Source organism: Ammodytes marinus (genome assembly GCF_949987685.1).
Source record: "Ammodytes marinus genome assembly, chromosome: 10".
Taxonomy (NCBI): domain Eukaryota; kingdom Metazoa; phylum Chordata; class Actinopteri; order Uranoscopiformes; family Ammodytidae; genus Ammodytes; species Ammodytes marinus.
This window is the reverse complement of record NC_137214.1, coordinates 6,006,727-6,065,750: the sequence shown is the minus strand read 5'-3', so window position 1 is coordinate 6,065,750 and position 59,024 is coordinate 6,006,727. Positions and strand designations below refer to the sequence as shown.

The following is a 59,024-nucleotide window of genomic DNA, read 5'->3' as shown; positions in this document are numbered from 1 at the left end:
ATGTGCAAATGATTGCAGACTGAATATATAGGCCTAGCCTATGCCTTACCTTAAGAGTATGCTGAGTAGGCCTAATACCGGACCACTGTCCATGTAGCCTACATTTCAGCATCGTAGACACTGTAAACCTACATTTGACAAATAAAACTTATGGATGTTTGTTAATGTAGCCTCACAGATTATAGCCTTCCATTTTGCATCAATTCAGTTATACTCCTGTGTACCCATTAACCTTTACAGTAGGCTATGCTCTCTCAGCTCTCTTTAAGGGGAATACAAATGGGATATTTCATGCTATCCTGCTATTTACTGTCCACCCAGTGAAGTGGGCACTTCTCAATTTAGACACACGAGGCCGCTCTTGAGGTAGAAGTGGCGAACCACGCCAGCGCAGAGGTTTCCTAGTTTGACAGCGGGGGTTTGTTTTACAGCACAAAAAAACAACAAGGATGAAGATTTCCAGCGACGATGCGGCACCTCAGATAGTCGAGGAGACGTTTAGGTAGCTGACAAGCCCGTCGGCTTTACCGCTGTCTGTCTGCGCTTCCAAATCTACGCCAGGCGACCAGAGTATCATACTGCAGATGAAAAAGTCTGTGCCTTGAAGTGTCCCTATAGATATTGTTGTTGTTAGCTGCTAATGCTAACCACAGAAGTTGAGAGCTAGCTGGCCCAAGCGAAGCGAGCTAATGGTTGAAGCGGAGAGGGGGGAAAAGACAATTAGCCCGCATATGTTTGATTTACTTAGTACTGTCCGGTGTTGTGTAGCCGATGGAGCCAGCTAACCTCGGCTTCAGGAGTTCAGAACCTGCCGCTTTGGCTAAGCTTTTGAAGTACTAACCGTAGTTAGTAACTTTAGCTCTGCCAGTTAGCCACCGCTATCCCTGGAATAATGAGTAGGAAACACCATCATTTAAAAGGGGCAGAAGTCAGCTGCTGCGTCAAATACTTCTTATTTGCCTTCAACATTTTATTCTGGGTAAGTACATGCTGTTTATTAGCCGTTTGCGTGTCTATATCACAGGTATAATTAACGCAAATGTCGCCAACTCAAAATATTAAATGTTCTGGCAAAGTTAGCCTTGTGTTAGTAACGTTTAAAGATCCATACATTCTCAGTAAAATTAGTTTCGAAGTTAGTTTAATTTAACTATACAATTATTACCTTTTTTCTTCTGCCATATGTTGTTGTTGTGGTTTGGTTGTTGATGTTTATGTGTGGTAATGCAGAATAGATCATCTTGTCTACGTGGTTTCCTATGGTAGTAAGCTAGTTACATAGTAATAAGTCAGTAGTCAGACTGTGTGTTGTAAGCCTTTAAAATAAGCACACAACAACAATGTAAAACTTTATAAAATTAACTATTTCTTGATTTTTCTGTACTCGGAAGGGAAGTAAATTGATAAAGTATTGAGTTGTGGAGAAATACTTCTTCCAACTTTTTTGGGGAGCATCTCAATGCTGGTTCATATAACATTCTTTTAATTTTATTCTGCGTATTTGTGAACTGATTTTACTTTTGTGTTTTAGTTAAGTTTAAAAAGAAAATGGAATACATTTCAAACTTCATTAATCTTTCTTCCTTGGCTTGTGGGCAGCTGCGACCTTTCCTTCCATGAAACTCATAAGTAGGCTAAACGGTGGCGGGTAACTCACGATTATTACCAGTCACTTTTTAATACTTCACTGACGGTCTAAAGCTTGTAGAGCAGTAAAGGGACCTCTGATTATGGTTATATTATCTGTAAGTGTAGCTGGTTGAGACAAAACCCTGGCTCTCGCTTTGCTCTGACTTGGCAGTAAATATGGGTACCATTGTGTTTGAGAGTCATCTGTATTGTTAGCCCCATTGGCGAGTGATCCCACGTCTCCCTTACAACGACCCCCCACTCCATCTTTAACCCTCCATCAGTCTGAAAAGTTCCTCTGTTTGGTGTGTCACGCCTACTCGCCACCGTCTGCATTGCCTCTGTGCGCTGGCTGCTGTAATATAATGTCTGTGGGTGAAGGAATGGTGTGTCTGAGTGCCCCAGAGGGTCTTCCCACACACACAGGCCTGAATACCATCACCCCAGCCCTCCTCTTTGCGAGCAAGCACCCCCCCCCCCTTCACTCTATCAACCCACAATAGTGCTGGGGCTCTGCAGGATAGCATTGTCTCTCTCACTCACTCACAAACACTCAAACACACCCACAAACGCACAAAAGAGAAGAGCTGGCAATAACAAAGACTAGGGGAAGGCCTGGGTGTGATTCTGTGTTTGTCTGCCCTCGTATACTTCTTCAGTTGACTCGGACTCATCAGGCACATGGGATCCGTTCCCCTTCCAAATGTAGGAGAATTACATTCTATCTTATTTTTTGGGTGGGTGGGACTGAGTTGGGGAACTGCCAAGCACGCCACAACTAGAGTGTATTTTTTAAAGGTCACCTATTATGTAAAATGCACTTTTTAATGGTTTTTCAACATTAATAGACTAGAGACTCCCAAAGTATGAGGAAACATAACCCTCTCTCACCTTGCTGAAAACCTGTGTTGAAATACCCAAGTCAGATTTCTCTCCCCAAATGACATCGTAAGGGGAGAAGCCACGCTCCCTCATTACCTACCTAACTTTGCACAACATTCACCAGTGATGCCAAACCCTTCCGATACCCCTGAATTTAACTGTCAGTGAGAGTTAACCCATTCAGGGCCAATCAGAGCAGACTGGGCTTAATGAGGCGGAGTTTAAAGAGACAGACTCTAAAACAGAGCCTTTGAGACACAGGCTGAAAAGAGGAGATTCAGCAATGGCATTGTTTTGGACACTACACCGTGGAAACAAATGAACAATAATCTGCATAATGTGTGACTTTTTGAAGAAGAATACGCATATTACAATTGGCCTGACAAATAGAAAGTGCCCTGCGATCCAATTGGATTGCGAAATCGAGCAGGAGGAAACATTGAGTCATAGGCTTGTTGTAGTGTTGTGTCTGACTCATATTGTGTTCTTACAGACCGTTTGACACAGCAGAGCTAACAGTCCCTGTGTCTGAGCTCTTTGTGAAAGTGTGTGTGTGGAACAAGTTCCAGCTCGCTGGCTGTTTCCGTTAATAATCACTAGAAGATGTTCTCTTCTTGTCTTTGTGCTGCGAAACTGCCTTTGACAGACAAGAGTGCACTGGCAAAATGGAGAGAGATGGGGTTTACTCTCCACAAATCAGCCCATTTGTCTTTCCCGTAGTGATGTTGTCAAGGTTGAAAATGCTGCCTGGATTGAGACAGAACGCCTGTAAGACCCTACATATTGGGAACAAAATGGAGAAATGAACCCTAGCGCCCTTCTTCTCCGTGTGAGTTCTTCCAGCGCTCCAAGCCCGCTGTCAACACAAGCCCCGACATTCTCACCAATGAACAACACACCTTCTCGCCTCCGTACAATACACACAGCCTGCTCAATGAATAATTTTTTCTGCCTGAGTGGCTGAAATGTTTGGAAGCTCTGCATGCTGTAATTAAGAGCTTGTTAGGCTATAACCCAGTGGCAGAGTTGGATGGATGCAGGCAGTGTGTTATCAGTCAGCTTTGAGTGTCTGGACAGGGTTTGGCACTGAAATGTGTGCTGGGAGATCCCCATCACATGTGGACAGCACTAAAGAAACTAAGTGTGAATGCAGCCATTTGAAAGAGACAGCACTCAAGCCACATTTAGAGGGTAGACAGGGATTCATGTCATGTGTTTACATGTGTTTGCTGTATGCATCTTTGTTTGCGCTGGACAAAAGCATAGTAGACTGACAGGGAGACAGGAGAGAAAACATTGTGAAATACAATGGAGATTCAGTTGGTATGGCGTCCCCCCCCCCCCCCCATGGGCCTCGGCCAGCAGCGGACCCGGGTTTGATTCCAGCCCGCAGTCGTTCTCTGCATGTCACTCCCCTCTCTGCCCCATTTCAACTCTGTCTCTACACTATCAATAAAGCATAAAAAAATACAAATAAAAAAATACAATGGAGACAATAAACGAAATACAATGTTGCGAATAAGCCATATAATATCACAGAACTCGACAGGACCAGACCACAGTAAACCTAGATAGATATTCACGGATTTGCCCTTCCGGTAAAATCACAAGTAAAACGTTATCAAAAGACAAAAACACTAAATCTTACAACCTATTTTGAGGTGAAACCAGACTTCATCTAAGCTCCACAATTAATGCGCAGAATAAAGGTATTGAATATTTGTTCTCTTCGTTGTTCTGCCCTAATTAGACTCTCGTCTCACTAACCCACTGTACAGAGTAATATATTATCAGTGGAGCTTAGTGGATGTCTGGTAGCAGTTTAAATGCTGTTGTAGCCCATTGGCTGCCTCAGAGCGATAGCAAAGATGCATCGTTTTGTGTGTTTTAATAATGTTTTTTCTTACGAGTAATTCATCCAGGAAGTTCAAATCTGACCAACATCTTTCCAACTTTTACCGGCTGTCTGGAACTGTTGGGTTTATTCTCAACATTCTATTTCATCTTGATTCTTTGACTTCATCCTTTGACTTCATTCTCAAAGTGCATAGTAAAAAAGACACTCCCTCCTCAAATGTATCTCCCTAGACATAGAATACATACATAGAATGCCTGAACACTAGAGCTGAAATAATGAATGGTTGATTAATCATTTAGTTGATCAACATATGAATCTTGTAAGTTATTTTTTCTAAATAATTTGATTATTTTCGTTGTCCTATGTGATAGTTATCTGAATATCTTTGTCTCTTGGACTGTCGATGAGATAACACGTGAATACATTTCAATTCACGATTGATATGGCACAATGATGAATTGACTAATGTAGAAAATAATCCGCAGGTTAATGAATAATAAAAATAATAGTTTTTTTTTTGCACCCCACAGTAGCATGATAAAACACAGATAAATGCTTATTTCTGTTTTGTATTCTCACACACACATTTGTATGTGTTTGCTATTCAGTGGCCTTTTCCCTCTGATAACAATCAAATGTCAACAGTGTTGAAGGTGTATTTCTCTTCTACGATTTGCTCTGATTTCTGTCACTTACTTGATGCAGTCTGATGCAGTCGGTCTCAGTTGGGTTTCACACAATATCTGGACATTTATCTTATACAAGATAACAGTTATGATACAAAAAGGACCTACTGCTCTCTCAGCCTCAGCCACTGTTCCATCCAATTCAGATGCATATTGGCCTTGAACGTTGTTTCGTTCACACGCTTGTTGCAATTTATCAGACAAATTGATATGTTGATTGTGCAGTATCAAGTGAAGAGGAGAGTGAATGCAAAATGTTTGCTGCGGGATCAGTGCTGCTGATATCATATCCTCAATGAATGGCGGTGTTTACAGAGATTCAGCTTCTTAGGGAGTCATTGAAAGGGAAGTCACACTTGAGTATGTCTATACCGTGTGTGTGTGTGTGTGTGTGTGTGTGTGTGTGTGTGTGTGTGTGTGTGTCTAGGAAGCGTGGAGCTTGGTTTGTCTGCTAGTTAGTGGAGGTTAATGGGATCACATGGCTTAGGGAAGGCATCTTCTGGAGTGTTGATAATCGTGTTTGTCCACGTTGGGAGGAACCCCCACTAGCTCGCTCTGGGACAGACACATCTCCAAGCAGCACTTGACAGACAAATTACCTCACCACTCATATTTGAATAAAGAGGCGGATAACGAGGAAATCTAGTTCCAGACCTTGTATAATTATTTGCTAAAAAAAAAAAAAAATTAAAAAAGGGAAACGTATTCCTTACTAGAGCCGCCGAGGGTCACCAGACAAACAGAAGCAATGAAGTATAAACTAAATCAAATCAGTTTTATTTGTATAGCCTAATATCACAAATAGACCTTTGCCTCAGTGGGCATTACATTCCACACAGTATGACTAAGCAATAACAAACGATAATATAGGACAGTGTTTTTCCTTTCATTTGACTTCTCGATTGTGATGAGATACAGTGACGCACAGGTGGTGTGTTTCAATGCCACTGACTGACCTGCTGTTGACGCGAGCCGGCTGCCCAGATTACCCTGTGGGAAAAGTTAGATAAAAAAAAGATAAGAGGAAATCACACAAGCAGTGTACAAAGGCAGAGTCACTTTCAATGTACTCATGCAGTCAAATTCAACTCTTATTTTCCCTTGAGGGAAATTTGGTTTGCAAATAGGGCTTTAAAGGGTTGTAAATATGTTTACAGACTTCCATTAAATAAATAGCATTTCAGACTTGTACCAATTCCCATATTAACACATTCTGAACTATATATTTTTTTACAGATTGGATGGAACTTTTTCCATGACTGAGAAATAGTGATCCAAAATGACAGGGTATATGGGGCATGGATACCTCTATGGAGGTGTCAGAACTGACTCTGGGGTTACATCAAGCTGTGTGGCAGGGGGGGAAATTCAACTTGACAGGCATTGAAGCACTTTTTGGCCCGGAAATAATATCACAATTGGCCTTATAACACATGTTATCTTCTCGTGTCTCGACTGGTCTTTTATTTGAGAAGCACTGGAGTGATTGGAGTGGAATTGTCTTTCTGCTTTAGTGGACAGTTCACAGCAGAGAGAAAAGGGGAATAATTGAAAGAGACGGCGGCATGTGTTCATATACTGAACCAACATTCTGTAATAAGTGATTAAAGAAATTAGTCGGAGGAAGTCTTTTTTTTAGTTTGTTTGTGCCAAAACATTCATCAAAAAACCCTGATGTATTGTATTCCCCTGTAAAGCACTTTGAATGGCCTTGTGTCGGAATTGTGCTATATAAATACACTTGACTTGCCATAACCTCTATACTTTAAATGTCACATATAATGCAAAATGCACTTCTTCAACATTAACGTGGGTCTCCGGTGTGAATAGACTCCCAAAGTATGAAGAAAAACAAACTCTCCCTTTTCCTCCACCTCTCTGAAAACCTTTGTTCAAAAACCTGTCAGTTTTCTCTCCCCTTATGATGTCATAAGGGGGGAAAGCCACGCCCCTCATTAGCACAACCTCCGTGTGATAAGCCACACTCCCCGACACCTGAATCTTACTGGCAGATAGATTCAAACCGGCTTTTATATACAGACAGAGGCCGACAAGACCTTTACTACAGTAACTGAACAATTGTTTTGTATTTTGTGTCAGTTAATGTGTCTAAAACTATTAGTGAAGCCGGAGAAAACCCTTTTGAACTAAACAGAGTTACATACTCCTCTACTGTTTGGCCCTCTAGCTGACAGTGCTGTCAGCAGGCGTAACAGCCTATAATCAGTCCATAATATTTTAATAGAGAAAACGTTATTTCCATGTCAGATGCCTGCTAGCACGGCACAAGGGACTAAAAGCTCTATAGCATATGCAGCGCTGTCCGGATCCCACTCTAACAGTAATACTGAAATATCACTAACGACTAAAACAGAGGAACTTTTTTATTTTGGGGTACAAATTGTTCCTGTTTGTTGTTTGTAGTGTTTTTTATGTTAAGTAGTTGCCACTCATGGTAACTGAAGACCAAGAATTGGTTGACAATCGCTCAAAATGGTTGCTTAAGCAACCTGGCAACAGCTAATGTCGAGCCCTGACAACAGTACAACACATGGCATCATTCAGTATGGATTCTTTGAGTGTCAACTGTGCCATCACCAGCAATGTCTGCTTTCCCCGCTCACTATGGGCACTTCTCCAAGCAGTTGAAGGCAGCATTACATTCTGGTAATGTTCCCACTTAAATCCAAGCTATTCTTAATCTGCTCTTGCTCCTTATGACCATTTTAATTCAGCCATCTTGTACGGAGTAGCCTGCTGGAGCAGCAGCATCACAGAGAGGGACAGGAAGAAGCTGGACAAGGTCATCAGGAAGTCCAGCTCTGTCCTGGGCTGCCCCCTGGACACAGTGCAGCAGGTGGGGGACAGGAGGGTCCTGGACAAACTAACATCCATGCTGGACCACGACTGTCACCCCCTGCAGGACACTCTGTCTGCTCTGGAGAGCAGCTTCAGTGACAGACTGATTCACCCTCGCTGTGTGAGGGAGAGATTCCGCAGGTCTTTCCTTCCTGCTGCGGTCAGACTGTACAACGAGAACTGCTGACCCTGTACATGTCATTCACCTGTATATACTGAAATCATGTGCAATACTGTAACTTAAGAACGTGCAATAATGGTGCTACATGTGTCACTGTCACTTTATTATTTATTCTGCCCATATCCTGCTAACTCACATAGTTATAGTTTATATTTATACAAAGTTTAAAGCTAAAACATAAGCTTATACAAAGTCTAAAGCTAAATAAGCATTTACAGCTATTGCTGTGCCCTCTGTGTGCTCTTTACTCCTGTGTGCTCTTTACTCCTGTGTGCTCTTATTCCTGCTCTAATGTGTGATGCAACACCGAAATTTCCCCACTGTGGGACGAATAAAGGATATCTTATCTTATCTTATCTTTAAAATTGAGTCCCTAGTGTAGCAATGGTAGATGTACATTCTAGTTAAGGAAACACAAGCTTTCATGTGTGCCAAAACCCATTTGATCCCATCAGTCACAACCGTCCAGTGACCGTACATTTATTTTTTCACTTATAAGGCCTTAGAAATGTTACTGAATGATGTATCTTCCTGATCCCTGGACAGAGCCATGGGAATGAGACAGACGAACAACGTTAAAAAATGTCTCAATGTAAAAAAATAAAAATAAATACAGAACAATATTATATATCTCTTATTCTTTTTACCTTTTTTATTGGGGTGCAATAAGCAACATCAGTGTAATATCCTTGATGAGCCTGCTAAAGATAGCAGACCTTACTGATAGAGCCAGCATATGCTCCTCATTCCAGCATGTTGGAAGTGGTGATTATCATGCAGTTCATATAACAGTCATGTTGAGTGATGACTTGGCACCAAGTTGTTTCTTGTTTTCAGAATTCAAGCCACGTAGTTGCCCACTTGAATTTCCATTCCAAGGGCCGTTTTAATGCAACATTAATTTTGGCCTCTGTGTAGTTAGATCATCTCATTCGGAAAGAAGACGCCGGTTCAGTTTATCCTAGTGGTTCTCTAAAGGACGCTCCTTCACGGGTTGTGTTCGGTTTCAGGCCCTGAAGTCAGAAGGAGTGCCAGTCGGAAATTGCAGCCAAAAAAAAGTGGCACTGTGATATCCAACACATACAGGTGTATTGTTTTCCATCAAGGATTGGCAACGCAGTGGAATCCAGACATAATTAGTTTTTCCATCTAAAAATAAGTAAAGCTGTGGGGCGTGCTGCCTAATACTGCCAACTGAACTGTTATTTAATTCAACTTGTTTGCATCTTGTTTCATGCTAATCCGGTCCTGCTATCAGGTGTCAGCAGTAGTCCCAGTTGAACCGCTATTTCATCAGTGGTGGTGTTGTTGTTGTTTTTTTTCATGACATTTATCCCTTCGGTATTAAAATGTGGAATTGAACATCAATACATTTTTTTCAATACTCGATGGTATGAAGGCATTTTGGTCTGTGCCAAAAAGGTAATGAACTTTGATACCAAGCCCTATTCAGGACTAAAGGAGAGGTTACTTGGTTTAAAATGACACTAGTTATTGAATGTGCTTTTTTAGATTAACCGTGATGAAAGAATCGCTTGCTCCCCGTCAACCATTCTGGAGAACGCTTGTTTTCAAAATCAGTGAATGGAGGAAATATTCACTGATTTTGATTAAAAAGTTATTTTGACTTCGTACACGTTCTCCAGAATCGCTGACTCCACCTATTGTAAGTGTCCAACATTGGTAATTATCCAAAATATCCAGTGAACCACTCCTTTGCATTGTACTTAAGATAGAGTAGAGTTCTAGTAGTTTCTATGCTGTAATGGTATGCGTATGTATGGTAATGGTATACAATCCATGTGGATTATTTTTGAGGCTTGATGCTTTAATAGTCCCACTCTGTCAATCTAATCTCTTGTACTTTATATCCACCTGCTTATCCACGGCCGCTTACCTAACTGCGACGGATTGCCATCAGTTAACCTGCTGCACCCCCCCCCCCCCGCCCCCAGTTTAATCTCCCCAACAACATCATGACTTATCCCAATTTTGAATTGAGCTATTTATTTTTTTGGGTTTAGCCATTGTAGTGTGTGTGTGTGTCAGTTCATTGCAATATGCCAAATCTCTTAAAGAATGACATTTTGTGGCAGCTAAGCAGTAGACTGGACATTGACATTATGAGTAAAAACCACACTATGCAGAAATAAGTGATTGTAATGAAATGTGGTCCGATAAGTATAATCTTGAAGCCTTACCATTGTATTTGTATATTTACATCGAGGTGGTGCAACATGGTGGCCATCTCAAGCAGTCAACCAATGCTTTCCAAAGTGTGTGTTTTTTTGGCATCTTTTAAACTGTGATCCCTCTAACCTCTATCTTACTTAGCTCAATACCAGAGCTCCAACGTACAAAAACCTGCCGATAGAATGATACACTCTCTGTCCACAGCAAGTTAGAAGACATCTTCTCACAATTAAATTTAGTTAAAAAATAGGCTCTAAAAATGTAGTCAATTAGCCCTCTTTCAATAATGGATGGGGTTTTACACGAGCATACACGTCAGTTATCTGCCCGTTTTTAGAAGCATACTGGTTATTGGAGATCTCCGTATTTGTGTTTTTGACTGTGCTTCTCTGATGTGGTTGAGGCTGTGTCGGCTAAAAGGGTGATGTCACTAATTAGTATGGATCGGGGCCTAGTAGACACCACTGTAAATCAAATTTGATCAATCTATCGCTCCGACACAGCCCCGAAGAGGAGACGTTGTTGAGTGTTAAACTTAATCTTGCCTGTGAGAAAAGTTGCTTATTGAATCTCTTGCTTTTTCATTTCCTCATTGTTTCACTGTTGCTCTCCGTTGTATGACAGCAAAAGCCTCTTCTGTCTGCTTTGTTTTTGCAGTTACTCGGAGCAGCTTTCTTGGGGATAGGCCTGTGGGCATGGGCGGAGAAGGTAAGTGGAAAACACGTACACACACACACACACACACACACACACACACACACACACACAATTGCCTCAACAGCATAGCTCAAATTCTTCTCCGGATTTGTCGGGAATAAGCGCTGAAAGTTCAATTTGCAGGAGAGTTTACATTAAAACAGGGAGAGAAGTGGTGTGGAAATATAAAGACACCATTACTGTAAGGCTTTGTAGCACTTAAAGGCATTTTACCAGATAATGGTCCCGGGAGGTCTGTTTCAGGAAGCGGGTTTTGAGGCAACTCAGAGTTTGTTCGCTCGGAGTTAGTGGAGACTCTGGGTTTTCCGTTTCAGGAAGTAGCTTCAGCGCAACCCAGAGTCCGTTACTATGGCAACAGACCCAGACCCTCCCACCTTTTTAGAGGTCAAGTCAGCGATTCTCTGAAAATAAAACTTGTTTTCATACACAGCCTTAAGCTTTGTTAAGGATGGTAAACATCACACACTGAAACTGCTTACCGTTTATTTTTCACAGTATACTAGCTCAAAATAGTCAGGTGCTGTCTTTCAAATAATCTTGTGCAATGCGTCATGGCCACGTTTAAAAAAAAAACTCCTATAAAATCGAGTTAACGGTAAATTTGTTCATTAATTATCTAGAGGTTGTACAAGCCCGTCCAGTAATATGCTGCACCAGCGTGGAAGCATGTACTGATTAGCAGCGTCTGGTCAGGAACTCTGTGCAAATAGGCCAGCACCGGAGTACCTTGGTGGAACAGCGTGAATAATTTAAATGGATTAGACCCAATGATGAATAGCCGGTACTGGAAAGGCATAATGGTGAGTTTGGGTCTCAATGACTAAGATGATTAGTTTCTAGCTCGCTGCCTCCTGCCAAGCATAGTTTATTGTTTCAGGGCCTCGTGCTTAAATTGAAATGAAGGCGCTTTATTCTGCACCAGTGCCATAAACACAGGGAAATTCAGTTTCTGCCTCTTGTCCTATTGTTGTCCCATAGCTCAGCTCAGTGTAGGGGCAGCTTAACATAAGTAGTGTGACATTCCGCCTTCTCGGGCTTAAGCCACAAAACGTTCTAGTGACATGTGCACTATATGTTACAAGCAAACAGGATTACAGATGTTATCAGGTGCCCTCGTGGACAGACGGTAACACCAGTGGCATCCCGTTGATGCATGGACAGGACAAACACATTATATAGGAACAAGCTTGTGTACTCACAATCTGCCTGCATTCTTTGTAATGTGCTGACCCTGTGACATTAAAGGACACATATGCTGCTCATTTTCAGCTGCAAATTGTACTTTGGGTTTCTACTAGAAACTGTTTTCATGGTGATGTGTCCAAAAAACCCTTTATATTTCTCACACCGTCATTGGAAAATCTTTTCAGCCTCTGTCTGAAAAACTATGTTTTAGTCTCTCTAAGCCCCACCTTCTTCGATGCTCAGTCTCAGGCATGCGAACTCGTCACCTTTCGGCGAAATTCGCCGTTTTGGAAACAAAATTGGTCATCTATGTGATTCGTGGAGATCCGTTGAGATCCGCTGATGGCCAGCACTGTGTGTGTGTGTGTGGTGTGGAGCATGGACCTATTAAGAAAGTGGAGTCACCATGGTGACTAACTATGATTGACGGATGTTAACTCCTATCATATGAGCTTTGACGGTCATTTGGCCAATCAGAAACAGTATTTGTCATTGAGGGGCGGTGACATCAGTCAGTCAGAGCATCTGCAGGGAAGTTTAAATTTTTTCTCTCCGAGTCATCGGAGCGTTCAAGTAGCCGCAGCCACAGTACTATTATTTTACCGTGTTAATGCGCCTACTCGGTTTATGTGAATCACTTTTTCAATAAATTTGCCAACCGTTGTTTTACAGCCATTTGCATTGCTTGATGCGCGCGCTGATTAACGGCCGCGGTTGGCGGATTGTCACTGCAGATTAACGTGTCACCTCAAGTTAATAACGTGCTTTTGTCTATTGCTGTTTTCACGGTTTTTCAATGGTGCGTGGTGTTCTGGCCGACACACCTGAGGTGAATGTAGTGATTATAGCAGATCAGCGCCGAAACAACACTCAAATGCTCCCTCCACTATCGTCCCATTTTGCACCATTATGTTCCTGCGCACGACTGACGTGTGTGCGTGTGTGTGTGTGTGTGTGTGCGTGAGCACGAGATTAACTATGGTGACAGAGTGTATTCTTATGTGTTTGATAGATGGTTGTGTAAGGCAAATCCTGTTTGCCACAATATAAATAGTTAGTTTATTGTAAGGGAATTTGGTGTGATTGATTTGAGGCTCCATGTTATTTTCTGTCTTATTTAAAGCTGGTTTTGCCAGCATTTTTAACTGTTTTTCTAAGCTGTTTTTAACATTGTTCTTGGTAAATAGGCTACCTACAAACTTTGTATTGTAAAAGTCAAGAAGGTTGGCTGACTGACTTGTTTTGCTCATTTTGCTATTAATCTGACAATTTTTTTTGTCCTTAATTCTCTTCACCAGAATACACCAAATTGCTTCTCTTAAATGTTCAAATCACAAAAAAAATCTTCTGGGGGGGAGGATGCCCCCAGAACCCCCTACCGGGGTTTTTTTTTCGGACTTCTCACCTTTTTCATGGCTTATGAGTTTGCATGCCTGCAGTCTGTTCGGTTGACACTATGGTTGTGTTCACACCAACTTTGTTGAGTGCGGTTGAAACAAACCCTGGAGCGTTTAAGCCCTTGGTGTGGTTCATTTGTGTTGGTTTGAACGCAGTCAGAGACACTAGTTCCCACTAAACAACCAGACTCTGCTCTGCTGGAAAGAGGTGGTCTCAAGCCGCTTGCAAGTGAGCTCTGGAGCAGGTCATCTCTGATCACCCGCACTAATCACAGGAAGCCTAGTATTTACGCATCATTTTGCTATATTTTGCATGATTTCTTTCATTAAATGCACATGTTATTAAGTCGTTTAGTGCATGTTGTCAGCGCATATGCCCACATGCTGTAACGTGGGCTGACAGAGGAAAGTAGCACTACATTTAATAGATTCTGGCTGTTACAATATGAGCTCCATATTAATCATGAAAAAAACCAGCCAATGCTCTGTGATGGAGGCGATGGTATACAATGAGAACGATCTGCATTTACTCGCCAAACTGTCTGACAGCATTTCTGTGCACATGACTTTGTTAACATTGTTTAGTCCGTTTTGAGTTGTGCTTCTGTGAACGCAAACCGAACCATCCAAAAAAAAAATCAATGTACCCGCTCTCAACTGGTGCACACCAAAGAAGCGGACTATTGGGTGTGAACACAACCTTAACCTAACTGCTGCTTTGAATGTAATTGCCAGTTAGATTCAGGGGCATCCAGGGGTGTGCTTGTGACGATAAACCTATGATGAAGGATGTAGTGCTAAGTTTAGGTTGGTAATGAGGGTGCAGAGAAATCTGACTGGGGTTTTCTTTTTGAACACGGGTTTTTCAGGAAGAATAAACATGGAAAAAGTGCATTTGGCACAATAGGTGACCTTTAACTCATTCACTGGTGAGCACACTCTTTGGCATCAGGCTGTAATTTGCGTTTGACAAATGTGTCACGATACAGACAGGAGACTGAAGGGAAAAACATGTGGAATGCCCTGTGTGTCCTGGGGGCAGTGAGGACAGGATATGCAGAGAGGAAGGAAAGAAAGATGTCCGTTTGTAGAAGGCTCCAAACTGTGCCACTGCTTCTGATAAAAGTTGCCTATTACTTTGTAGGCTGGACACGGATCTGCACAAGAGACAGACAACGTTGTAGATAAATCCATAGAAAAAAATGATCTGGGCTTTGTTGTTTTTTAATGTAGAAGGCAGCAAACTTGATAGATAGCATTTTCATCAGCCCTTTGAACAGATTTTTCAGCTATGCTTTGGCATCTCTGAACAGGGCAGGGCAACCCCAGCTGGCTCACTGTTTGTTATATCACAAACTAAAAAGGTACACTATGTAAGTTTGGGTGTGTCAGACAAGTGAACATTTTCTAAGGTATTTTCTCATAACTGAATAAACAAACTTTCCTAACAGGGGAATTGTCTCCCTGGAACACTGTTTTGAAGTTAGATAGCTACCTTTTTAAAAGTAGCTGTTGCACTGTTGTTTGTTTCTAGCAACAGGGCCCACATGTTCTAGTCTTACAATTGGTTCCAGGTGCCTCAAAATAATATTCTTTTGATGATAATAGTATTATTCAATGATAAGAATTCCATTTTGAGAAAATACGTTTTGTAAACTAACCGGAGGCTCTGCAAATGTCAACAAATCCCCTGAAACTGAATAGTGCACCTTTTTAAAGGTGGGGTAAGCCATTCGAGGGACCTTGGGATAGAGATAGATAAAGGGTTGATTGTGTATTTGTCAGACATTGTAACCAGTGTCATTTGTCTTGGGTTGGTCTCCCTCAGGGCGTGCTGTCCAACCTGTCATCCATCACAGACCTGGGAGGCTTGGACCCCGTGTGGCTCTTCATGGTGGTGGGAGCGGTCATGTTCGTGCTGGGCTTCGCCGGCTGCATCGGAGCGCTCAGAGAGAACACCTTCCTGCTTAAGTTTGTAAGACAAAGAGCACAGACACCCATTTTCAACCACTTTCACACCCTCTTAAGATTTGCAGCACACACCAGAGCCGAGGCTTATCGATGCGGCAGGTGTGACTTTGACTCACCCGAGCAAAAAAAAAATGTTTTCGCGGGCAATTGCGTCGCACAATACATGTGTTATTATCGCACCGCTAGACCTAAAGTCCTGTTTCATCAGATTGTCATGATCACAAAACACTGAACCTGAATTGGTCTTTTTTTTTTCTTTTTTTTTTGCAACTGGACAAATCGGACAGACAAAAAGGAAATGTTCAGTGTGCAGCTATGGGCTTCTGGGAAAGAAAATGATCAAATAAACAATCTCCGACTTCTGACTGGCAATACCACTATTTACATGGTCCCACATCAAGGAAAAACATATAAATAAAATTACAAGAACAAACTCATAATTTTAGGAGAAGAAAAACACATTATTCAGGAAAACCTAGCGTGCAGTCGAATGGCAGCATCCTTGTCACCGACTGTTTGTCTTAGGTGATCGGCAGTGCCACACACAGTCAACAGCAATTCATGATAACGTGGGGCTGATTTGCCATTAAGATTAAGCATTTCATTATTTGTGAAGGAAGTAAGCTATATAACTTAGACAAAAGATACTCCACGTTCCTCGTTTTATTGCAGGGAAGAAGGCGACATTTCTAAAAAAGCTTAAGCAACACAGCTATTCTAATTTAAAAAAGCAACAAATATACCAAAAATTATAAAGGTTTATCCGAACTGTTTTGAACCGGTTTGAATTCAGAAGAACATCATTCATCAGAACTCGACTTCATAATAGCTTAATTATTATAATGTGTACTATATCACAAAGATATTTACATTTATTTCATAGTAAAAATAATTTAGATTTATTATTATTATTATATTTATTTTAAATAATACTTTTTATGTTGGCAGTCCGATATCTGATATATAGATTGCTGCCGTATTGGATCGGATCGTTCACATCCATAAAACTAAGACTTCATTCTCATGAAAATTACAACTTTATTCTTGTTGAGCTATTTCCCTTTTTCCTCGACCCGGCACTTCTCTGTCAGGCATTATCTCTTCATCATTACTTATTGCTTTTGATTTGTAAAAAAAAAAAAAAAAAAAAGCTTAGAATGATTCTTGAAAGTCATGTCAACATCACAACAGCACTTTAGAAGGTTTTCTTTGGGTTCAGTTGTATTGATAACAGCATGAAAAACTGGCTGTGATCGTGAGCGGCTATTAACTCCAGCCGCTGTCCATTAGCGGCAGTAAGTCAGGCGTCGGGAGTGAGGGAGCTAATGTGGCTTTTTGTGCATTTATCATTAGCCCCGTCTCCACCTACATTTACTGTAAAGGGATGATATAACGGTACCTATGGGACTGCGGCTTTTGTTGCAGTAAATCAGCACTACAAGCCTCATACAAACACACCAGCACAGGGACATTACATCAGAGCTTTTGCCATTTAAACAAAATAAAAGAAATGTTAGAGAAAATTATATTGGTGTTTCTGAACCATTTTGTTTGCCGCAGCCAGATTCCCTTATTTATTTATTTATTTATTTATTTTGATCAAAGTGTGTATTCATACTCGTACAGTAATATTATATACAGCTTACACAAAGTACACGACAGGGCACAAAAGCTTGTTTTTTGACAAGTTTGCTACTGAACCAGTGTAGCATCTTATCATGGTGGCCATCAAAAAAAAAAGCAATGACAGGGGTTGTGGGGGGGGGGCGATCTATTTAAAAACACATTTGTTTTTGCTGTTCTTTTTTTTTCCATATCGTATACTTTCATCAATCTCTCTAACCATTATAGTTTATTTGTTTGCCACCCACAGATTCCCTTATTGAAATGACATAATTACTTTTTTTCTCTCTGTGTGTTTTTTATGCGTCACGTCCTCTTTTTTTTCTTCTTTTTCCTAGTTCTCTGTGTTCCTGGGTTTGATCTTCTTCCTGGAGCTCACGGCGGGGATCCTGGCCTTCGTCTTTAAGGACTGGATCAAAGACCAGCTCAACTTCTTCATCAACAACAACGTCAAGGCGTACCGCGATGACATCGACCTGCAGAATCTCATAGACTTTGCCCAGGATTATGTGAGTCCACCGCGCCCCCTCAATGCCTGACTGACTCATAATAACCCGTTTATCACCTACTTCCTGGTAACACGCACGCACGCCCTTTTTCTTTCGCTGGAAGAGTTCACTCCTTTCTTTTGGAGAAATGGAGTTGCGACACTGATGTTGAATCATGTTCTGATTTTAGGAAGAGAGGAGAAAGAGTCAGCCCACTGCAGTTAGTAGTAGTACTAGAGTAAATCTCCTGATTAATGCGATGGCATTTTCCCCTTCGAATGATTATCCAATTAAATGAATGAAGCCGTTTTAGATAATTGGTTCCTGTGGTAAAGTGGCCAGGCTCTTGTCATGACGTGCTTTAAAAGGCGTTTTCGATCCGCTGTTGTCTTTGCCACTTTTATCTCTACTATCTGTAATCGGCTATACCCACCCAGGCTGACATGAAAAAAAAAACCCAATCAGAATAGAATAAATGTGTCCGTTAACCAGAGCGGTCAGGTAACTCTCTTGCCTGTTGATTGCCTTCTGTTTTTCAGTGGTCGTGCTGTGGAGCTCACGGACCCGACGACTGGAACATGAACATTTACTTCAACTGCACTGATCTCAACCCCAGCAGGGAGCGCTGTGGAGTGCCCTTCTCCTGCTGTCTCAAAGACCCTGCAGTGAGTACTATCCACAGATCATTATACAGGATTAACAGTGATTTTAATATCAGCGTTATAGAGTGAATCATTAAGCAAAAAAAAAAAACGGCAGACACTGGTTTTAGCTCTTCAAAATGTGCAAATTTCTCAAACAAATCTAAGAAAGTATGAAAAGCATTTCTTAATATGGACATCACACAGGATAATGCGATGCAGGCCTAATATGTGGTATCAACAACATTGGTTACAAATAGCGCTATCCTTTGTGTGGCAGATCGCTTGGATCAACCCCTGCCACACTTAACTTTTGATGACGTATACCTGAGCTCCGCTTGCCTTTTGGCTTCACTGTACATGGGGCAGAGCGAAGCACAAAGTTCTTTATAAAAGGCTGCTTAAGGAGATTTATTAAAAATACTTATATTCACAGTAATATTGATAGGCTGATCTTTATACCGCAAAAGGTTACGTAGAATGATTTATTGAGAGCACCCCCATATAGCCCGTAATCGCCTAATCCTTGTTTTAATAAACACATTTTGCGACTATTCGGCTGTGACATTGGCAGTCGAATCAGGCTCCTCCCATCAAATTGTGGACTATTCGTGGTCAGCCCTATACCTGAGTTATGTTAATGTCAGTTGCTGGAATGGAGAGGATCTGACATCTCTGTGTTGTCCTTACAGGAGGACGTCATCAACACGCAGTGTGGCTACGATGTTCGGCATCAGAGGGGGGTTTGTACCACTTTGTTTGTCTCTGTATACTGAACCCTGTATTTGTTCTGCTTTACTCTTCGTTTATCCTCCTAGCTCTCTAAAGTGACGTATTGTCCTTTATAATATTATTACAATTAATCTTTTATCATTTAAAAAAAGTTGACTCAAATCATAGCAGTTATTCTAAACCAGTTGTTATTCCCAGTTGGAGCATAATTGGAAAGTCAGTGCCAGTCCTTTACGGTTAATCGGAGCAAAAGCTGCTGTGTGGAATTATTCCTGAGAGAGTTGATTGACAAGCTGCAAACATGTTTGATACAATCCAAGCCATTGCTTAAAGGTTCATTGGTAATCAGGTCCTGTTAAAGTGGGCTCTATTGCTAGTCTCAAACCCCTCCATTGAAAATTGATTAGTAGCTTAAATAAAATGACTTTGAATGGAACCAATCAAATTTAGATGATATAGCTTCTTTACTTAAGTCTTAATAGGAACGATGTATAAAAGGTTCCTGTAAATACAAATCAAAAATACATTTACGTAGAGAACCGTTGGCCCTCCACAGCAGACAGAGAATGTTAAGGGTTAAGTAGTATACGGGCTCCTGTGCGTGTGCTTCTTGCCTTTTAATAACAGATTGTTCTTCTAACGGGGATAATTAGGCTCCAGTTTTAGCCTAGAGAGCAGCCTTACTACACTCTGTAATTGGCGACTCAGTGTGGGTTATGCCTGTCCGTTCCTGTTCCCCCTGTGTGTGTGTGTGTGTGTGTGTGTGTGTGTGTGTGTGTGTGTGGGTGTGGTGGTTACAACTCACTGCACTGCAGGCAGGAAAGATTGCTTGTTGCTAGGCACACTGCAATACAGAGAAGCACCACCTGCCACTGAGGCTGCCTGCTATGAATTCATTTAGTGCTGCGTGCTCTTCTCCTGCTAACGCCCTGGCCGTTGACATGGGCTGAAAACTATCAGTGATGTGCAGGGTCGGGGCAGAGGAAGAGATATACAGGATATACATGGTGGAACCAGACCAGCACTACAAAGAGACACACGGCTGAAATAGCTTCAGAGGAAGTTCACAGCCAGAAAAAAACAACACACACAGCGTTTCCTGCTTTTTTATTGGCCGCCAAGGGGGCTCTCTCTTTACCCTCCGATTGGTTGAAAAGGCTAGCTTTCAGGTTTTTGCAAAGAGAACAAAGGGGTTTCGCCCTGGTTTGACTTGTCGTGAGGAACAAAGCAATCATTGTATGGAGTCCTGTTCACACCCATATTCAGGGGGGCTTTGCAGCTCTAAATTACACCGTTTTTTTATTTTTTATTACCAGACCTTGAACAACATGGGATGAATCTTGACACAAACACAAACCCCACGCCATCTGTCCGGTAACAGGAAACAGCTTCTGCCTGTTTGTTCAGTCGCTCGAGAGAAACTGAATAAATTGCCGTGATATTCTCCATGGTTCCCACACACACACACACACACACACACACACACACACACACACACACACTGACAGTAATCTGAGAGTGACTCAGCCATCACTCACTCCCCATGCCCTCCCCAATAGTGAAACAGTCAGGCTGCAAAAAAAAGGCTATCTGTGCTTTTTGTGTAGCCATAGCTCAAAGTTCTAATGTTTGTTTGAATCATTTCAAAAAGGCCTCTCTGAAAAGGCATCATTTCAATGTGTTTATACAAAGAAAACTCATCTACTGATCATTTTAACTTACTTCCATCTTTTTTTATTTTCTTTTACTTAAAAGGAACTGGAGCAACAGAAATATATCTTCACCAAGGGTTGTGTGGGACAGTTTGAAAAGTGGCTTCAGGATAACCTGATCATTGTGGCTGGAATCTTTGTTGGTATTGCACTTTTACAGGTAAGAAGTCCTCGTTTGAGTTTGTTGATGAAACATATTGCATTTGAACCAAAAACTTAACAATATGTCTAATATCTGATTTTGTGTCTTCACTGCCATCTAATGGTGACGACAAGTAGCATCAAGCATTCCCCTGCAGTCCAGCAGTCTGCCCTTATTCATTTATGTTTAACTGTATGTAACTTTTATTGTGTTAGAGAACTGAACATTTTCCAATGTGTATTCTCATAAGTGAATAAAGCCAACTTTCCTCACACGAAAATTGGATACCTGGAACACTGTTTTAAGTTCGATTTTTTTTTTTTTCAAATTTTGTTTTGGTTTATGATGATAGAATTAAGCAAAACTAAGAATTACATGTAGAGAAAATAGGTTTTGTACATCATCTGCAGGTTCTGCAAATGTAAACAAATGTCCCTTCGTTGAAACTGCATAGTGCACCTTTAACAAGCCGTATTGGCATTAGTTAAATTCAACAATAGTGTTAAAGCATCACATAATAATGCATAAGATTCATTGTAATTAAATAATAATAATAATAATCATTATAAATCAAATATATTATTATATCAATGGTGATAATAAAATGAATATGAGACCAAACTAAATCTAATAATATAATACAAAATGTAATTAATAAAAAAGAGACATTTAAATGATGTTTATTTGTTTCTGCGAGTGTCCCTTGACTTAACGTCCTGTAACGGTTTCCCTCCTCAGATTTTCGGTATCTGCCTTGCTCAAAACCTGGTGAGTGACGTCAAAGCTGTTAAAGCCAACTGGTGACAACAGAGGCAGAGTGAGGGAGCCCAGGTCAACACAGCGCGCGCACACACACACACACACACACACACACACACACACACAAACACACACCAACCATCCCGTCCAGCTGAGGGGCCAACTACAACCCCATAAGCATGTATACGGCCGAGCTAAGCCGCACACGCACACTCTCACTCTCACACTTGAACTACAGAGCAGACTCCATGACTTTACTTTCCCTGGTTCCATCTGTGACACTTGAATCGGGTTGGGAGAAGAATATCCCACACACAAAACCAAACACTTTTGTTTACCACTCAGCTGGGATTTCAACCCAAATATTACAGAAGACGGTCTTGCCTACTACAGAGATAAATTCCCTCTTATTCTTCTGTTTCCTTTTGATTTTTTTTGTTTGTTTGTTCTTTGGACATAACGTGTCATTTATGGGGCGCGGTTGCACACGCACTCCTGTCAACTGGGAGATCGGAAGCCATGGGATGAAAGTAAGAGACCAAAAAAAAGAGAAGAAGAAAAGGGATAGTATGTTTTTTTCAAGGTCAAGCATTACATCGTGGTAGAGCCTCATAAACAGCCGTTTTTTTAATGTGCTTATTGTCACCACTTCTTTGCTGGAGGGGGGTGGGGGAGGGGGAGGGGGGGGGGACTGGACTCAGTGTGTCATTTTCCTATTTTTTTTTGTCCACCCCACACTTTCTACGACCACTGCAAAGACTCTGGACAAAGTCTACAACTACCAAATCATTCAAGACATTTAAAATTTTTTAAAAATTCCAACTTTAAAAATGTTTAAATAAAAGTGCCATTCATTTTCCAGTGAATTTTTTTTTCACCCTCCCACTATACCTCAGGGCCTGACTCAAAAATATATGCTTTCTTCCACCGGTATGTATTTCTTTCCATCCATTGTCTGTTGAATTTAGATTTTTAGATTTAGACTTAACGTGATGCCGAAAAAACACTGACAGTTCCTCGAAAAGTGGCCCTGTTTTTGCCCTGCAGTGATTGTATTATCTGTTGATATACTGAAAGACCGTTGTGTTTTATCATATGGACCAGCCTGATGTGATTTAGAATGGTATATCTATGCTATACAGGGGGGAAAAGGGTTTAAGAAAGAGTTGAGATTGTTTGTATCTCTTGAGCATCCCTCTGGCACATGGGATTGCTGAGTTTGGGGCCTTTTTTTACTTGACTTCTCTCACCACATTTGTCTTATAAGTTTTGTCCTTTGCAGATCTGTTTTTAAAGATGTCCTTTTATTCCTCCTTTTTTATTTCCTGTCCTTTTTTTTTTTACAGAAATAGATTTTTATTCAGCAGTCATTGTTTGACTGTGTTTACCTCTGACACCATCACTCAACTGCGAAACAGCTTATTGTACCACTTTGTTAGCAGTCCTATTGGAGACCAAATATTATGAGCTTTTTTTTTTTTTTTTTAATGATTTCCTATTAGGAAAAGCCAAGGATTAACACATATAATTTCTTTATGGCTAAAATGTGAATGAATTGTCCCTTCATGTGGGGAAGAAATCAAACAAAATAATAAAAAAAAAAATCCAGTATGGCTTTTTTTTTTAAATCTTTACTTCATTGTTGTGTATTTTGTTTGGACTTGTTTTTAAATAGAATAGTGAATATGTGCTGTTACCTTTTTTAATTTTTAATATTAGCGTCAGCCTCAGTATAAAAATGAATGCTGCTTTAACTTTGACTAGAGTATAGTAACCAAGCTAACAACAGAGTCTCACACGATGGCATTTGAAACTATTTGCCATGTTTGTTATTCAGTTTACAGTTTGCTGAGGGGGAATATCCTGATTATTTGTTCTTTCTCAAGTGTACACTTTGTACTCGGTTTATGATGTCATTTTCTTTTTCATGATACAAATGCTCATTCACTTTATACATTGTTTCTTATATGACTTGGTTCAACTGATCATTTTGTACTTATACAGTATGTCTTAATTGCCTGCTATAGTTTCTGGTTGTATCATAATATTTGATACATGGACACGGGCAGGATTTTGAAAACAAAAAAAAAACATGTTTTGAATTGATATGCACCCAATTTGGAAGATGAGCCGAATTCCATTTCTGTGAACAGCACACCCAAAACTTTTTCCAGCTTCTCTCTCTGGCTCTTTTTAGTTATGTATATATTTATTTCTATATAAAGTAACCGCCTCCTTATGATCTCCTGCTGTGCATATTTGTCACATATTGCTATCAACCACACACACTCTCTTCAAAACGCCACCTGATCTGACTGATCCTGTGTCAGCCAGTCATTTTGATGTATTTTTAAACACGGGGCTCATTTGCAACAAAAAAAAAGAAGAGAAACGCGAGACCAAACAGCGGTGGTTTGAGCTCAGGCGTCACAAAGAGAATGGAATCCAGTGCAGCACAATGCATCTGTGCTTCAGTATATTCACTGGAGCAGCCTGTTGGTTTCAGCTCTGTAGGTGTGTTCAGGGACTAAGGGAATTTTCACACCCGATTTTCACTTGTCCGCTTCCAGTTTGCTTCCTTGGTTTCGCACCAGTTGCGTTGAATGATACATTGGGTTCGGTTTTTCACCAGATTCGGGTTCTCTTTCACACCTATTGGTTCCTAAGGTCTGAGTCAGTTGTCGATGGCAAACCATTAGCCACGTGAGGACTTTCTCTTCATTCATTGGTTGGATGTGTCTGTGGCGGGAGCAGTAATGTAGTTCATAAACTGCTTTACAATTGGTCAGAATTTCCATGCGGGAAAAAACTACAGAAAGAAACTACAGGAGCTCATTACACAGTGCTTCCTTTAGTTGGGTTGGACTCAGTCCGCTTCAATTTCACCACAAACAAACCGCACCAGTTTTGGTTTATAAGCGTACCGAGACCACCTCTTTAACAAGGTCTCGGTGCGCTTGTTTGGTACGCTTTTTAGTTCAGAGCGCGATTTCTTTGTTCTCCCTTTGCAAACCGATACAAAGGAAATTAGTTTCAAAAGATTCAAACACAGCAGGTGTGAGAGTGCCCTTAGAGCCTCAGGCAGTCTGAGAAAAACAGGTGCATTCAAAACATGTACATGATAAAACGCAATTAACAGCTCTAGTTAATTCTCACCCAGAAGTTGCCTGACATGACAGTTTTTCTTCTCTTTAATTTTAATTTGATCATTTTTCCTCCCTTTCATCCTGATATTCTAAATGCATGTCTTTGATCTCTCGTAAAAATCAATGCGTCGAGGTTTGAGTCTAGAATATACAGGAAAAAACTAAACCAGTGCTGTTCCCTCAAAACACACAAACACACACTTTCCAGTTGGTTGAAAATGCTAACGTGCGTTGAATAGTTCAACAAACCTTTTGAAGTGGCCTTTCGTTTTCTCTCTCTCTCTCTCGCTCTCTCTCTTTCTGTCTGTCCGTCTGTCTGTCTGTCTGTCTGTCTGGATGGATATGCCAATAATCAGACAGTCACCTTGGTAATAGGGACAATAATGCAGTAATAAACGGTGATAGCAGCGTGGCAGGCCCTTTTTATTTATGCAGACTCCACAAAGGTGACTTAGCAGAGCATGTTTTAACAGCTTTGGTTAATTCCGGTTTTATATTCCTTTAATGTAGGGGGACATAAGCGGGGGGGTGGGGGGGGGGGGCAGTGCTAATTATATTTAGCCCTTTCTCATAATGGCCTTGCATCATGAAGAAGACACCCTCCTAATGTCTCTTTGCTTTCCCGGTGGGCAGTTAAATCATGTCGGAGGAGGAGTCTTTGTTATGCATAGCATGAATGTATAAGTGTGTGTATGAACGCGGACCTGCAGTATAACGCAACCATGCTCAGTTATAGAAGCTCTTATTGCTATACCCCTCAGTGCACAACACAAACGCAGTTAAGCCATGTGAAATGAGAAACTTGTGATGCTTTTTCAACATGTCATTCTGAGTTTTTTTTTTTTTTTTTTTTTTTTTACATTTTTCACTTTTGTTTTATTGAGCATGAAAAAGCAGATACGGGACATTCCATTAGTTTTTCAGTTTTTTCAGGCGTGTGTGTTTCCGACCTAGACACACAGATATGCAATCACAAACGCTTTAAAAAAAAACAATCGGAAAAACAAAGCTCTTGTTTCAGTAGCTGGAAGCAAACGGGAATGATTTCTAAATGTCTTTTGTCCAGGTTGTGATAATACTCCTCTCTAAATGTGTAAATGTATTTTTGCTCAGTATGCATTTATATATGATGATTTGGCTGAGATCTCCTTTCATGCATCAAATACAAAGCGAGCGTCATTGTGACTGTACACATCTATCCTGGTCTCCTGCTTCTGAAGTCTGATAATGTCTTGAGGCATTTTTCCTTTTATATATATTTCTGCATATCACATCAGACATTCACCAGTCGTACTTGATGGTATGCAAGTCAATGAACATAGGACACAATAGCGAATGATCTTTTAGCCAAACAGAAACCACTAAAAATACATTTGTTAAGCTGGGCAACAACTTTTTTTTTTTTTTTTTACTTCTCAGTCTTACTTAACATTTTTTATTTTATTTTTTTTAAATTGTGTCTCTGTGAATACAACTATATTAGCTATCCATTCTCTCAGTTTGGACCTGTGGGCTCGGATGGTGGCCTTGTAAAAGAAATGTTGTTTATGGAAAACTGTGGGACATGGTCTGTTACACTGTATATTGTATTCAAAAATTTGCCTCTTTCATATATTAAAGGATTTATGATAACAGAAGGAGTGTTTCGTTTACTGGCAATTGTCGTTCACTTGAATATGTACCTCTATTTCTGGAAGTGTCTCCACAACCAGCATGCATAGCATCCAATAAAGAGACATCATCACTGCGTTCCAATACCCATACTATATACTATTTAGTATGGTAGAAAAAGATTTAGGATGTCCCGATTCTTGTGGCCAGATTTAGGATGGTTAGAAAGACCTGGATGTCTACTACATCCGGCCGTGGGTTTTAGTGTTGAAAACGCCATACTATTTGGGTGATTCTGACCCACAATCCAGTGCGCACCTGAAGTGACGTCACATCGACGGAGCCTCCATATGGAAACAGACGGGGATGGGATGGATATAAAAGCAAGAGGCAAGATCAAGGCGCAATGTTATGATGAAATAAACAATTAAAAGTATGTCCCAATAGTATGCCTTCTGCATCCTAATTACATCATTTTTATCGTCAGATGTAGTATGTAGAATAGAAAAAAGTAAAGAGTTTCATGTGGATGGTGGCTGCAGACTGTCCACTTCCACACTGAGAACACGTCTAATGGCTTAAAGAGAGTAGAGTACAGCGCCAGGTGGAGGGCAGCAAAGCAGTCTGATTGCAGCAGCATGGTGGATCGCCACAGGCACTTTCTCGCACTGCGTTTTTTAATCCTCTGCCAGGCAAAGGTTTTTTGCTTTCAACTGAAATGCCAATGAGCTGATTTTTTTTTAAAAATATATATTGGAAATGTTCTTCTAAGGTTTAAAAACATTTCAATAAGGTTAAAGGAATAGTTCCATATTTTTTTTTTTAGCTTTTTTGCCTCACTCACTGGCTCAAGAAAAGGTGACAGAAACCATTCCGTTTGGTCATTAGAATAAAATACATATGTGGCCGTCACAGGCACTTCCTGGTTTCCTTCCAGTATGTGTTTAGTTTTTAAATGACCTAACGTGTAAACGTAGGCCTATAGCGTGCAACATATCGTGGTAAATAAACAAGTCCCAACAAGCACACCGGTTGTTTTTCAGGTTTTTTAGTGTGTTAGTTGGGAAACTAACTATTGGAAATGTTGGTAAGTGTGGTCACTGAATGCATTTTGTTTGAATGGAATGGTGAATGAACTACATCTTGGACCACAGGTTGGCTGAAGAGTTCTGAACAAGCAATTCAGAATAAAAAGGTTGTAATTAGTAATACATACATCAGTCAATCACTTGATGGCTGAGTCAGCCAATAGAGGGAGACAAACACTTTGGCTCCAGACACTGACACACTCCTGCTGGGACTTCATCTCCATTTTTTTCTTATTTGAGCAAATCAAATGCTTCTTAAAATAAAAAAAATAAAAAAAACAGTGTGCCTACTCTTGCCATTAGTGTGTCTTGAAGAGCTGCTAGAAGCTATACAAATCCATTCAGTTAGCTCCCCCATCACAGCACTTTGTCTTCAGATGTTCGAGATCAAAGAGAACAACCCTTGGCCAAAATGAATTCATCGACTTCACTCGACTATTGACATTTCTTTTTAAACGGGCATCTCCCCAGATGAAACGGTCTACTCCATGCTGGGTGCACAAAGTAGAGCCGTCTCCTTGACAATGAATGGAAGGACTTACAAATGGACCCCAAGCTTCACTGCTCTTATGGCCTTTTTAAGATACAGTTCCCCTGGCCACCGCCGATGATCATCATCATCATCATCATCCTTGAAAAACCATCAATTTCAGTGTGGTACCTGGTTACATTAAGCATGCAGGCACAAGGACAAGCGGCTGCAGTGCTGAGAGTCCTGGTCCTCTCTGATTTGATTTAAAGCAGCCACCATGAGCATTATCTGTCCAATAAATAAGACTGGCCTTGTGTGTTTTTATCTACACAGGAAACATGGCGCACAGTAAGTACCCACTCTGGGCTTTCTATTTAGTCACACGGTAGTTCATCAGTCAAAACCCGGGGCCGTTTAATATTATTTAATGGATACAGTTGGGTGATATCAGTGACTAGATATACACGCTCCATTCCCTTTATGAGTTACATTTTGGAAAATGTAATCACCAGATTGTACCATAGATCTACTATGTGTTGCTGCTATGGCAGTTTGCTTATTGAATGCATGTTATAGCAGAGCACAAGCCATGCTAATGCACCTTACCCGCCCACTGACCTTAGCGTATATACTGTAGGATACTTTAAAGTATGTGTTGTTTTACATTTTACATGGGTGACTTGTCATTCCCATGTGGTTTGCTTTACAAATGTCTGGATAATAGGATGTCCTAAACCTAGAGGAAAGGGGGGCTGGCTAGGATCCCCGGCACCAGACAGGAGGGTGTTAGTAGTAGTTAAACTTTTGGTGGCTGCTATTACATCTACGGTGCCCATCTCTCTACCATTGAGCTCTGCAATGCCTTCTCTGCATTTTGCTTGAATTGCTTGGCTTTACAAATAGTGAATTGCCGTTCAAAAAAATATGTGTACAAGTGATCTAATGTGCTATTTCCTTTTTCCTTTAATAATTGTTTTTATCGTTACATTTTCTCTCAAGACGATTCAAAAGAAGAAGAATACAAAGGATCAGTGATAAATAAAACATAGAGCCTTCCTATCAAGACTTGTGTCTGACAGCCCTACACAAGACAGCAAGTAAAGTTATTATTATGTCCATTTAGAACATGTAAACAGTGTGCCTACTCTTGCCATTAGTGTGTCTTGAAGAGCTGCTAGAAGCTATACAAATCCATTCAGTTAGCTCCCCCATCACAGCACTTTGTCTTCAGATGTTCGAGATCAAAGAGAACAACTCTTGGCCAAAATTAATTCATCGAGTTCACTCGACTATTGACATTTCTTTTTAAACGGGCATCCGCTAGAAGCTATACAAATCCATTCAGTTAGCTCCCCTGAACACTATCAAATATAAGACTTTAAAAATATTCTAAATTCAATGTAACTTGTGCCTCTGTCTGATCTTAACCATTGAACAAGACTTCATTGTCATTTAGTGGAAGGGTTTTTAAATCCGCCTGTGTTTGGTTGTGTGTTAGTGGATGACATCAATTTGATCAAAATAATGCTGAAATTGTATACATCAAAAAGTTTGCTTCTGGAGGCCATGTGGTGGTGGTGAATCATAATCTTGTTTTTTATGACCGTAACAAGGACACACACACACACACACACACACACAATCATTTGTTACAGTACAAAGCATCTATAGTCAGTCCTAGCCAATATCACCCAGTTTCATGACCGCAACTTTTCTCTTTTATGGCTCCTGTTTATGTGTGTCCGTGTCACATTTTATATCTTAAACCGCCCAGTATACGTTGTGGTAACTGGTACAAACTACAGTGTTTTTATTAGTCTTATTGTGTCCTCCATTGTTTTTTTTGCCTCAGGTACTGAAGCGTAGAAATGTGTTGGTGTCAACAACGACATATACATAGAGTGTGTATTGTAAAGAATAGTTAACTTATGACTGTTGCCTTGGAAAGTTGACAGGTTCGTGTTGGAAATAAATAATCCTTTTTGATAGGCTATAACCTGTTCAACAGTGATGAACAGGTGTTACAGAAGAAACACATTAAACAGCAGCTATAAAAATATAAAATAAAATACATAAAAAATTGAGCTGTGTGCGCTATTGGCTACAGGTGAATCAAGGGGTCAAAACTGCAGCAGCTTTTACTTTCTTAAAGGTGAAGTAAGTGATTTATTCATGTTAATATATGTGTTAAATCGCTCTTTATTCATACAGTGATCACCTATATAGTGTGCGCATTTCATAACGCCGATCTCTCAGTCACCCGCTCTGCATGTAATCGGCAAATAAACTTTTCGGGGATCCCACTACTGATATCCAATCAGAACAGAGAACGCTAAAAAAACGGGCACCCGTCTCACTGCCGGTGCTTGAAGATCGCAGTGCATCAATGTGGTGACGGTGGGACGTGGGAGGGGACTGCTAACTGCAGACATGCACAGGAAGTTAGCTAGACTGACCATTCCGCTTACTGAACCTTTAAAGGTGGAGTCAGTGATTTTGGATAATGCTTTTTGTCAAAATCACTGTTTGTCAACCTGTTTAAGTGCAAATTGGAGGAATTCCATTTAGTGACTGGCAAAGAATTGCTGTTTTTTTTTCTCAGCGCACACAGTATGGACAGGTTGCTGATAGTGAGGAGATATTCACTGATGGTGACACATCAATCATTCTCCAGAATCGCTGACTGTCCCTTTAAAATGTCAACATCTTAAATGTATTAAATAATTTACACCTAACCATGTTTCTGTATTACTATTAGTCTAAATATCTTTAACTGGATTTAAGATGTCATATTCACAATCAACTATTTTACATGAACACTTGATTGAAATAAAATAGAAAGACTGTTGTTCAGCTTACATCGAGTGGCTCTGCAGTGAGGGGTGTTAAGCCTCGCAAACAATCATAAAGTCTTTGATTGTTTTCTTAACCTGCAGAGTGAGATATCCCATCATGCAATGCAATATAGAAACGATGACATGAGTGAGAGCAGGGGGTAGTGACGTAGCCTTCCAGCCCTGCGGTGTCTGACGTAGTCCATAGCTCACAAACACATACATTTATAGATATAGTTATTTTAACACGTTGCTGAGCAGCTGTATTAGATCCACACATTTTGTAATTAACCAATTAAAAAGCACTGTGCAATCTTAAAAGAGCCATCTGGCCTCCAAACAACACACAAATAAAAAACATTTTTCAAATCCTCTGGTTCCTGAATAGAGCAACCATCACTTTTCAAAACCCCACATTTGATTTACAATCATGGGAACTCCTTTAATGTTTCGATTGTGTTTGTATTATTAAATTTAGCATGGCACAACTTCACAAACTATAAATGCAATCTGTGATCCAAACACACTTATGGGTTAGGGTGTATCAGAAGCCATACATTATTCCTTCCCATAACATGGCGGGTTCCCACAACAGATATACAAGGATTGAGCTGTCAGGTTCCTGTGATGGTTCCTTTGAAGGGGGGAGGGAGATGGGGGTGGTTAGTCTGGCTGGCAGGGATCACAAATTGATTTTATTAACGTGTTCTGATCTGTCTAGCAAACTGTGGCCCGCCAAACGGTCAAAGGCAACCATTCAGTGAGCCGGGTGACGTCACATCTGCGTCAGCTTGCATGGAGAAATTGACATCACATGACAAGCACTCAGCTCCCATGCCTTTTCACATTGTGTGTCTAACAGGTCAATATAGACGTTAAAAGAAGGCAAACATATTTGTTTTTCAGGGATTTTCTTCCATAACATGTACTATTTTATACCAGTATAAATCAAAGGTCCACTTTGTAATTGCTAAATTATTTTTAATATGTGCTTTATCATATAGCTAAGGTCTTAAAATTAAAATGTCTTTCATGGTTAAAATCCTTTTTATTGTCAGTTGTCAATCCGATTTCCGATAAGTAGATTGCAGCCATATAGGACTTGATAAGGATATTGGATCAGATCCATCCCATCCCTAGTTTTAATGGAAGTAATCAACTGGCAAAGTTTCAGGACCATATCTAAAATCTTACCCTATTCACCTGCAGTGTTTTGCCTAAGAGGTGTCATCCTCCCTTCAAATGACAAAAACGACATCTAATTTGAATACAAATCTAGTTTGAAATAAGTTTTCCTTTCGCTATTCAATCCTAGAGTTCTGACTCTTACATGACCTACCAGCAGGCACTAGCCTCTTCTTAGAAAAGTCAAATAAAGGCAGAGATCAAAACATGTCGGGACGTCTGAGCTATTTGTGCCGTATGTTGTGTTCTAATAGACCTGATTGGTTGATGGTGTAATCGAATGAGTTTCTGTAATTATCTGAAAAACGGTGATCGAATTGGAGTCCAATTTAATTAAAGTATGGCCCAGGCACAAAAGTCACAGCGCTGCTCTCAATCTGCCGGGGCGGCGGCCACAGGGAGTGAAGGCCTTGGGGGTAAAAGTTGAAGGAGAGAGCCTCTCAGGCCAACCATAACTCACCAAAGTGGCTCTGCTTTAAAGACAGAATCACACAAGAGCTAATTGCATGTCAGCCATTTTTAGCTGGAATATTTATCTGCACTCTATATATATATATATATATATATATATATATATATATATATATATATATATATATATATATATATATATATATATATTTATAGTGCTTTCAAGGTGCTCGACAAGAAGAGCAGGATGTAGGTGTGTGTGTGTGTGTGTGTGCGTTTGTGTGTGTGTGTGGTTGGGCATGTGTGTTGGGGTTTGGGCATGTCAGTGTTTCTGAACTAGTCCACTTAACAAAACACATCTTTAGATTTAAACCAGTTTAGAGGGGTTGTTGTTTCAAAATGGGGGCAAAGTCACTGTTTCCCAAATTGGATTTTAACCTCAGTTGCATTTATAACACTGCACACTGGTTTCATTAGAGCAATGGCTATAAGGCTGGAGATACTGTATGGTTTAAAATGAAATCAATACGGTTGTGCATATAGCCTCCATAGAATGAGCATACTGTAAGCCAATGTAGAGTCCTTAAATTAATAATTACAATGACATCAAATTTTATACAAAAGTACATTTTTCCCACAGAAAGATTGTAAAAAGACATATAGTACGTAGTAGTAGTATATATGATGCCACTCAATGGCACTTATTATACAATTACTAAATGGCATCCCAATTCTGCATCAGCTCTTCATGGAAGCACAGCACTAACTATTTCTGTATTTTAGCACCTGACGTTTTATTCTAATTTCGCCCTCAGACTGTTAACATGTCACATCCATGAATGTAGCCTATAAAGCCTGTAGTTTACGGGTTATGCGGTTCTTTTTTTTTCCTCAAATCTGTTTAAACCTCATACGAGGAACTTTTGAAAGTTCATGAAAAAGTCAAATGTTTGCTATTTGATGATCATAAATGAACTGTAAGAGCAAATGAGACCGTCATGTGATAACAACGCTATTTTGATTTATTTATCATTAATGCCTTTGCTTGGGTCCGATCAAATCGATTTACTGCAGACAGACCGGAACCATACTAAATCAGGGTTGACTTTGCTTCACCATGGTCATATAACCATATCTGACATGGTCACTTAAACATGACCTCAGCCTCGGGGCATCCTGCAGTTTCTCTTTCACTCGCTTCCATAACATGTACCGCCAATCGTACTGCTAGAATCAACGGAGAATGAAAGCTCCTCCTCGTACTTTAAGTCTTTTTTTTTCAGCCTTTACGGTAAGCTAACTTTGTACATGCTCTATCTTCATATTAACTGCATACATGACAGTGGTTTATTGATCTTCTCATGCAACTCTCACCCAAAAAATGGAATAAGCTGTTCCAAAAACATTCAATTGACCAAATACACTGACCTTAATAGCAGGTTTGGTATCAGCCAGATCCATTTAATAATAATACAACATTCAGCATACACATAAGAAAGTGTCATACAGTATTTCTGCAAAACCTTCAGTCACCTCACATCGTTCTTCACATTTTTAATGCCACAGAAATCCCTGGTGCATAACATTGTCTCATGTATCACTATATCACAAGAGGAAAAGCCAGATTGGTGCATCTTTAAAATGAAAAGAAACCACGTTTGCGCGTCAGCTAGGCCTACAGTATGTAGATGGGCTGTATATTTGATAGTAGACCTTGAGGACCTGTTGTACTTTCATTCTTTTGTTCAGACCTGTGAGAGAGTGCTACCCTCATCATCTCCCCTAATCACAGCGATGAGGACGTTCCCTCTGAGTGCCTACAATGTCTTACTTCACTTGAGAAATACTGGAGGAATTAAAGAGTCGGCGCCAAAGCTTTTTAAGGACATTGAATAGAGTTAATTAACAAGTAAATGGCTGCCTTTTCAGCATATTAATCATCTCAAACTCCACCATGAAGGGATCAGCTAGTCGCACACCCCTGAAACAGCTAAAAAAGCCAAGTGCAATAAGAGTTCCTTAGACACACCACATAGCACAGGGTTTAAGCTTTATTTAGCATGAAATATGGAATCCTATCAGCGCGGCCGTATGCTCATAATCACATCATTCTTCTATATATCATCAGGGCCAGCTTACGTAATGCGCCGCAGCAACTGCCAAGTCCTACTTAATCATATTAGTGAGAAGAAACAGGTTCCTCCATATACCTCTGACTTCTTGCTCACTTTCTCTGGAGTTTTTTTTGCTTTTGGTGAAGTCATAGGCTGATTGCTAACTGTAGCTGGGAGCTACATGCACTGAGTCACTCTCTCCATGTGGTAGACTTGTTAAAAGAAAGCTTTGTAGCTGTAAGGAATGGTAGAAGAGAGGGGGGTGAAGAGAGACACACGTGGCACTGCACATGAACTCATCACAACAACAGACCCAAATCCAACTAATTTATTAATATAGCCTATGTATTTTTTTAAAGATTATTTTGGGCATTTCCAAGCTTAATTTGAAAATACGGAGAGAAACAGAGTTGAAATGGGGAGACAGAGAGAGAGGGGGGATGACATGCAGTAAGGGTCCACGGGTTGGATTTGAACCCACGCCCACTGCAACAGGGACTGATTCCACATGGTATGCACTCTACCCACTAAGCCCCACCTGACTTATTTACCTACTTTTCAACCATATCATCTTCTTTAGCAGACATGGATGACTGATGAATTGTGAATCTGCCTTGAAAATAGATACCAAGACAAATGGTTGTTATGTGATATGATGAACTTCTCCTTCATACTATCTGCTGTTTATATGAATGTGAAATACAGTAAGTACGACAGAATCTTACTGTATAGTTTACCTTAAAATTGGGACACACTCATTGTAGGAGCCATATTCTATTTATCATTTGTGTGCAATACTTGTTTTTGGCGACCTCTACAGGTCTTGAGTGCCTGTGGGTATATAATGGAGATGGACAGAGTACCAGGTGTGGCTGATTAAACCAGCAAAAGTTTTTCTACAGTGGCTTAGCCCACATCCTGCTCTTTTGTTTGTTTAAAGTATTCTAAGTCAGTTTTTGCACAAGACCTTTCATTTGCAAACCCATCCAACTTGGACATTATATATGTTTTGGACTCAAGCGTTGTTAGAATCTAGTCTGCAGTCATTCACCAGTGATGTTATCATTTAGAACCCGGAAAACTTGAGAAACGTCACTACAAAGGTAGAAAAACGTTGCCACTAAAATGGATGAATGGAAAACCTGGACATGGAGAAAGCAGCAACAAAGGAACAATGGATGTCTCTGCAACATGATGACACGGCATGAGGCCCAGTAGCATCAAGGAGTGGTATGTAGAAATCAAGGACTATCCTGCTCATTTCAATTGTGGAATTGGAAAATGAAGCTGTGCATTGGAAAGCATAATGGAAACATGGAATTAAAGGTGAAGTAAGCAATTTATTTATGTTAATATAAGTGTTAAATCGCTCTCCATTCATACAGTGAGTGATCACTTAAATACAGTGTTCATGTCTCATAAGCCGACCTCTCAGTCACCCGCTTTGCATGCAATCGGAAAATAAACTTTTCGGGGATCCCACTACTGTTAACCAATCAGAAGCGAGAACACTACAAAACTGCACCCGTCCCACTGCCGGTGCACGTGCAGAGCGACAGATGGGTGAATAAGTATGCGCCTACAATGGCGGAGCAGGTAAAAATCCTTCCCAATGTCTGTTTTGATGGTTTTTATCGTGTTTTATCACAATTATGGATCTGAGATGATGCTAGATAACTCACTGCTTGAAGACCGCAGTGCATTAATGTGGTGACGAGGGAGGGGACTGCTAACTGCAGTAACTGACAGTAAGTTAGCTAAACTGACCATTCCACTTACTGAACCTTTAAGTTCAGGATTGAAAGTCTGCTATTGGAGTGGAGCCTTTTGAAATGCATGAAGTTGACTGGAACAAACAAAAAGGTTTTGTTTTCATATACTAAAGAAACATGTTGACACTTTTAAGATAGTGTGAATATAATGTTTTAATCTTTGAATATGAATCATTTTATATTTATTTTTCTTATTCTAAGTTTTGACAAGTTTCCCATTAGTTGTCTCTGTCTTTTAGCAAAGCCATATAATAATAATAATAATAATGATAATAATAATAATAATAATATATTTAATTTGTATAGCGCTTTTCTTGCATTCAAAGCGCTTATAGTTATAGTTACACATCTTGTTGATAACTTTTTGAGTCTGTGAATCCTTAAAAGGTCTGTATATACAGTATAGCACCTTTTTATAGAGCAATCACAACAAAATCCATGAAACTTTTACGTCTCCACGAATATGTGTTAACCTTACGACAGCTCATAAATTACAGCGGCTTTTGCATTCTCACATTACAAGCGTCTTCTGTATAAACTTGATTTAACATGGTTAAATCCAATCGTTTGAACACTGAAAAAAAATGCACCAGGCAGGGCAAAAAGTTCTATGATACTATAATTGAATAAAACGTTTTAACGTATGTTTTTCTTCACAAAAGGTCATTCGGTAAATTCCTATCATACCCAAAAACATCATAAGAGTAATGCACCCACCCACAGACACAAACACAGACTACAGCAGTACATTCAACACAGCTGAACCAACACACACAACACACACACACAACACACACACACACACACACACACACACACACACACACACACACATGCCCAGAGACTGTTTAGATTGAAGTGTGTGCTGTTTTATAATCTGTGTACTAAATCAAGTCCCTTGTACCTCCACATGAGCTCACCCCAGCAGCCTTGGTCGTGTCATTACCTTTGGTCGTATTTATTCTACAACTTCAGCAGAGTGGCTGCACCTATACGGCTCTGCTGTTTTTTTTTTTTTTTTTTTTTGCTGCCAAAAAGTCTCGGCTTCTGGCCTTTTATTACCTTCTAACCCCCGGGCCAATTAGCTTAAACCATATTCTTTAAGCATCGCCACGCAACCTGTAGCCTACGTCCTCTGGCAACAAGCACACTGCAGGCACCACGACTATACTTGAGGATTATTCCTGTTGATTACCTTTCTGCCTCGACTCTACCTCGTTAAAAAAATTATGAAATCCAAAAAAATGCTAATCACATATCCTCAGTTGCCTGGTAACGGTAGTTGACCTTTTACGTTGTTGTACTTTGAAATGCGGCCCTCTTGAAGGTGAGACACTGCTGCTGGCAAAACATCATTTTTTCAAGCACGTTTTCTCCATTTTCTTTCATACTAGTAATTATTAAATTAAATGTCCGAAATGTACATTCAGGTGTTTATCTGACTAAACCTTGTCTGTTTGCATCGTTATATTTCTCTTATACAACCATCTTTAATGGCCATTATCTCATTTGTTTCTTTCAATACTCTTCTTTTCAAGCACTTACATCAACTAAACTTTCCATAATAATTCTGAGCACTATTCTGAAGGTTATAACTGAAGGATATGTTCATTCAGTGTGTTGTTAATCATCTGATGTATGATACATTTTCTTCTTTAAACAGCTGTGCTTAAAAATGTATTTAAGACCTGTACGTAGTATGTTTTTTGTTCATGAAATGAAAAAAGGCTGTATCCAAAATCCGTTCAGTTAAACCTTTAGACACTTATGTGTTGTTAAAGAATGAGTGATGGTAGCCAGGCAATGTAGATATTGTTAGAAAACTGCATACAACCATCAGCTAGGAACTTTGAGAAATATATACCCTGCGTTCTGAATCGCATACTTTCTACTATTTAGTATGGTAGAAAAAAGATTTAGAATGTCCCGATTCTTGTTGCCAGATTTAGGATTGTTAGAAAGTCCCGGATGTCTACTATATCCGCCCAAGATTTTTAGTGTTGAAAACAGCATCCTATACGACCGATTCTGACCCATAATCCAGTGCAAACCTGAAGTGACGTCACATCGACGGAGCCTCCATATGAAAACAAACGGGGATGTGATGGATTTAAAAGCAAGAGGCGAGCTCAAGGCGCAATGTTTCGATGAAATAAATAAGTAAAAGTATGTCCCAATGGTATGCCTACTGCATCCTAACTGGATTATGTTTATCTTCGGATGTAGTATGTAGAATAGAAAAAAGGAAGAGTATGCGATTCAGAACGCAGTGAAAGTAACCAGCAGGAAAAAAGAGACCAATGCTTTCAGGGCAGTAGTAGCTGTGTAAGGCATCAGTGGGTGGGTCCCCTCTCATCAAACACCTCAGCGTCCGGCTGTGTGCGTACGAAAGCGTAAAAGTGTTTTTCAACGGCTTAAAATTGAATGTCCAAAATGGATGTCCAGATTCAGTGTTGGTACGGCTGAGGCTTGTCATATCACATTAGGAGACTGATGCTCGGTGGGAGGTGTTTCAGTAGAGTGTGATGAGGAGGATACTTCCCCCCCCCAGGAGCAGCTAATCAATATGCCTCTCAAGACACTCACTTTTCAGCCTCAGCACCGGGGCCTGTTTCTTTTTCTCTTTTTTTTTCAACAGTGAGTGCTGACACAGTTCAATTAAACGTGTGTGTGTTGCCAAATAAATACATAAATATATATATAACAAAAACTGGGTATAATAATTCCTTTCAATTTCAGTACACTCAAGCATTTCCCAACCGCTATTTAATCTTTATTCCACACCTTCAAAATAGATGGAACAAAGCAATTGAGTTACAATGCAAATGGATAACCTAATCTAATTCTTAAATAAATGGTTTCAGAGAGTCCCTGTGTGTGTGTATGTGTGTGTGTGTGTGTGTGTGTGTGTGTGTGTGTGTGTATTGGATGTTGTTTGTGTACAAATGTTTGTGTGCATTGAATTATGACAGATCACAACCTGGCGCAGCATGGTTGCATCCTCTGTCATCACTCCATCAGCCCCACTCAAGGAGGAGACAGAACAAGTGTGCAAGTGATTATATTGAGGTGCCTGAGGTGCTGTACACAGGCGCCTGATCAATATTCAATCTCAGTTATTTCAACCCCACACTACCATGGCACACACAGCACAGGGGCTGCTGCTCCATGCCTGGAAGGCCCCATCACCCACAAAACACTTAATCAGACAGAGTAACTAGATTCACTGGCGTCAATATAAGAATGAGTTTGCTAATGTGTTTTAAGCAGGTGGAGATATTCTAGTGTCGCAAATATGATAAATTGAGGATGGTTCTTTCAACAAATCCTGCGGCAGCACACATACGTTATCTTCTTTTCTTTTTTTTTCTTGACCCCACTTTCTAAGATAGATTCTCAAAAGACAGGTGTGGGATGGAGAATCAATTGAAATGCGCATATATTGTGTATAATCACAAAGCACAGGAAATTCATACTGCACTCGGGGTGAGACGATTCCTAAAGCTTTATAATGTAGGAGTTGTAGGAAGCAGTCAAGTCGATCAATGTTTTTTTTTGCTCCACACCCTTGTAACACGTTGGTTCACATATCTCAGAAACCCCCACCAAACTGTCAAACCCCCCCGCCTCATAATCCCACATGCTGGGAGCGAAATGACTTCAAGTGTGAGGGAATATATCCCACATTTCATGCTGAACACACATATGAATTATGTGTCCTAGGGTCCGCCACAATAGAATGATTATTGTGGTTTGCATACGGTGTCCTATAGAAACAAACACAATACCACCCACCACATGTTACATTTACTCTTTGGGTATATGTTTTGTTGATGTGTCAAAAGTCTTGTTTTCTTGACCTTTCATGAACACTCTACTGAGCAGCTTCCTGGAACATCAGTGTGTCTTCTGTAGTAGGCAGAGAGAGTAAGTAATATCCTTTATATAATAGCCTTTTCTGTCATCATAGTGCACTACATTGATCATCAAGTCATGCAGGAATGTAAGCAGTCCTGGAAGGGGACATTTGAGGGGCACGTTTGGGAGATTTGCTAAAAAGTTATGAGATATCTTGCAAAAGTACAAGCATATCAGACATTTCTAGTGGTTAAAGCTCTCACTGTGAAACACTGTGAAGTGCCTACAATCTTGGGCTGATGTTACAGGTCACATGCGCCTTCACATACCAGGCCAGAATCCACTTTTATTTGCTGTGTGAAATACAACAAAAAGACCGAAAGAGACCAACTACATCATCTAAACAGTCCAACAATAAGGGAGAAAAAAAACAAGAAAAACTTTCAATTAAAATGCACTCAAGCAGTCAAGCATATATAATGAATTATGTCTGGTAACTTTAACGTGACGAGTCACTGATAAACTTGATTCCCTGAAGGTAAACAAATGGATGAAAATAATACAGATGGTTTAGTTTAGCATTGATTATCATTTTAACATACGGCATTAGTTTGATTAAATTGGAATAGAGGGCAGAACTTCACAGTCATTAAATGTCCATTGGTGAAGAAGACCTTAGATTCTGGAAAAATTCTTGTTGTCAAAATCAGTGAATATCAGGCCCCACTCTGTATGTGTACTAAGGTCCATGTGATTCATTGTTTTGCAGTTGGGTTCTTTAAAGGAGAAGTAGGTGATACATTTTTGTTAATATACATGTAAAATCACTCTACTTTCATACAACAATCACATAAACAGTATGCACAGTTCATAACACAGGTCTCTCAGTCATTCAGCTTTGCAGTAATTGCCAGATAACATTTTGAGTATCCAGCTTGTTTTTTATCCAATCAGGAGACAGAGCGCTATAAAGAGGCGGGTCTCTGTGCCCGTGAATTCGCTGCTCTCCATCGCTGCACTATCTGCAGTCACTGGCAGGAAGTTAGCTAAAAGGACCAAATCACTTACTGGACCTTTAACATTACTCTTTCATTTGCATATTTGAGGGCAGAGAATATGAACGAGCTGACTCCACAGCCTAAACTTGATAGCGGACATCACATGTTGCGTTTGGAATGCGCCCCAGTGAGGTGTAGGGGACGAATTTAATTTAGTGTGTCCCAGTATAATCAGGCACTCTACTTTCCTAATTTTCCCCAGTGACCTTTCCTCCCCCCGACTTCTTGTTGGATCTGATACAAAATGTCTTGCGATAATATCTTTCTCCCATAACCCTCCTGCCACTGCATCTTAATTTAACTCCATTTGAAAGCTTTGGTTTCGGCCTTACTTATCAGCATTGTCAACTCCCCTTCATTTGCTTTAGAATCCATTTTTGGCCAGAAAGTCTACTGTTTCATTTTCTTTGGACGCCTACGTGAGCTGCTTGCCTGGTATACCCATAACAACTGTACATCAATAACTAGCCTAATAAGTCTTTATAAAGATTGTAACATTTCATAAAGAATATCCCCAGTCTGCATCTTGAAGATGAAATATGTTTGAGACTAGCCATGGCTGCACTTGAGAGTCTGACCACAGCAGTATTTGACTCCCTCTATCCACTGTAAAGTGAATTAAACCTTCATGCCATCATGTTGAATGCATGTTCAACCCTGGGGCGTAATAGGCAGTATTTATTTTCCCATTTTCAGAATACTTAAGACTCATCAGTAAATATCTGTACATAATGCCCATACCTCTCATGTAGGACAGTGTTTACATAAGCTTATACATTGAATACAGTCTATTGTTGGTTAAGGCAGGCAACACGGTGAAACGGCGGGCATTAAAACAGTTTGAATTATGATCCAGCCTTTGACTTCTTATCCCTCGTTGTATCTGAAATGACATTACAAAAAACTCTCCTTTTTGATTTTGTTGCTACCCCAGCGTATGTCTCTAACCTTTTTTTTGTCGGTTGTAAACCTTCACGACTCTGCAGATATGCTCAATAATTGGCCATTAAATGTTTTTGCTTCTTAGCTGAAGAGGCATTTTCCCAACTTTTACCTGAACTGCTGACAGAGGTGTGGACTTCACTGCTTCACGACACAGCGGCAAGGGCTTGAGCCGGAATTCTGTCCCAACTTTGTTTTTTTTTTAAGATGTCTGACAGCAGCTGATCCAAACACAATGCTTCCATTGTCTAAAACTCATCTAATTAGAGGTAAATAGTCTTCACATCAAGTCCATCAGCAACCCCAAACATTGCCCGTCAACGATCTCACAATATTGAAGACTATTCTTGCATTGATTATCATTTTGCCAACATGAATTTTCCATGTGAGCAAAACATGAAACCACAATCCCTAAACAATTTGAAAGTTGTTAATTATCCCTAATGTTTGTTTATTGGGGAAAACTTGCTTATCGTTCGTTATAATAAGACTTGTGTCCACTGAGCAGAACAGTTTGGTTCGGCACGGTTTGGTACAGAACGGTAGCTTCTGTTTCCACTGCTGACTTGGTAGGACGCGGCTTATGTTGGAAGGCGTAATAGAGTATACACATGACGATTCTGTCAACCACTCAATGGACTTCAGTGTGTAGTAGCTCCACTCTTTTGGGAACCTTTGGGACAAAAGGGTGACAAAAGTATAGGTGTGGCATGGTTCGCTCATTTTGATGCCCTTCCCAACTTTTGACAGTGGAAACGAAAATAAATGTGTGCCGGGCTGTACTGAACCGAAAGCGCTCCGTGGAAACGAGGTTATAGGGAATAGCAAATGACTGATGACACTGCCTTGAGGACTTCCGTTTTCGACTAAATATTTATCTGAAAATTAATTTCCAGGCCGACCAAAAAGGGAAACCTTAATCCAATTTGTACACTTTACCTCTCATACGAGTATCAGCTAATTCTTTAGTAGACCTTCCTCGCACAGCATGCCATGTGTATGATACATCATAGAAAAACTGCTACCACGCCCATTGTAATTGCCCGATTTTTCCTTAATATCATTAGGGCACACTAATGGATCCACAGAACTGCAGCCTCTTCAAATTCCACAGACATGGTGAGAATAAATCATTTTCTCCCCCTATACATGGTATGCTATTCTTTCTGTTATCATCCTTTACGTGCTCTTGCATGTATGACATGTGAGAGCTGTGGGCCTATAACTCTCAGCACAGATAGGATCTTTTCCAGGTTTTTTTAATTGAAAGTATGACCGCTTCCTTCCACTCTACTGGAAGCTTGCCCTCCTCCCAGACCTTATTATACAGCTCTAGTCATTTTGCCAATGCAAACTCACTGAGATTAGCTAACATTGTATAGCACACACTGTCTTTTTCCAGGCGCTGTCATTTCAGATTTACTCAGTGCCCCCTCTCAAGCTACAGTACTCTGGCTCCAATTCCTCTCCACATATGCATTAGTATTCCTATCTTAATGTTTGCCCATCTTCTGATTTAACCTTTTTCTTGTTAAATTATTTGAAATATGGAATTTTAAAAAGGTTCTTGGCTGACATTACTGCCCTCTCCTTTTTCTCATAAGCAATTTTTTCTCCCTTTTTTAATACTGGAAGATTCTTATCCTGTTTAATTTCTCTAATTTATTTTATCATTCCCCAAACTAATGGTTCCTCTCATACTTCAGCAATATCCTATCTAATATGGATTTTCTTTCACTACTTTATGCCTGGGGTCACCGGGGACCCCGTCGGTAGTCCATGTATGTAAAATAGTTTGGTAGGAAGAGGAATAAAAGGGAATGTAGATTCCAACATGGTGTAGAAAAACAAGAAAAAGTAGTGATCTGCCTTAAGAATCCATTGCCCCCCCTCCCCCCCTAATACACTAACTTATCCGCTTACCCTGTTAAAAACAACACTGTAATATTTACACAACTGCTATATACTGTATACAGTTCTGGAAAAAATTAAGAGTCCACTCCAAATGTTCAGTGTCTCTCGTTTTATTATTTATGGGCATATGTTTGAGGAGGATGAACATTTTGGTTTTATTTAACAAACTATTGACAACATTTCTACCAAATTCCAATAGATTTTGTCATAAAGAGCATTTCCATTAAAGCGGCTACGAGTAACATTTAAATATCTTTTAAACAGCCTCATGTTTCCTCTCATAATCATAAATTACCTTTAACAGCAAACGAGACCATCAGTGCAAAGAAAGACGTTTTTATATAGTTTTTATTACTGCTTTTGGTCTGGTCGCACACCCAGTCCGATTTTCGGTTCGCTCGTGCAGGCTCTATGTTCATATATATTGGTCGCAGATTTCCGTGTGGCGCAGCAACGCAATTTGAGAAGCTTTTCCCTCCAGGTGAGGGAAGGGGAGCGGGAGCCTTGTTTGAGACATTTATTTGTCGTCATAATGACTGATAACGGGGCTGAACCATCAAAGAAAAAGAAGAAAATGCAATGAAGAAAAGCTAAAAGGGAGAGTGAGGGAGAGTGGTAGACAGGCGGGAGGGCGTTGCCAAGCAACGTATACACAATTTCACGGGAGTGAACTAGACTGCAGTGTTTACTCCTAAATGAATGAGTGGTAGCCTACTAAAACAAAGTTTACTTTGCCTCACCATCATCAGATGACCATTATTCATCTGAAATAGTCATTATTTACAACAACATAAACACATTACCTCATTGTGATCCATACTAACTGCCGTCTCTCGTTCATTCGCTTTTTGTGAGGACACGTAATCTTTCAGCTCCGTGAGAGTTAGGTGACACTGCATCAACTCATTGCAATCAGGTGTGTGTAGCACACTTACTGGCATTAGTTGATGCTGTGTCACTAACCACTCTCACGGAGCCGAAAAGAGTCCGGTGCCCTCACATTTTCAACACACGGACATGCACTATATTGCTTCCTGATCATTTGAATCTCGCACGCCCGGCACGAGCTAGAAAACAGCTTCACGACAGCTGGCGTCGTAAAAACACTACCGCTTTTGTCCAAAGGGGCCGCCAATGGGCATAGTTACTCGTAATGGCTATAAGTAATGCAGAGATGAAGATTGAAGAGAAATCCAGACTGGTCTCTTATTTTTTTCCGTAGCTGCATGTGAGTGCTCATGTGGCATAGCATTTGAAAGCTATGGTTCTTTTGATTCAATTGATGCCAACCATTTGAAGATACAATCACAACAGCATGTAAAATCAATGCCCCTCTCTGTTGAAGCCTATGTTTAAATGCGACCTGTTAACAAAACAGAAGAAGTCTGTTCTGAAAAGCTGTATCTAAGGAAATAGTATTGTTCTTCTTTGCAAAAGCTCATGGTCAGTTACAACATTGTAACAGTGAAGGCAGTGGGTTTGTGTTTTGAGTGGTTTGGCCGCCAATCACTCATCTGCCTCCTCTGAGTTTAGCAGTTTAACACCAAGCCTGTTAAAATGCCCAAGCAACTGCTGCTATCCTGGCCTTTTTAGAATCTAGATAGAGGTATAGGTTGGTAGGATGAGGGTTAGGTAAAGCTGCAATAATACTTTCTATTATTAAATCTTCTTGTCCTGACTTGTCTTTATGCTAAACCTTTACGCAAAATAACAAGTAACCTGTCTGCCTTACAAACATGTCATACCTAGATGCCCGTTTACAGAGCCTAGGCTGTGTATTGACACCAGTTTTCTTTCAGCGCACTCAAAGGAACAGGAAGCAGATTGTGAGGAGATATTCACTGACTGGACAAAAAGGGATTTTGTCAACAAACATTTTCCAGAATTGCGTACCCCACCTTTAACCCTTGAACTGTATTTGCTGCACAGTAACATCCACAACATTCACGATGAATGCCACTAAATAACAGCACACCGATGTCAACCATGCATTGGACTTGTGTGGTGCACCTGTTTGTTTATTTGTGTGGTGCTTGGCAGCGCTCTATCATTTGAATACCCACATCAACAAAATCACTCGGCCTACATGTATTTCTACCACCTACGCAACATCAACCTTCTCTGTCCGTCTCTCTCTCTCTCTCTCTCTCCAAACAGCACAGCCATTCAAGTCAATGCATTCGTTACCTCCTGTATAGATTGCTGTTACGCTCTCCTCCTCTCCCGGTCTCCCACTCAAACTCCTCCACAAACTGCTGTTGTTCCAGAAGGCAGCTGCAGAGATCTTCACCAGAACCTCATCTATCCAACACATGCACACACACTTCTATTCCTACAACAGCTGCACTGGCTCTCTTGTCAAAAACATCAGATACACTTCAAAATTCTCCTCCTCACATTCAAAATCTCTCCATAACATGGCACCCCCCTTACTTCTCTGACACTTCCGACACCACACCAATACCCGTGCACTCAAAATGGCATACTCTGTGTAATCTTTTAGTATTTTAATAGTTCTTCTATTAGTCTGTTGTTGTTTATTGCTTTGTTGTAATGCCTGGTCTGTTTTATTGTTATGCATCTGTTTTTTTTATCTTGTATTATTTGCTAATGTAGGGTGTCTTTTAGCCTGGTCCTACCAGACCATCGTACTTCATTTCATTTGTACAGAAGATCTGGAATCGCTCTATTGACAAACGTTCCCTCACTTGAAGACGGGTGTCTGTTGAAGTTGAAAACTATTGGATCGGCCCAGTGCCGCTCTGGATCTGCCAACCAATCGCATAACGTTTTGGTCTTCACGTATGTCATGTGCCGGCTTCTGAGCCACTCCTTCTGTTTAGCTGATTGGCAGAAATCTGGCTGGATAGAAGAACCCACTAATATACCGCACACCCAGACTGACTACTGAAGGGAAATGAAAATTGAGCGGAAGTATGTAGGCGGGCGGTGCCAGGCTAGGGTGTCTTTGAGTGGGCTTAAAAGGCGGCCATACGTAAAATGGATTATTATTATTTTTATCACTCAGAATCAGAATAAGTGTTCTGAAGTGAAATGGTGTGGTATCGACATCATACCTTTGCGAAATGAGCCTCATTGCTCCACAGCATAGGAATTTGTACTTTCTATCTTCTAATTATATGGCTGTGAAAGGCAGCATAATGGTCCCCACCACTCTTGAAACATTTCAATTGCTCCATCCTTTGACATTGAAGCATTGTAATGGCTTGGGAATGTATTATCTGACTGGGAAACTCAAGAACACTGCCTTCTGCTGCATGGTTCCTTCAAATCTGCAGGAGAACAGACTAGCTTTCAACTCTTCTATCCTGATACGCAGGTGGAACGTGCTTTTCTTAGGTCACTTTACCCTCGTTTATTGCCTTGCTAGACTAGCTTTTTTAAATGACCACTTATCACACTTCACATCCTGCCATTTGCCCCATGGAATATGACATTTTGAATTTGTATTCCACTCAGTGTCTTTATCTTCAGTATGTTTCCTTGGACGATAGAATCTAGGATTCAGACTCATTGTGAATTCACAGACTACTTCTTTTCCTTATTTAATCTCATATCAGTCCATTCTCTTTGATCTTCATCCGATTCACTCAATCTCAAACCTTTGACCTTCTATCATGTTTTCCTAAACAAAACAGGGACTATTTCTTTGCAAAAAAATACAACAAAAAGTGCTTAAATAGACCCCAAAATAGGTCATGAAGTTATTCATTCTAACAAACTTCAAAGTAGAGTCGAGCTCACATATTTGACTTTATCTAATACAGTTCTAAACATACCTAAACAAATTACAATAAACAAACACTTTCCATATCCTATATGACATCAGCCAAATTATATTAACAGGAGGTAGATAGGAACTTCATCCTTTTGTCCATGGTTTTCATAGTATCTGGTTAGTAGAACAAAATTATAAAATAATGAACTTGAATTCAGTAATAACTTAATTAATTACTACTCTGTACTGTAACTAAACATTATACTAAAAAATAAATAACCCAGGATAGTATGTGTCTGTACATTACAATGATGGAACTATGGCCAAACAATGAACAAGCATGGTTAAATTAGGGATATGGTTAGGATGGTGAAATGGGGTGTGTATATTCTCCCACATTGTCATAATAACCTTCATTGAAAACATTAAGAAAAGATTAATCATATGTAAATGAATCAAACTTTAACAATATCCATGACGAACCAATAATGATTAGTGTTTCAACTGTCTCCCTCCACTCATCTTACATCGTATTCTTTTTTTCGGGTAAGCCTTGAACAAAAAATTCCCAGTTAGAAAAACAGATGCCCTTCTGAAATGATTTTTCAGTAGCACTTATATTTGTTTCTTGCAAAATGGTGACGCCGTGACGGTTCCATGAAATCCACCATTAAACGGTCAAATGGAGCCTCAGGGTAGGATGGCTGGATTGTGTCATTGTGAATAAGACACACAAGTCATTTCAGAAGCGTTGTGTGTGTACCGGCATTTGTTCGCTGTTCCCAACCATCTTTCGACACACGATCATATCTATAGCTCAACCTTGCCAAATAGGGAAAAACACACATTGTCATTTAGACCATACCACACATTATTTAAATATGTACAACCACCGTTTTTTCCAATGCTGTATGTCCTGGGGGAAAATGTCCTTTTCAGTTTGGACACGTTGAGCAAACGAGACATAATCAAGTCAAAGTCAAAGTCTTCTATTGTCAGTTCTGATATATGCAAGACATACATCAGCATCGAAATGTTGTTTATCTCTGGCCCACAGTGCAGCTGGAACAATAAAAAAATATATATAGTTCAATAATATAAACAAAATAAACATGAACATTATTTACATACGATACATTCTATGTAAATACTAAGTAGTGTAAATGAGTTTTCTGTGATATATATAAAATAGTAGAAAGTAAAAAGTAGATAAGTTCAATTGAAATGTGCAATGTGATGAATAATATTTACAATGTGCAATATGCAATAATGAGTTGTAGGACAGGACATGTTGGAAATATGTAACATTGTGACAGTAGGAGCTTGAGTCGCTGCCTAACCCAGGAAAAAATCACTCCTTGCACCAACTTTTGTTTTCATGTGTAAGTTTATTTTCTGCAGGCACCAACCATGTGCGAAATCAAATCAACATTAAGAAGTGGCAATGACATTTGGCCCAGGGGAGCAAATATGTGTTTTGGCAGCCGAGCAGTCATGTGGTTCTCCATCTTCCACTGTTGTTAAGAGACGAGCCGGGGTTTTCACACAGTGCAACAAGTGATGGTTGCAGAGAGAAGTGTTAAAACAGTACAAGGCTGCTCATTATGTCCAAATGAATGGAGGGCATGACTAATGCTTTCAGGTTTGTGAGCCAACTTCAATGCTCAAACTCCTTCCAATGAGCATCATTGATGCACACAGTTAACCACGTGTCGGCGGCTTTGTCGGTGTCCTCTTCTAATCTTAGCATTTTTTTCTATGAACTAAATCGAGACGATCAGTCATTGACCCTGAGGGCATTTTTCTTTTTGTAAAAGCACAATATAAAAGAGGCCTTTATCACTTTAAATCGCTTCTTTATCAACGAATAGAAGTAGCTGGAGTAACTGGCTTGAATAACTAGACTATGAGAGTTCAGGTTTGTCCGTCATTCCAAAATAAAAATGTATTCCATGTAAATAATAATTATAATAATAATATCTTTATTTATATAGCACCTTTAAAAACAATGGTTTACAAAGTGCCTTAACACAATACAAACGAGCAAGTACAAGCAAATAAATCAGTGATTCTTGAGAAGAGAAAAAAAACTGAAACCTATTTCTGTATTTAATATAATTATAATAACTTGAAAACCACCCAAATATAATGCCTTCGCATTGAATGTCAACTCCGTCATTGGCCTGTCACCACCGTCAGACAGGATATCTGACGGAGTTGACATCTGACGGTTGACATATTTAACGTTTCTTAAACAAAACAAATGGAATTAATCTAGTTAGCCATTATTATTTTTTTCGGTTGATGATTGGTGCTAGTATGAACTACTTCAGGAATATAAAATTATGGAAACATTTCAAATCACTTCTTCAGAAATTGTAAGTCGGTGTTGACATTTCATGGTTGTGATGCATGACTTTAAAGATTTGGAATGTAAAATATTCTAAAGCTACAACACTAATCAGAGCCTGTCTGACTCTAGTGTACTCTGCACAGATAGCTTGTGACAATAGGTCCTTCACGGAGACAGCTGACCCTCATATTGCCTGATTTTATTACATTTTGATGAAATGTCTGACTGTGGTGACAAAAAGTGTCCCCCCACTTAGAAACCGTATAAAACATGAATATGTTGTAGAAAACATTTTTGTATTGATATGAGAGATTATTTAGTGTTGCCTTTGATGTAAAAAGCTCTTTTTAATCATTAAAGTACATTTTTAATAGGTTTTATTGCATATTAAAGATTGAAACCTTCTCTGTGGACACACTGTTTTTGACGTCATGAGAAGATAACAAGTGTCATAAATTTGACATAATAATAATAAAATTTAATTTAAGGGGATAATTGTGCTCCAGACATTCCATTCTTAATCCCTAATAACATCTACAATTTTAAATATTTTTTGTTTTAAAGATAACAGCAGTTACATTTTGTTCCAGCCTTTTCTGGTTCTCAAGAATCAGTGAAATACATACTAATCAAAAAAACACATATGCAAAAAGTCATATATATATATACTCATATAAATAACAAACCAAACGAGATTAATAAGTACTGGGGTAAAAAGACATTGAGGAAGAGAATAAAAAGAATAGAATAAATAAAAATGAAAAATAAATGTGAAGCTTTGGTTCATGCAGCAGCCCTTGTGACCTTCAGTCAAAGACAGTGTCCACAGACCTAAGAGAAGCGCCTCTCTGCTTCCTCCTGACTTCACATAGTGTTGCAGAGGATTTGTTTTTTGTGTTTTCCGGCAGAGCACACAAGCCTAAACATGGATCAGAGCTCTGCACAGCGGGCCAGTTCTGAAGTCCAAGGCAATAGCAAGATTCACACGCAGGGCTTTCCGTCAGCAGTCACAAGACCTCAACCCCCAATGAACTGGAAAAACGCTTGAGAAGGAAACAAATCCCATCCAAACATCACAAGATGTTTGGATTTTGGTTCTCAAGGATAGGCTGGAATGTGGGACGTCAAATTATGGGGAAAAAAAAATTCAGAGTGTGAGCTTATCATGTAAAAAAAAATAAAAAGGGACACTACAGGAAGGTTTTAAAAGACTTGAATGAGTATCACTGTGGCACAGGTGCAGAAGAGAATGAATGATCAATTAAATGTAAAGCCCCTTGAGACACATTTTTGATAATTGGCTGAGTAAATACTGTTGACTTGTATATGTATATGGGCTTTAAGTCCACATCCACACTGGTACAGATTGGCCTTGTTGGCCTTCTATCCCTACCAAACTGATTTACGAACCTTAATCACAATTTAAATATCGAGGGCTTGGAGCAAAAGGGGCATAAGTGACATATTTTGCGAAAATGACTTTTATATATAATTTTAAAGGTCTTGATAACTTCTATCAATTGGTAAAAGAATAACGTCACTAAACATTTTACTTTTTGAAATAAAGGCTAAAAACATAAAGGCGTAAGTGAAAACCTTAAGTTGAGTTTGGAGCAAAAAAGGCGTAAGTGCACTGAGCTTGGCGCACAAAAGGTGTAAGTGCATCATTAGTCTCGCAAAGCCAGACCAAACTACAGCAAGTAGTATGGTCTGGAAGCACTCCGTTTAGAGCCGTCTATTCGGGGGGAAACTGGGCTGGCCTGTTTTTATTTCTTTAAACCAATCACAATCATCTACGGCGGGGCTAACCCCGGGAAGCAGCCAATGGAGGCATAGCGTTGTTTGCCGACGCCAGCGCTTAATAGACGCTGGCTGAAGTGGTCAAGCCAGACTAGTGCATCATAAATAGGCTAAAGAGCTGACAATACTCGTGTTGGCTTGGAGCGAAAAGGGCGTAAGTGACATTTTCAGAATTTTACAGGAGAGCAAAAACAAACTTTTATTGATCATAAATATTTAAACAGCATATGAAATCAATCTCTACTTTAATAGAGATTAGCCTTCAAGGAATTAATATTTAATAAAAAATAAATAAATAAATGTTTTATTAAAATAAAATAAAAAATAAAGTGTTTATTTTAGTGTCCATATGTTCTCCATCATATGTGGGTATATCAAATTCTCCAAACATATTCAAAAACACCTTTTCTGTAGTATAAATTATGGTCTTTTCTGCAATCCCTCCATAGTGTCAGCTCTTGAGCCTATTTATGATGCACTTACGCCTTTTGTGCGCCAAGCTCAACTGAAGGTTTTCACTTACGCCTTTATGTTTTCAGCCTTTATTTCAAAAAGTATAATGTTTAGTGACGTTATTCTTTTACCCTTTAATAGAACTTATCAAGACCTTTAAAATGATATATAAAAGTCATTTCTAATCTCTATTTAAGTAGAGATTGCTTCCATATGCTGTTTTTTGTTAAATATTTACAATCAATAAAAAGTTTGTTTTTGCTCTCCTGTAAAATTCTGAATATGTCACTTACGCCCCTTTTGCTCCAAGCCCTCGATATACCCCTCACAATAAATTAGTTTAACCTCCTTCATTATAGTGAAAGCTATATGGCTTTTAACACACATGTATGTTGGTTCCCACCCACAGATGGGTATCTGTTTGTACAGCAGCAATGTGGAGAAGGCTCCAGCTCTCTCTGCTGTTTGTTTATTCACACATCAGCAGATCACACAATAGAGGTGTTGACATACTGTTTTTCTTCATGTTAACGTAGAACTACACAAGTATAATTCAGTGATATGACTGAGGATGTCAACCCAGCAGGTATACAACTCAGGTGTTTCTGTTGGGCCTTGGGTAAAGCAGCGTTATAGACCTTGACATCTTCACTGCTAGGCTGCAGTCGTCAAAACAACAAAACCATAACAATCTGCCAAAGGGAAACTGCCGTATATGTTGTGTTCTGCTTGAACGAACACGGAAAAGCACACAGAGCTGAAGGTGACAGAACGCACATTAAAACCTACTGAGAACAAGCACAAATTGTCCACAGCTGTTTGTCAAAATTGTCTATTGATTTGACTCCGCTCTGTTAATGGCTGCAATGCACAATTCTGTTATTTTCCACCGGAAAGTGAAGGGAGTAGGAGACTTTTAATCATTGTTTTCAGTTTTTTTGTTCAAATATGGGAAGTAAACGTTCAAATAACGTATGTTTCTCAGATGTTTACAGTTAACGTGACAAGGTCATCCGGTTTCTTGTGTGCTTGTACATGAACATATTTGGTCCCTATAATCCCAGTAATAGCCTTTTATCCCAGTGCTTCCATCTTATAGGGATGGTTCAGTCATTTTGAAGAGGATTGTATGAGGTACTTAGTACACCACAATGCTGACTTCTGCTACAGCGAAGCCTCGCTCAACGTCCTTATAGTGACTACACTGATCACCATCTCCATAAGGTAACAGCCTAGCTCTGTGCATAAGCAGATACAACCCCACTTCATTCACAGATTTCTTCCGTGTGTTATTGGTTCATTGATTCATTACATATTGACTGTGTTGTGCTGAAGGTGATTACATCCACACTCTGAGTGCTCTTAGGTTGAACTCTATTGCACTTCAGCGGAAACAGTTTTTTGAAGATCATTAATCAAGTCACACCAGGGCAGTCGACCCTTCCGGAAAAATTGTAACTTTGCTGGTTCTGGTTTCTATTAAAATAACCAGATATGAAGTGATGCCTGTGAGCTAGTACGGGCAGCCGACTCGAATCCACTGGCATATCCAACACACTCTTTATAGTCATGGTGGTACATGTTCATGTTCTGTTCACAATCCCATTGGTTGTTTTATTTAGTCAAATTAGTGCAGTTGAAAAAGGAGCCAGCAACATTTATAGAAATGTTGATTAAAAGTGCATTGTCCTTTTAAAACATGAAATTAAATGGGTCCCAACTCAAACGTGTGTGTTGGTGAATTTGATGTTTTTGAGTATACTAATTTTAGCTGTAGATGTATGTTGCTCTTGTGAGTATGTGCAACAGCAGGATGGTGTATAAGGGGTTGGCTCATAACAAAGCCCAATGCCCATGTTTACTGTATCTAAAGAATGCGTCAGCCGGTGCAACAGTGTGGCTCATTGATGTGGATGTGATAGTTTGTTTGACAACAGTAAAGCAGTGAAGAAATAATGACTGTATAAACACAGACAATTCTCATTTGGTCTTTTCATGGGAGTTTTTGACAACAAGAAATATGTAGGATATATCCAGAGTCACCCTTTAATTAAATCTATTAACAAAACTCATCCCATAATGGTTGTAATAGCCGGTGAGTCATCTTTGGCAAGACAGTGTGTGTGTGTGTGTGTGTGTGTGTGTGTGTGTGTGTGTGTGTGTGTGTGTGTGTGTGTGTGTGTGTGTGTGTGTATGTTTGTGGCTACATAGAAATAGCAGTGCTGTGTAGGAGGGTGGGGGAGTTGAAGTTGGGGAGTGGACAGTGGATGAGCAGCTCTCTGAAATTTAGTAGAGGCTACTCTGCCTCCACTTCCACAGGGCAATATTTTCAAGTGTAATATCAGTGTTGTTGCGACAGCACTGTGCTACCGCAGCATTTTACTGTTAACAAGTGAAGTGTTTATAGTCTGCGTTGGTTCCCCAGCCATAACTCTCCAACCTGAGCACCTGAAAAGCGCTGTAAAACCAGCATCGGCATTTACTCGACACGTACTTACTCTACATACCGGCAGCCGGCTTGGAGAATTTGTCAGATGTGAATCTTTTATACAGTACATGCATAATGATAGCTCTTCCTGTAATGCCGGTTTTGGGCTTCTTTTCTCCAGGCCTGAGATGTGAGCGTAAATAATCCATATTTTTTCAGGCTAATTCATGCATCTTTAGTGAGACTGAGAGGCATCTGCTTCACTGCGATAGGAGAGAGACGTCATGTGATTTATGTGTTGGCCATGATCTAAAAGGACTGCTGTCTTGAGTGACCTTTTATTGAGTCAGGGAATGGAATGTGTTTTCCAACTCAGAGTAGATGCTGCTTGTACAAGTGAACGTGGTTTCAATTCAAAGTCCAAATGTATAGTATCTTCAGAAATGACACGTGAAATCATTAATAAAGAATACAGAATGTACAGCTGTTTTTTTTTCCTATATTTGTAATTGAGTCTATGTATGATTTAATGGGGATATTCTAATAGAGGCAGTTATTTATCAGAAAGAATAAAACAAGTTGACCACTAACTCAAATTATATTACTTATGTTGATGTGATACTGTGTTGTCAATTGAAGAGGCATGTATCTGCCAGTTATATCATTATGTGCTGGCAAAGGAAGCGTTTAACTTTTTGGGAAATAAGCCCAGTGTAGAAAGTGTAGAAAAATGTTTTATTTTTTTTTACTTAGGGTTAGTGTAGGCTACATGCTGTTTTTCACCTATTTCTTAGCAACTAGCGTCTTGCAGTATATTTTCCGGCCTTTACTCAGAAAGCCGGCGTTGGTAGTTAGTTGATGGAAGAAGACACAGTTGAATGCAGATGAGGAGGTCTCAGGAACAATTCTTTTTTATTCAAACAACAAAACTCATCCTGCAGTCAAAACGAAGCCAATAAGAATTTAAAGTGTTTGTAGCCAAATAACTAATAGAGGTACCTACACAAAACAAAAAGCTATAAAGAGTTCCTTAGTTTGAGACCCGACTTTTTCCAGAATTGTGGCTGCTTTTATTAACCCTAACCAGCTCCACCCTAATGGTCAGAGGCCTCTGGCCCCCAGAGGACATCCTGAGTTTAGTCATCACCTAGAGTCGATATGTCACGTTGGCCAAGAAGTCTGATTCAGCAACTTTTAAGACAATGCTGATGATGATGATGATGATGATGATGATGGTGGCCAGGGTCAATAAACTACTGTTAACTCTTAGCCAGACTGTCTTTGATTAACTCACAAGACAGTTCTACAGGTCAGCCTTGAGGGTTTCCTCACTCAAGCAGCTGACATCCCTGACTTTGCCCCCTGCCAGATGAGGCTAACTGTCTTTGTCTCCTCTGTAGCAGTAGACCTTAATATAAAATGTATAGTAACATAATACACTACAGTAATCTTAGAATGTGTCATAACAAAATACACTACAGTCTCAAGCTACAACAAATAAATTGTGAATAACTGAGCTAATAGCCTGCCCTGGAGGTGCTGGTAGGCATGTGTTTCTGCACACTCATGCCAATTTTTTTTTTTTTGGCCTGCTTCAGTCTTTATGTTAAGCTAAGCTAGCCAACTCATGAGGAAATACATTAGAGTGGTATTCCTTCAAGTCACACAAATCACCTCTTTAAACATACACTTTTTGTTTGTCTAACAGAGCCATGACATAACCTCACACCTCCCTCTCTGTCATTTAGAAATCTTCTATATGCTATTTAAATGTGTGCATGTGTTGTTGTTGTTTTCCTCAAAAGAGAAAGTTTCACATCATCATTGCATATTTGCTGTGTCAGCCTCCACCTCCTCCAGTCTGGGAAAGTTAATGATGTCAAAGGTTTTTCAAGGCAACACAATGGTGGGGGGGCAGGGGGCGGGGGGGAGTGCAGTGCAGAGCTACAGTTTGGTCTACCATGATAATTTTGCTCAACTGTGTCCATAACTTTCAAATCAAATTACACCGAGGATCCATAATTCCCAGAGCGTTTTGGCCTCACGACAGGAAAAGAGGAATCTATCATTCTTAAAACTGCTGAGACAACATCTTTTTATTAGTTCAGAGGGAACTCAATACAGCTTGTAAAAAAAATGCTCTGCAAGTCTGGAGTCTGCAGTAGCTAACATAGGAATCAAACAAACAACAGTTGAGGGCTGATCCAGGGTCAGCTAAGTGGATGATTGTGTGTCACTCTTGAATTGTTTCTGCTAGTGTCAACACCAAAGGCCTTTTGCTCCTAAAAGGTCACGCAGACACACGGCATGTCTCACAACATCCGACTAAACCCTGTGGGCAATAAAGGCCAGCACTTCCTTATTTTTCATGCAGTCTTTTTCTACTGCTTGACTTGGCATTCCCCTAGCAGTCTCCTTCTGCCATAAATAACTTAAGAGCCTATGAAAAACACTGTAAATGGCAAAGTCAAGTGTTATTTGTTTTGATGTGGGTAAGCGCAATCAAGGAATAAATCTTGAATATTATTACCACTGCGCCCAATCAATGATTTAAAAGCCTGAATCTCATCCAGGTATTCTTTATGATTGTGAGAATGCGTAATAAAAAAGCCCTGATGAATTGAATGTAAATGAAAGTAGTCTCCGGACAACAGTTTGTGTGACACCTCTTAAATTAGTGAATATTTAATAAGTACAATGACAGCATTTGGAAAACAACCGAAAGAATGAGAGCATACCAAACCATGTCCATCTGAATCTTTACTAAAACAATGTTTACATTCAATTATAGCTCATACATTGGTTTCTTATGAGATACCACAAGTGCTATTTACAATTGACTGAAGCAACCTCATAAGCTTTGAAGGCTTTCATTGGCCAGTGAATACGGTAAGCATTACGTTGATACCAAAAAAAGGCGTGGCAACTGCTCAACAATAACAAAGACTGAGAAAAATACGTCATCAAGAAATACAAGTCAGGACCAGCTTAAAGCTGGGGTGGAGAATTTGGGGAGAAAATAGCCGTTGGGATAGAGATTTAAATCCAAATACCCCAACCGCTCCACTTGTTCTCTTTGGTCCCTCCCCTATGGTCTCTCCCTGACACGCTCTACACCAACAACATCGGTGCCAAAGTGAATGGACAGTCCCAACAGCCAATAAGAACAGAGAATCGTATTATTTTTTGTTTTTAAGAATCGGAGCCTCGCTCTGATGGGTCAAAGTGTACCCCTCATGTTAATTTTGACCAATCAGAAATCACATACCCCACCCCAGCTTTAAGACATGTGAAGCAAAGAATAAGATGTGAGCCTCCCCCGAGAATCTGATTACAATCAACTATATTTAGGTGAATTGTTGAAGCTTGGAGTTTGTCAGGCATTTACAAGGCAGAAAGTGGGGCACAAAATATACTCCCGTGCGTTATGGGAAAAGAAAGGTAAAGGGTTTTTGAGTCTGACCAAATATGGATTAAAAGTCAGGATTTCCCAAGCTTTGCTGCTCCAATTTGGACCATTCTTTTTTTCATGTTATTCTTTGAGGGAGAGCAACACAGAGGAGTGCCCCTTTGCATGTATTAAAACTAATATTTAGGAGTTCCACATTTATTATTTTTAGCTTGTCGACTCACCAGACACCAGAAACCAATCCTTTAACTATGCATGCATTTTTATAGAAGAAAATGGGCAAAGGTCGCTCATGGCTAGTTAGCTTAGCTCAAATACTGGTTGTCATTGGGAAGTATAATAAGCATGTCTCTGCCAACAGTCAGAAGATTAACTTTCCAACATCACTAAAAGGTCCTGTGTGCTTGGTATGACTTGTTTATTTGCCACGTTATGTTGCGCTCTGTATTTATTGCACTTAATGTCATTTTAGAATCAATTACATATCGGAAGGAAACCGCGCAGTCAGTGCCCAATGCGCAAAACCACTGCAGATGTTCTTGTCTGTAGGTAAAAACAAAAAAAAAAGTGTGTTTACGAATTGAAGAGCGACTTAAAGTGCAAAAAATGCAGAGCGTAACGAAACGAGGTAAATAAACAAGTCACAACAAGCACACAGGACTGTTTAGTGAAGCTGGAAAGTGTATCTGCTGAATGTCGGCCGAGGCAGGCTAGTGATTTGCGACCTTTGCCCATTTAAAAAAATAAATGCACGCACAGTTAATGGAATGGTTTCGGTCGCT

The 59,024-nt window shown here is 39.9% G+C and overlaps 1 protein-coding gene across 1 annotated transcript; it reads left to right on the top strand.

Moving 5' to 3' along the window:
- Positions 1-441: 441 nt before the first annotated feature.
- On the top strand, positions 442-22,324 carry tspan17 (tetraspanin 17). Its single transcript, XM_080035910.1, has 8 exons — positions 442-979; positions 10,946-10,996; positions 15,416-15,562; positions 17,520-17,690; positions 18,209-18,334; positions 19,003-19,053; positions 20,798-20,914; positions 21,635-22,324. Exons 1-8 carry the CDS (start codon positions 893-895, stop codon positions 21,698-21,700), a joined length of 816 nt encoding a protein of 271 aa, XP_079892036.1. The 5' UTR covers positions 442-892; the 3' UTR covers positions 21,701-22,324.
- The last annotated feature ends 36,700 nt before the right edge of the window (positions 22,325-59,024 follow it).

Excerpts from the sequence above, each read along its gene's own strand:
- tspan17 (XM_080035910.1), top strand. The coding sequence starts at position 893 with ATGAGTAGGAAACACCATCATTTAAAAGGGGCAGAAGTCAGCTGCTGC. Across the intron at positions 10,997-15,415 it reads TGTGGGCATGGGCGGAGAAG|GGCGTGCTGTCCAACCTGTC; the intron begins GTAAGTGGAAAA and ends GGTCTCCCTCAG. Across the intron at positions 19,054-20,797 it reads ATGTTCGGCATCAGAGGGGG|GAACTGGAGCAACAGAAATA; the intron begins GTTTGTACCACT and ends TTTACTTAAAAG.